The sequence below is a fragment of the Zalophus californianus genome, chromosome 10, assembly GCF_009762305.2.
Source record: "Zalophus californianus isolate mZalCal1 chromosome 10, mZalCal1.pri.v2, whole genome shotgun sequence".
Lineage (NCBI taxonomy): Eukaryota > Metazoa > Chordata > Mammalia > Carnivora > Otariidae > Zalophus > Zalophus californianus.
Window position 1 is genome coordinate 76,061,545 of NC_045604.1, and position 72,089 is coordinate 76,133,633.

Genomic DNA, 72,089 nt, shown 5'->3' on the forward strand with positions numbered 1-72,089 from the left:
AACAACAGAATTAGGGAAATCTTTGGTGCATAAAGATTTGTGTAAATCAATGATAATTTCCAAAAACTTGATTGAAATGGAATTGCCGAATCAAAGTATTTTTTAATACTTTTATGGCAGGTCGATAAGTTAATATTCATAGGGCACCGAGAATAGGGCCTGGTGAATAGTGTTATTTATTGCTAATTAAATGAATTAAATAAATCATGCCGCCCGTGTTAGCTGCCAAGCTCAATTCTTTCCCACTCCCAGGAGAGAAGCTCACAGACAGTGCAGGTGAGCTGGGCCCTCGGGGTGGTCTGATCCGAAAGAGAAAATGGTCAGTCCGCTTCCAAATCCAGACTGCATTCAGCCAGGGGGTACATTTCATTTGTTTTTGCATTTGCATATATACACCTGGTGTCCACCCACTCAACATCGACTCAAGAATTGAAGCTATCATCTGTTTAAAACTTAGTCATTTTCTTTATAATGCACTAATAGAGGCTCATTGTGGAAATCTGGGGAAACACAGATAAATGTAGTAGAGAAAATATGACTCACCCTTGCCTTCTGTTCCACTTCCTTTCTCTGTTTAATGCAACTAAAATCATAATATGTGTGCGGCTCTGAAGCTGCTCGTTTCCACTCAACGTTCTGTTAGCGTGTAACTTGTGTCACTTAAAGGCTTCAAGATCCTGATTTCTAAGTAAGGCCCGGAGTTTCCTTTTGTGTTTATACCACACCTTGAGTATTCTCCCATTGCTGAATATTGTGTCCAAATGTCTGTTATCGTAAACAACATCATCATGATACTCTTTGGGCATAAAGATGGATGTAAATCAGTGATGATTTCCAAAAACTTGATGGAAACAGAGTTGTTGAATCAAACGTATGTTTTAGTGCTTTTATATGGCACTGTTAACTCAGAATATTTTTCTTGTTTATTTTTCTAAACACTTTTATTTTAGTTTATCTTGTCTAGACCAGGGTTCTTTGTTATATTCCCATTTGATACATGCCTCTTTTTTAAACAACTCCTATTTTGGTTTGCCATTCTGCAGTCACAAGTGATATTATTCAGTTGATACTTCTCTCCCCGACTGGCATATAAACTCCCCAAGGGTGAGAGCTGGATTCACCACCCAGCGGTCTGGCACATAGTAAGTGCCCAGGAAACACTAGAGGCATGAATGGATACATCACCCTTGAGTTTTTATCAATTTTCACTCCTACTATCAGTGATGAAAATGTATGTTTACCAGTCCCAGCATCTTCATCCTAAATACAGCAGGAGTTATGACTCGAAAAATAATCTTAGTTTAATCCCTGAAAATTGAGATCCTATTATTTTACTTTGCCTTTCTTTGATTACTAGGAACATGAGAACTTTTCCTATTCTTGTTTATTATCTCCTTCTTCTTTGGTAAATGCTAATTCACATTCTTTACCCGTTTTGGTTCCTTGCTCAGTTACCTTAACACAAATTCAGTCCCCACTTACTGAGTATCTCTACATTGATGCTTTTATAAAATCCTTTCACTAGGCTCCTGTGCATAGGATGCAAACCTAATTTCTCATGCTATTAGCATAGGAATTGTCGATCAGTCCTCTTTGCTTTCTCATATATGCCTTCCATGGAGCTGGGGCATCTCAAGGAGCACAGTCAGCCAGTGTTCTGTCATCCTTGAGTGCCGAATCCTTGGGATGAACATGGAAAAAGAAAGTTGGAAGAGGCAGGCAACTGACTGCATTCCATTGTTGGGTCTCACAGTCTGATGTGACTGGGGCTCAAATCCCAGCTAGCCCACTGCCAACTGTAGGACTCCAACAAGGCAATTAGTCCTTTACTTCCCTCATTTGTAAAATGCAGAATAAGAAGAGGCACTCATAGGTTGTTATGAGATTAAATGAGATAAGATAAGGGACGGAGGAAGGAAAGAGAGAAAGAGGAACGAGGCAGGGAGGGAGGGAAGAAAGGGGGAGGGAGGGAGGGAGGAAGGGACAGAGAGCACATCTTCCTTCTCATCTGTGTGGCTCATGTTTGAACGCTTTCCATGTGCTCAGTGAGCATGTCCCCTCCCTTCCAGGACAGTCTATAATCCATCACTGTTGTCTTCCTTTGGAAGCCGTTATGAGGAGTTTTAACAGTCTCTGTTCTCTGTTTGCTGGAAGCTGATGGAACAACGCTCCTTATCTCCAATATTAGAACTTGTAGAAAATCGATACAAGGGTATAACATCCTTCACCATCATACTTGGTAATAAAGCCTAACTAGAAAATGTGCAGAAACTTCATGCGTCTGGTGCATTTTGCTGGTGAAAATCAACCTGGTATGTCCAGGAGTGATTCCCCTCATTGACTGATCAAAAGCATAAAGAGGAAAGCACTGTGTATCAGCCCTCATTAAAAATGGAAACCTTGTCTCCAACTTCTAACTTGAAAAACTCACTATAGAGGAGGAGAAAGTAGAGGATGTGCCTGAATTTTGTTGTTCTTGTTTTCTTTTCCTCTCGTGTCTTTAAGAAACATGTTCTAAAGACCGATCCTCTTAATGCCAACAGAAGGCCTTGCAGTTCTGAGCCTTTTATAAATGACATTTGTCCAATAGCCTGATCTACTAAGCATGATGGAAAACAACAATCAGGCCACAAGTGATACCCAGGAAAACACACACACACACATACATACACACACACACACACACACACACACACACACACACACACAACAGGAAAGGCATTAAGAAACGAGACAGCTTTCCAAGGCTATGAAAACTTATCCAAAAGGAAATATATCACTCAAATATTTACAAAATTGCCAGTGCAATTCAGCCTTCTCAGTAGCAACGATTTTTATGTCCTAAAGAGAGTTTGTATCTAGAAGTAATTGTGTTCTGCAGCAGTCCGTAAGGCTGGGCATTTTCGCTGGCAATTCCAGATTTATAGGAACAGAAAAAATTTCCGTGCATGATATACTGTACAAATTGTATGTAATAACCACAATAAAAAATTTCATTAGGCTTGCTATCACCAACCACCAATTCCCTGGGGAGAATTTATGTGCAAACTTCAGCTCCGTTTACCATCTGGGATATTCTTTGGAGGATGGGTAGCCCCGGGTTCCTCAGAAAAGATAAGGGGGCATATATAACCTCTCCTCCTCTTGCCTTTGGGACAAGCATTTTCAAAAAAGAGGGCCTCTGTGTCTGGGGGAGTAGAAGTCTGCAGATGCCCTGCCACGGATTTGCCCACACGCCCCCACCTATCCCAAGATCAGTTTAGCAGCTGTCCCTAAATTCTGCAGTTCTCAAATCTGAGCACTAAGTCCTGTTGCATATTTTATGCAGCCCATCACTGAGACGCGGATGCAGATTTCCATAGTTATAGGAGAGGAGGCAGAAACGGGAAAGACAAATTGGGTCATCTTATAGTTTGCAGCTGTGAAATCCATTTCAAAATTGCAGCCTTGCAGACCAGTGAGGCTTCCCTGGACTCGATGGAGATATAATCACGGTGTCGCCAAGGAATAGCATTCAGGCCTACCAGTGCTTCTGGGCGTAGAGCATATGTCCTCATAAAATGTCCTCTTTATGACCAGAGCTTCTGTGCATATGCTGTGGACAGTAACAACCTGGATCCCGCCTTTGGTAAGGGACGAGGAAATTGAACATCTCACCACCACTTTGCCTTTGATCACAAGGGCCTCCTCCCCACCGCGTCTACCCCAGCCCCTCTCGGGGTCGGCCTGTGCCCTGCAGACAGGCACACGCTGGGGGCTGCCATCGCCCTGCTGCTGTGTCTGCACAATGGGGCAGGCATGGCTCCGAGTGCATCCTAGGGGTCTCCTTGGTGGCTCCAAGACCGAGGGGGACACAGAAGGGAGGTGGTGAGGCCCAGGGTGTTTAGAAAAGCACTTGGGAAATCTCTAATGGGTTCTGTATGGACAGGCACCTCAAGCCAGTCTGCTCAGCGTTACATCCGAGGTGCCCGTCTCCACGCTTACGACTTTGCGCCTGGGACCCCAATTCATCCTGGTGGGAGATAGGATCGCCCCACTTTAAAAATCAGGAACACGAAGTTCGAGAGGCCTGGAGACTTGCCTAAGGATAGCAGAGCATCCGCTTTATGCCAGGCACGGCGCTAAGCAGTAAGCGTGTAAATGCAGGCAAGATGGAGTCTCTGAGCCTCGCCGTTGTGATGATCTAGGACAGAGGCATTACTAAAATTGGAAATCTACACATGATTATTTATAGCTTCTGTTTGCACAGCACTCCTTCATGCCAGGTACTTTATTGGGAACATTTTGTCCATTTTCACTCTTCATCCTCCCCACTCCATGTGATGGTTCTTATCTCCGTTTTGCAAATGACTGAGTCAAGACTGGGATGCCACGGTGGCTTGTCAGAGGTCACAGAGCTAGAAAGGGGCCAAGCCATGGCTTGAGGATCGACCTCCCCTAGCCTGGGCTTGTCTCCCTGTGCTACATGGCATCAAGTCCCAGCTTCAACTAGAATCCATCAAGAAGACTCTAAGAATAGTATCTCATTTTAGGAAGAGCTAAGCTGAGTGACCATTAATCTCTCAACGTTGAACTGAGGAATGCTCACCAAAACGAAGTTTCTGACATCAAAGGGTCTAGGTTCCGGTCTGAGCCCTGCTGTGTGAAGTGATGCAAGTTACTTAACCCCTCTGGATGATATTTCCTGTCTGTATAATGGAGTTCGTGAAAGTGTCCATCCAGGACTGCTGTGTGTGTTACATGTACATTTTTAACAAAGCAAAGCATAGAGTAAATTATTTTTCTCTTCAAAAAAGTTACTAACTTTAGGGGCACCTGGGTGGCTCAGTTGGTTAAGCGTTTGCCTTAGGCTCAGGTCGTGATCCCAGAGTCCTGGGATTGAGTCCCGTACCGGGCTCCTTGCTCAGCGGGGAGCCTGCTTCTCCCTCCCCCTGCTGCTTTCCCTGCTTGTGCACTCTCTCTCTCTCTCTCTCTCTCTCTCTCTCTCTCTCTTTCTCTTTCTCTCTCTCTCTGACAAATAAAAAATCTTTTAAAAAGCTACTAGTTTTAAAAAATCAAGACTTCTAGAAAGGAGACTAGTAGTTAATGATCTAGCCTAAACAGGAACTTGGGTTTCCACGGGAGTTCTGAAATATGATGTCTGAGGGAATAGAAACAGAGGCAAATGTAGCTTTCTCAAAAGATCAGCCAAATATGGGGTTGATTTCCCAGGGTCTGAGCACGCTCGGTGTGTAAGAGAAGACTTTTGAAATGCAGGATCTGGGTCACTTGGGCAACTTAGCACCTACCACTGTGCAAGAATCAGTATTTGACTATGAGGAAAATTAAAGTGAAACGGGGTGCTGTCCCCTTCAGCATTTACCTGAGCCTACATTCAAGGGGGGAGGACAGACTCAGCCTTGAGTCACCAGAGCACGGCATGAATTCAGCTGTGGGAAAGCCCACGTTATACGTGAGAATGGCCAGGGCTGCAATTCCGGCTGAGATGGGGGACAGAGGCAGGGAAGAAGGGGGAAGGGTGTGACCCACATGTCAAGTTCGAAATACATGTTGGGCCTCAAACCAGAAAGGCACTGAAGGCCATGCTGACAGATTTTAGTTAAGCTTCACTCTGTGGCTAAACATAGTTGAATACCTGAGGTTCTTCATCCAGCATGTTTAAGAAAAATATTAGCTAAGATTTTTCTATTGCAAATGACAAGGAACTTAGCAAAAAAAAAAAGAAATGTTTTAGGAAAGTTACTGGTAAGTATCACCAGAAAGCAAGAATGTTCTCACTCGGAATGCTTAAATAAGATCATCACAAACTTGTCTCTCCCCATATTTCAGCTCTTGCTTCTCTAGGTAGGCTTTATCCTCAGAGGGGCTGGTCCCAAGTGGCAGTAAAAATGGCCACCAGTACCTCTAGGCTTGTGTTCTCCCTGCTTAATTAATCCCCCTGTGTAAAGAGAGAGCTTCTCTCTTAACTGCGGACTGAATCTCATTTCCCTGGCTTGCATCATTTGCCTGTTTGTGAACCAATCATCGAGGACAGGATGATGGAATGTTTTGTTTGGCCCAGACAGGGTTAAGTAATCACCTCTGAAGTGGGAAAAGAAGGGTAGTCAGTTCATCGCTGTTCCCCCAACCACATAAAAAGGAAGGAGAGCCAGGTTTGGTTCCATAAAAGGGGAATAAATGAAAGGAAGTGTATTGGTCAGATGGGATGGGTTATGCCATCGTAACGAGCAACTCCAAACCTCAGTAGCTGAAAACAGCACCTGTTTATTGCTCATCACACAGATCCACTGTGGTTGGGGGTAAGGGACTCTGCTTGACATCATCCTCACCCAAGCTAAAGGACAGTGCATCTCCAAAGTTCCAAGACTGCTGAGCTAGGGGAAAAAAACGCGTGTGATGAATGTCACACTTATTGTTAAAACCTTCTACTTGGGAGCCACATGTATTACTCAAGACTTTTTTTTTTTTCCCAAAGCAAATTACTTAACCACACCTAACTTCAAGAGGTAGGAATGTGCACTCGACCATGATTGTAGAATGGAGGGATACTGGAAATATTTTGATGAAAGCACCCAAAGCTAACATAGGCAGGTAAAGACAACATAAGTCCACTGCAAGACAACTGGTTACAGTAATGTATCAATGCAAGCATCCTGCTTCTAGAAAGAATTATGGTGTGTCTGTGTATATGATTGTGTGTGAGAGATAGAGACATAGTGATGAGCCCATATATTCACACTCATGCTGATTTGAATCATTCCTCATCGAGCTAATACTGCCTTTGACAGTATGAGTTTATTGACAACATAGAAATCCATCAGGTTATTAGAAATTTTTGACAACCTCTACTTCAGAGACACGGGAATGTTGTGGCAATGATTCATTATGAAGCAATTAACCAGGAGAAGTTTCTCTCTCTAAAATAACAATAGCCTGTTTCTCTCTCTCTTTAAAAAGAAAAAGAGTCATTTGACATATTGGCTGTTTCGAAAAATGTCTACTCTCTCCATTCAAAACTAAAGTCACGGAGTCTCAGCCCCTCCTTATCCAGCTAACCATTATCAAAGGGGGGGAGGGGGAGGGAAGTGGAATGCTTACTTCGAAGATTATGAAATTCAACCACATAACAAATTTTATTAGTAAATAAGACTACTTTGCCCTTAATCTGCTCATGACTCAGAAGTGTGTAATATTTAAATATTGGTATTAAATTTGGAAATAATATTCATCTCTGCTCAGTACACCGCTGGCAGGTAGTTAAGAAGTGCTATAGGAATGTATCCAAGTCAAGTTTTCCTCATGTTGCTGCAAGTGTACGGTAAGGGTCCTCACTGCTTCCCATCAGGTCTAGTTTTAGTGGCGGTCAAGACCCTCACTGCTCCATCCCAGGGTCCACCTGGCTGTCCAGCAAGGCAGACAGACGCTGCTTCCTGTCACAGTGAAGCTGCTTCCTCCAGAATTCCACTCTGAGTTTTGGCAGGACTCGTGAGGAAAATTACCAAGTAGCACCCCATCCTTAGTACCCGCTACCACCATTGCTTGGAAATATTCGTAATGAGGATATAGATCTAGACAGTCCTGGGGGCAGTGGGACCCTGACGTTGAGCTGTGCCCAGTCTGCCCAACCAGAAGCATGTGGTCCTACTTTGGTTAGGACAGGGAAGGCTGCCCCATCAGAAGGAAGCCATATTCCCCATTTCTCCACAGCACAACCAGCATGTGCTCTAAGTGTCTGATACCCCAGTCCCTGACATCTGATTGACCTCTCAGCACAGGACTGTGACTTCAAACCCTGTGGCATGTCTCCTGAGAGCCTAGCCCCTTGACCCATTCAAACTCCCTAAAAGGCATTTGCTCTCTCCTTGTCAGCGAATGAATGAATGAATGAAGAAATGACGTGTGGAAAGAATGCCGGAGTGAGCGGGTACAAGTGATTGCACACTTGTCCCATGTGAAGGAGTAAGTAGGCGGTGGCTCAGGCACACCAGATTCAAAAACTCCACGAACATTTCAGCTTCATTTCTCCATGTGTTTGCTTCTGCCCTGGTTCTTCCGTTTCACCTGTGATTCCTCAGCTAGCTTTCTTAAGGCTCCAGCCTCCTGCCTGGACCTCTGAGCCCTACTAAGGAGAGCAGGGCTCCGCAGAGGCTGGGCCCTCCATGCTAATGGCTGTATGCTGCCCCTCTCTGGCACCAGGTGGTACTACAGGCTTTCTCCAAAATGCAAGTCCTGCTTCAACCCTTCAAAGTACAACACCTCACCCCTTGGGTTAAAAGGGCTCCCGGGTGAGTCTGGCATTTGTGGCCAATAAATTCAAGACGAGGACTTGAGGAATGGTAGAGGACCGTGGTTGGGGGAATAGGCCAGCATACCGATTTTCCCCCCTTATGTTAGAAACAGGATTAAGCTGTAAAAGGTCTATTGTTCTAACACAGAGGTAAAACATTGTATCCTTTCTGGAAAGATAAGCTGCACATTTGCACATAAAGGAGATATACTAAAAAATAAAGGTAAGGGGAAAACCTGTAATTCCTCTAATTAAGGACCTTGTGTTTAGAACTCCTGCTTCCTTCTTTTTTAAGGCTAAATAATATCTCACTGTATCTATATTCTACGTTTGCGTTATCTCTTTATCTGTTGATGGACATATGGGTTGTTTCCATCTCTTAGCTAATGTGAATAATTCTGCAATGAACTTGGGAGTGCAGGTTGGAGATCCTGATTTCAATCCCTTTGGATAAATACCAAGAATGGGATTACTGGATCTCGAACATGCTAAGCCCCATTTTTGTCTGTTTTGTATACTGACTTCCTGCCTTAGATTTTATCTGGGGGAAAAAAGTGGGGGTTCCATGGCTGGGTTGAGGGGAAGATGGAGAACACAGGTTTAGATCAACGACTTGGGGGTTGTGATCAGAATCACCCAGGGAGTCTTTTAAAAATATGAATTACCCAGGCTGCATCCCAAACCTTTGAAATTAGGATCTCTGGAGCACTGCTCAAGGAATGTTTATTTTTTAAAATCCCTCCTGGTGATACTGACGCCACCCGCCCAAGGGCTTGAGTTTGGGAAGTAAGTTATCTCTGAAGTCCCTTCTAAAGCCAGAAATTCTAGGATTCAAAACTCCCCAAGATAAAAGAACTTTGGACACTTTGAAGAGAACCTAACTCTTCGAGGCAGACTGCCTCTATTCTATTGGAAAATGACTTTATCTTGCAAAGTTGGTCCTCTCTCTGGGGCTTCTTTGTCCTTGGGGCTCTTCAATAATGAGGGTGCCGCTCTTAGCTGCAAATATTGGAAATCCAGATGAAACTGACTTGAACGACACAGAAATGTGGTATCTCCCATCAGGGGAAGTGCAGAGGGAGAACGGCTCAGTGATGTCATCAGATACCCAGGACCTTTGCACATCTCTGCTTTACCATCTCCTGTGTTTGCTTTAGCAGAGGCTGGTGGAAAGTTGGCTAAGCAAGTCCAGGCATCACATCCTAACAGAATGGCATTCAGAGGAAGTAACGCATGTTTTCTTCACGTGGTTGTCTCTTAGGAGAGAGGAAGATTTACCCAAAGGACCCCAGTGTACTTCCCAGCATCCAGTCACTTAGACTTAGACCACCTGGTTGTCCCTAAACCAGCCATTTGCAAAGGGATAGCGTTGCCCTCAGACTACTCGGGTCCATCCAAGACTGAGGGTGAGGTCAGCTGACCGAGAGGGGCATGCCGCATGGGGGAAGGGGAGGTGCCAGGACAAAACTGAGTTTCTGTTGAGCAAAAGGAAGGAGGAAAGGTTGCTGTCCACTACAGGCTCTGACCTGAGAGAGAACGTACAGTTATAACTATTATTGCAATCATCCAAGGGAAGAAGGGTGTGAGAAGACAGTTAGACTTAAAACAAAATAAAAGCTTGCAATAATTCCTCAGGCTCCAGATGCTCTTTTTATATAATGGTGGTCATAAAAGGCCTTAATGGGTACGATTCTCACAGAATTTCCACTCCCTCTCAGGAACAGGGCTGGGGAGGTCCTTGCATGCCAATGAGCAGGTAATTAGAACCACAAAGTCAAAAGATGCTGCAGTGACTTCCTGGCTCAGCTCTTGGAGGAGGGAAAAACCCAAAGAACGCTCTAGAAATGCCTGGGTTCCTGCAGGCTAAAAGTGTAGATCTGCATGAAGGAGAAGTCAAGCCTGCCAGAGTTTTAGGGCCCCCTGGCTCAGGTCTTTATCTTCATCCATGCAATCTTTCCATTTATTCATTCAGTCGCTAATTCAAATGACCTTCGTGAAGCCCCATTTAGCTAGTGATTGTTCAAGAGACTGGGAATACCAACATAAATAAGACAGTGTGGATCTCTCTGTCTCTCTCTCTCTCTTGCCTTGACCCCCTTTTCACACCAAAAAGTGGGAAAAATAATGCTCATCCCACTGGGTTGCTAGGAGGATTACAGGACATTATGCAAGCCCCGCATGCATCTGAGTATTCTCTAGGCAAACAGTAGGTGCTCAACGTATGCTCACTATTGTTATGATTTTCACTGTTATTGTTAGGACAATTAAGCTGTGTCCCTAGCCCCCCTAGGGCTCACAATCCAAGTCTAATGGGGCAAGAACACATCCATGACTAGGCTATTTGAAATTACAATCAACAGCACTCTTTTGGGGGGTAGGCTCTCCGTTATTTCAAATTTCATTGAAAGCTGCCATTTATTGAGCAACTACTATGTGCCAGTCTCTGTGAAAGGGGCTTTGCAGTAATATTTCATTTACTCCTTAGAGCAACCCATCAGGGGAGAAGGGTCTTCTTATCCTCCTTTTCAGATAAGAAACCCGAGACAAAGAGCAGCTAAGCCATTAGCCTCATCTGTCTGCCCTCCCTCCAACTTTGCATGGTTTTTATCTTTCAGATTTGAGAAGTAGAGCTATTTCTTCCCTTCCCTTGCAAATATATCTCTGCTCTCTATGGATATGCTTACATGTCTACTTTCTCTATTCTTTTTTTCCTGTGAACCAAAAAATTTGGTGAAAATACCATTATGTTGGATGGTGAATTCTAGAAATTCCTTGCTAATTGTATGCCCACATTGGGAAGACTGAAAGCTGTGAGCATTTCCTCAAAGGAGATACTTCTATCCTTAAAATAATTGCAATCCCTTACCATAAAGTGCAGAGGATTGATATTCCAGAAAATACTTTTAGACTGTTACCACCCGAAGAAGATAAATTGTATCTCTAAGGACTAAACTGTCCAACTTCCTGTTGAAATTATGTTATTGCAAATCTTCAAACCCTATAGGTTCCTGGCTACGTTCACTCTAATAGACTATCTACCAGGAGTCAAGTGGATGAACATAATAGCTCATCAAGACTCCTACGTTTTCTACTCTTCTTGGAGCCTGTAGAGTATATGACATTATATGAGAGGGGCAAGCCCCATCGTTTCACTATCCTAAGTGCAGTCGAATTTTAACACCTTAGCAGGGTTTGAAACAGAGATGGGTCATCTGAGATGACCACTAGAGAATTCAAGATGGACAGATGTCTCCCTTTACTCCAGACTCATATAGTCAACTGCTTATTGGCTATCAGCAGCTGGACAATCCACAGATAAGACAAATTCAGCAAACCCAAGTCTGAGCTCCCCACATCCCCATGCATGTCTGTTTGAGCTCCTGTGTTCCCTACCCCATGAAGCATCATCCATCACCCACCCTGTCCCCCAAAGCAGAGACCTAAGGGGCATCCTTGTCTCCTCCCCTTTACCACCCAAAACCCAAGTCTGATCCATTCTATCTCCCTGATAGCTAAAGACCTGGAAGGTACAGGTGAGGGGTCCAGGGGAGTTTTTGGGTTTTTGTTGTTGTTGGGTTTTGTTTTGTTGTTGTTGTTTTTGGGCTTGGGGTTTTGTTTTGTTTTTTTTGCCAGGGGCATGGAAGTTCTAGGGTGCAAAATAAAGAGGTGAATAGGAAATGAAGTACCCAAACACTCAGGAAGTGAGGACATAGCCAGAGATTCTTATGTGCTGGGCATTAGTTACTAATGACGGAGATGAACCCCGGTGTTACAAGTTTCGTTGGGGATAGAAGTCAGGGCCCAGGTGAGGTGACAGGTGTAGTGACTGTCATGCTGTCTGCCTCATCCCTGGGTCCTGATGATGTTGTAGCTTGAGCTAGGGCTCTCTCCCTGCGCTCCCAAAACCCTGGGGCTTATCCTGATCACAGCGGTGAACAGAGATTTTAGGTTATCTATTGACTGGCAGGCTGCCAACAAGACTCTGAGCTCCTTGAAGGCAGGATCTTTGTCTAATGTTATGCTGACTCCATAACTCCTGGCAAGGTTTCTAACGCTTTGTCACTTAGCAGCCTTAACCAACTACCACACACTGGGTTAAGAACAACAGAACTTTCTCTCCATTTGGTGTGGGGGCATGGGGGAGGGCAGTTGTCCAAAATCAAGGCATAAGGAAGGCCATGTCCAAAGGCTCTAAGGAAGAACACTTCCTTGCCTCTTCTAGATTTGGTGGCCCCAGGCATCCTTGGCTTGTGGTGGCATCTCTCCGATCTCTGCTCCGTTCTTCGTGTGGCCTCCCCCCTCTTCTCTATGTAAGGACACCAGTCCTCTTATAAGGACACCAGTCTCTGCAATCATTGCATTGAGGGCCCACCCTCATTTCAGTACAATGTCATCGTAAGATCTTTAATTACATCTGCAAAAACCCGACTCCAGGTAAGATCACAGGCTGAGGTTCTGGATGGACGTGCATCTGAGGGGACACTATTCAACCCATGACAGTAGGTGTGCAATAATGGTGACTATTATAATTCTTCCATGATCCCCTTGCTTGCTCAGATTCCTTCGTGATATGCTCTCACTGAACTGTGATCTTTTCTCTCAGAGCATTTTCTTCTGTTTGGGACTCACACTGATCACTTTGCTGACACCCGTGTCGCCCAGTAGACTACAAGCTTCACTGGAGTCGAGGCAACTGTTCATGTCATTCCTCATTCTACCCCCAGCACTGAACACAGTGCCCTCACATAGTGGACACTCTGTAAATATCTGTTGAGTGAACGAATGAATGAATGAATGAATGAATATCGAGTGAATAATCGATGACAAACACGCTGTATGTAGTCCCTTCCCTGAGCTAGGCGCTTCCTCCCCACCCAGGGCCACGAGGCTCTTGCCGCAGAGCCAGGCTCCACACACAGTTCAGCTGGCTCTCTCTGGAACTGGTTGAGTTTGTTTAATCATATTATACAGTGTGCGTGTTTTACATGATCAATATATGTCACCCTAAGTGAACATGTCACCTAGCCTAATGGCTTCTGCAGGAACCGTTTATTGGGGTTGGCATTCTCCTTTTTTGATGCCTGCTCCGGCGAGGGCAGTGACAATGGGCCCAGGACCCTTGGTGCCACTTGCCTTCCTGTGCCATGGTGTGCTAAATGAAATATGACAAGAGAGTGGCTTCCAGTAATTGCAGTAATTGACTGTGGAGAGTCCATGATTATGCCATTAGCTCCTCTCTGGGTAACACATCATGAGTGTGGCCACATCTCACTGCTTTGGAGACCATCAGAATTGCAGGAAGGTTCAAGCGGGATGGTCTGTCCCTACTCCCTGTTCTCCACCATATGCCAAGATTTCTCATCCTAATGTCTAAAAAGTAAAGGGTGGAGTAAGAAGACCCGAGTACTGGCTCCAGCCTGGCCATTTGTTACGATGAGGTCACTGGTAAGTCTCTATAACTCAGGCATCTCTGATCTTCAACTCTCAGGGTCGGGGGTGGGGGAGCTGGAAATAATCCCTTCCCGACTGTGATAGTTAAATTTGTGTGTCAGCTCCCCTGGACCATAGAGTGCCCAGCTCGAACATAATTTCTGGGCGTGCCTGTGAAGGTGCTTTCAGACAAGATTAGCCCTTGAATCAGTGCGCTCCATACAGCAGATGGCCCTCCCAGTGTGGGTGGGCACCAGCCAATCTGTTGGGGACCTGAATAGAACAAAAGGCAGAGGCAGGAGGAATTCAGTCTTTTTTTTTTTTTTTTCCTGCCTCACCACCTGAGCTGGGACATCTCATCTCATCTTCTCCTGCCCGCAGACTGGGAGTTATACCATCAGCTCCCCTGGTTCTCAGGCTTTTGGACTCTAATGGAGTCACACCACTGGACTTCCTGGGTGTCCAGCTCGCAGATGGTAGATCGTGGGACCTTTCAGCTCCCGTAAGTGTGAGAGCCAGTTGCTCATGTAAAAAAATATATATATAGGTTCTAGTCCTCTGGAGTGCCCTAAGACACCGACCTACCATGTATGGCGCTGACGGTTGAGAAGATCCAGGTGTGCAGTTGTGCACATTACAAACTTCATAGCACGCATATTATTTACCACACTTGCATTCCACCCATGCAGAAAAAGGGGAAAATATCCTAATATTTCTAATGAGTCTATCTGAGCATTCGCCTGCTACTAGTTTGTTGAACAGTTTTAAGAGCCTTGAGATGAGGGAACGTGGCCCATAGCTGATACACTGGCCTTCCGTATGCCTTTTATGTTCGAGACAGAGCCCCCGCTAGCAACCCTTCCTCTGCCCCAGTAAGTTCTTTCTCCTGAAAAGGCAGGCAGTCCACGAACGTCAGTGCAGGGAGGATGACAGGAATCAACTACCCAGAAATGGCAAATATGCATTAGTCACTCATTCTTCCACATCCACTTCCGGAGTCTTTGCTAGCTACTGCAGTAATTTATGGTCCTCTTTCCCACGAGTTTTGCAATGAGCAGTGCAATGACAAATGCTGAACAACTTGCTGTTGGGATGGAGGTGGGGGAGGGAGAGACCTAGTGTGTAACACTTGCCTATATCTGTGGTGTAAGCACTGCCATCATGGTTGACTTGAGTATGAGTTACTCAATAAGGAGTTGGTAAGACTTGTGGACAGCCAGCTCTCCTGAGCCTGTGGGAGCCGGCCCTTGCACACCAGTGAAAGATTTTCTGAACACAAAGTCCCAGGGATCCATGGCCAACCATTTAGAATTGGCAGAGAAAAAAAAAAATGAAAGCTTTTTACTATCTCTTTATCCCCTAATTTTACAGATAAAGTCCCTGAGAAGAGAAAAAAAAAATGACAAAAATGGCACAGCAAAGAAGAGGGTTAGAATACCAGTCTCCAGAATCCTGGCTCTTTCCTCTGCTCGACACCCCTCCAGAGGCTACATGGGATTGGTTGGATTCCAGATGATTCTGCAGCCACTTGGTCAACAGTGGTTTGGAGAAGACAACCAGAACTAGTGTCAGGTACTTAGCCTCTCTTTACTTATTTAATCCTAACAACGACTGTATGAAGTAGGTACTGTTATTATACATACATGATGGATGAGAAAATAGAAGGGGTGTAGCTTTCCTGTGGTTATGGAGCCCATAAGTGGTGGTGCTGGAAAAACCATACTTGAAGGCACAGGCTCTTAACCTCTTGCAGAGGCAGCTCCTGACATGGCCCCAGGGTTCCCCACCTCCCATATTCACCATCTTGTGTAATCCCTTGCCCTTGAATGCAGACTGGATCCAGTGATTTGCTTCTAATAAGTAGAATTCAGCGAAGATGATGTCACTTCCATGATGAGGTTGCAAAAGACTGTGACTTCTACCTTGCTAGTACTCTCTCTTCTGCGCTCTCTCTTGCTCACTCTGATGAAGCTGCCATGTTTTAAGATTCTCTGTGGAGTGAGCCACATAGCCAGGAACTGAGCAGACCTCTGACCAACAGCTCTTGAGGAAGTGAGAGTTTAGTCCAACCTCCTATAAGGAACTGAATTGCCAATAAGCCCATCAGTGAACTTGGAAGTAGAAGCATGAGCTGCAGCCAGGTGACAGTTTTTAAGAGACCCTAAGACAAGGACCCCAGCTAATCCTATGGATTCAGGACCCAGAAAAACTGTGAAATACTTAATGCTGCTCTTCGAAGTGGCTGCATTATCAGGTAGTTTGTTAGAGGTGGATGGCTAATACACCACCACTGTCTGTAGCATGAGCCATTCAAGTAGGATGACCTGGATGGTCACCTTACTTAACTACCCTAACACCCAGTCTTGGGCGGGGGGGCGGGGGGGGGTCCCAATAGAATCCTCAGTACAGGGTTGTTGGGAAATAAGGTGAAGTAATACCGGAAAAAAGTGCTTAGGGGGCGCATGGGTGGCTCAGTTGGTTAAGTGGCCGCCTTCAGCTCAGGTCATGATCTCATGGATCCTGGGATAGAGCCCCACGTTGGGCTCCCTGCTCAGCACGGAGTTTGCTTCTCCTCCCTCTCCTCCTCCCCCCTGCTCGGACTCTCTCTCTCTCAAATTTTTTTTTAAAAAGTGCTTAGCAGAGGAAACAAAAGCTCCAAAAAGATGAGTGGAAACCAATTCGGTCTGGTTCCAAATCCTTGCATTGTCTACTCTGCTATAGCGTATAAACAGGATGGGGAACAAGAACTAAGGCAGACATGAGGTGAGAGGAGCCAAGGGAGATTTGTTCTTTTTGTGAACAGGACAGTGACGAGTGAACGGTGTTTGGCAGGACTTATGGCAGAGGGCCAGAGCCAACCCTTCATTGTGCGAAGACGTCGGGAGGGTGGTGGGACATACAGTATCTGTAAGGCAGTCAAGGACAGATCTGTTCATTCTGCATAAAAAGCTCATCAGGCTGCAGACTTTCTTCTTAGAAAAGTAAAACTAACTGCTAAGTAGATACAATTTTACCTGCCACGTAACCCCAGGACATAATTATTGACCACGTTCATCCATACCTCACAGAGGAGATGGAAATGATTTGGCCACAAACTTCTCAGCCCACCAAGCTTGCAAGTGGACTCAGTGTCTCTCTTCTGACGCTACCGGCTGACAGTTTGACTTGCGTCTGCTCTAGAAACGTTGAGATCCCTTGGTCAGCATGTCTCCGTTGAAATAAAAGGTATGATCACAAATTTTTTAAAAAACAGAATATATAGGTTTTCTGGTCAGCTGGGGGGGTGGAAGACTACTTTTTAATTCCCAGATTATGATAGTCTGCTGGCTAAAAGTGCAGACTCAAGCGTAGACTATCTCGGTTTGAAACCGACACGTTCGTTTTACTACTGGACAAGCACCTCAACCTCTCTGAGCCTCAGTTTCCTTATCTGAAAAATTGACAATATCCCTTACTTCACTGTGGTTTTGAAACTATTATGAGTTCAGATATACAAAAAAGTGCTTGGTACAATGACACACAGGTGGGGCTCAATGAATAATCATTCTGCTTCCTTTTGTTTGTATTATTTTAACCGTGAGCACAAAATGGAACATCAGAAAAAAAAATTTCTCAAGGTCGGTATTTCACAAATTGTGATTTGCAGGAATGTTAACTGGCATTGAACAAAATTAGAAAGGAAGGGAAAGAAGTGGGAGAAAGTTTCTTCCTTAGTGAAATATGATAGGACAATTTAGATGAAAAAATGTTAAATGTTTTGTTTTCCATGACTTTTCAGAGCCTTTAATATGCAAATATGCATGTGACACGCCATAAAGTATGTGATGTTTTCATAATTTATTTCTACACAGAACTTTTTTTCCTCCCTAGAATTCTTGTTGATATGTTCTAGAAAACTGCTTTCGAGAACATAACTTTAGAAAATCATTGCTATCGGGTTATCTCAACTCAATCTGACACTCTCCAGTGGAAATTTCTGGTCATTTGAAGCAGTGTTCCACAGAACCAAAGCATTGAGTAGAATCTTTCTTTTCTGTGATTTGTTTTATTCTCTTTCTCCACTTCTGCCAGTTTTCTGGAAGCATCTAAATTCGGGGACCGCCAAATAGTCTATTTTTCTTAGGTGTTCCCCTGGCTCTGCTACAGAAAGGCAAATTTTCTCTTTGTTGCATTCTCTGTATTTGATCTCTCCCCAAAGTACTAGGACTCTCAGTGCTAAGCATCCACCTTCCTGGTCTCTGTCCCTTTGTCATGCAATAAAACTCAAAACAGCAGAGTCCCTAAGGCTTTGGATCTTTATACCAGTCCAGAGCAGAGACTCTGACCAGGCACCTGGGGCAGCAAGATCCCACATCTGTCAAGCTCTGGGTCCTAAAGGGTCGTGACCAGTGGCCCAGGTTGAAATGTGTGTCTGCGTAAGGATAGAAATCACTACCCCCCAGGTGTCTCTCCTCCAGAGTAAATCTGGAGACCTCAACATGTCAGCCAGTTGCTCCAACAATAGCTAGCTAGCAACGGGAACCAGAAATTGTCCCCCATGTAGAATGGGGAAATGGCCAATCCCAAGAAATGCTCCTGCCCCAGTCTCAGATTCCCCTGGTTTTCTCCTGAAGCTTTCATTTCCCTATATTCTGACTGACCCCGAGTTGTTTTCCATGTCTTCTCTCAGCTCACTGTCAGCTAATCCCTTAAAGTAGTAAGTTGCTCACTTGAGTGTAAACTGATAAAAAGATGCTCGCTAACCTGACTAAACACTATCAGGGAACTGTGCATTTTAGGCAGGGTTCTTCAAAAAAGATAAGCTCTGAACCTCCGATAACACCACGATTGTCGCAGGGAAAGAAGAGAGGGAAGAGTGAAGAGTTGAAATCCCCCTTCTGCCAATTCATTTGCTCAGGTATCCATTTATTTGCCAATCATGTACTGAGAATGTGCTCTGAACCAGGCACTGTGTAAAGTGCTCAGAATAGAGTGGAGAGTAAAACATCAGCCACCAGTCCAGTCATCCATCGCAGACCTCATTAAGCTAAAAAAATATATATATTGCCTGATTATAAACTGTAAAAAAGGCTACCATGGAAAAAGAACAGGGAACTGTAACAGAGAATATGTAGAAAGACATGATTCAGACCAAACAGTAAGGTTAGTTCTAAGGAGGGAAGATTTAAGCTGAGCTCTGCAGGAAGCGAACGAAGGGCTGTGCAGAAGCAGTGGGGGAGGGGAGCATCCCAGGCATTCCCAAGGGGACCTAGGAGAGGGGGGAGAGAGGGGGAGAGAGAGAGAGCGAGCGAGCCCAGCTTGTTTGAGAGACTGAAAGAAAGCCCGTGTGGATGTAGCGCGCTGAAGGACAGAGCATCACAAGATGGGGTTAGCGCTTAGTCATCTTTGGCAAGACGATGCCTTGTAATGAACCACCGCAGACTCTGGTGGGATGTAACAATATGTCTGTGGCTCGTGTATCGGGGTCAGGGTCCTGTATCAAGATCAGCTTCACGTGTCTCTCATTTTCCAGCAGCCCAGACAGGTTCTCACGGCAACGGCAAAGGCACAAGCATGCATGAAAGCATGCAATGCCCTTTGAAGGTTGGGCTCAGAACTCTCTCACCACCGTTTTCTTAGCCAAAGCAAGTCATGTGGCCAAGCTCAGAGCCGGAGCGAGAGGATACTATGCAAGTTTACGGTAAGGGGCCTGAATACCAGGTCGGGCGGAGCATTGGGGGCATTCTTTCAACCTTCCACAACTAGAGGGACAGATGGAGGGAAACCAGTTAGTTCATTCAGTTCCTTGAAGGCCAATATACATACTTTGGATTTTATTCTAAGTACTATAGAAAGCTACTAAGCTGACCGATTATTGCTCACATGACCTCGGGCAAATCATGTGCCTTCTTGAATATTTGTTTCCCCAGCTATAAAACGTGTCTGTAGTGGGAGCGAGAGAAGGGTTGCTTCTTGGGGAAGATACTCAAACCCTCTGAACCTTGTGTATTTGTGTATGAAAATGAACCAATGCTACACACCTCCTCGGATTGTTGGGGGAATGAAGCGGGATGATGAATGTGAAAGCGGTTTGTAAGCCGTGAAGGGCTCAACAGTCATCGGTTCCTGCCCTGTTTAGAGCAATGCCAAAAAGTCGGGCACAGGACTCTCATTTCTGAGGTGAGGAAGCTGCCCCCCCCGAAACGTCGAATAACTTGCATTTGTTCCACAGCCGGGAAGGGGAGCAGGAAGGAGGAGTTCAAACTCTCATCTGGCTGATTCCAAAGCTCCCAGCCTTCAATTAACTACAAATTAAGTAAGTTGCTTCCCCTGTATGAGGAATTGGCTGCGGTAGGACCTTCAGCGGTGATTACTGGTGTCACTGGCGATGACGGGCATGATTTAGACCTTTCCCCAGCTGCTGCTGAGCCCAGCATCGTCCCTTACCCCAGGCCGGCCAGTGGCCAACAGCTAATTCACCAGGGGCCATCCCAGCTGATTGGTTCATCAATAACCCATTATCTCTGCCACTGTAAATATCTTGGAAGGAATGTGACTTTCGGGGAGGAATACCCAAGCACACCCAGGCTGCCTGCAGCCAGCCAGTGCATAGCCTGGGGCTCTGGGAAAAGAGAAAAATATACCCACTTCCGGCTTCCCAAGGCAACGTGTTACAAAATCCCCCTGCCATCCCTGACAAGGGGGAACTGGCTGGAACAGTCTGAAGGTGGGGTCCTTGCATAAGGAGTCTGTCCCATTTGCCACTCACAGGACACTGCTGGGATGAGAACCATAGTGAAGAGAAAAATTACCCAGAGCAGGCCCAGGCCGGCAGGCCCCAGTAGATGAAAAGTTGCTAAAAAGAGCAAGAGATAACTAGAAGCCCCCTGGAAGCAAGAGATAACCAGCTGTTTCTGCTTCTGTAAACAGGCTTCCTGCCGCAAACCCCCTGCACTGCCCTAACCATCATTCCCACCTAAAGCAACCCCCTGCCTCCCCTCAGTTTAAGCCCACCTACCAGCAGTCAGCATAGCCCTTGGAACCTGACCCCCTGCACTCCCCTATAAAAACCCTGTAACCCCACTGCCCAGGGCCCAGAATTTTGAGTGTGAGCTCCTCTGGGTCCGCCGGCGTAAAACCCGAGTTCTCCGGCTTCTCCGAGTGTCGCTTGGTTTCTCACCAGTCTGATTATTTTCTGCAGCATTTCTGGAGGCCCCAGCGAGATTCCAACCATTCTGGGCCCTTGAGTCACAGGTCGGTGGCCGGGCTGCACCGGAGCAGGAAGGGACTCGGGACTGAACGAGGCAGGGGGCCACCCAACAGTATTCCGGTTCCTCCTTCACCCCAGGCAGTCTTGCCCCAGCCGCACTCCAAGGAGAAGTGGACCACCTTGCCTGGCAGCTCGTCCGGACTCGGTAAGCCTCCTGGGAAGATAATCCGTAGTTAGGTCCTGCTCCACCAAGCGGAAGGGGAGCTTGATCACCTCCCAGGAATTTTCAAAAGGAATTACACAGGACAGGGACCTCCCAGGATGGGGGGGGGGGGGGGGGCCGCGGGGGAGGTCCTGTAATAACTTCGGTGTGAATGCGTGAGTGAATGAACGGCCTGTTTGAGTTTGTGGCTCCACAGTCTTGAGACTACAGAGTCTGAGTGGGCCCCAACCTGTTTCCGTGGTGACCTCATAGAGTCTAGGGCGAACCCTTTCAGGGCACCAGTCTGGGGCTTATATGGACTCGCTATGGCTAAGAGGCACCCACGTCTCCTCCGGGAGAGCGGACAGGCAGGCATCTGGTCTCTCCTTTGGAGGGACACCCACCCTTTGTTTGTCTTTGCGCCACCAAGGCAGGGAGGGAACACACAGGGTGGCCAAGAGAGCCTCTGTTCATCACGGGCAGAAGCTCTTCAAAACCTACAGTCCCAGACTGTATGCTCAAAAATTTTAAGAAGGAATTCTCAGGAGACTATGGGATCAAAGTGTATCCTGGAAAATTATGCACATTATGTGAACTGGAATGGCCCACCTTTGGGGTCGGCTGGCCCTCTGAGGGTACCCTAGACCTACCCACCGTCCAGGCCACTTACAGAGTTGTGGTCGGGACTCCCAGACACCCTGACCAAGTCCCATATATTGATTCTTGGCTTCAGATAGCCCAAACTCTGCCGCCGTGTGTCTGATTCCACACTAATAGGAAGGGCCAGAGCAGGATATTTGTAACCCAAGTAAAAGAGCCCAAGGGCTTAAGAAAGCAAAGCCTGCTTATCAGGGAGACCCAGACGCTGAGGACAATCCATTCGTGCCCCCCCGCCATATGCCCCGAGTGCACCACCACTGGGACAGCTGATGCCCCCACCTTCTGGATAGCCCACCGCCTTCAGTGAGCCCACCTCAGCCTCCTAAACAACCGCCAAGCCCAGAGGGAATTCCGAGCCTGCCCCCGTCCTGGAGCCCCAGCCCCCAGCCCATGAGCCGATGACATCTACGCTTGTCTCAGGCTCCGGTTCCCCCAACCCACGGCTCTCCAGATGCCGCTCCGTGAGATGCAACGGCCACAACGGAGAAACGCTGATGGCACCATCCAGCCCGGACACTCTATTCTCATCTATCTTCAGAGAAGCCTCAGGCCATGACCGACCTCCTGGAGTCCCTGTTCCAGACCCACCAACTCACGTGGGATGATTGCCGCCGGATTCTCCTGATGCTCTTCAACACGGAAGAACGCCGACAAATCCTCACCGAGACATGTCGTTGGCTCCAAGGCCAGCTCCCATATGGAACCCTAAATGCAGAATCATGGACGCTAGAGGCAGCACCCGACACTCGGCCTGGCTGGGATTTCCGTATGGCCAAGGGACTAGCCACCCTAAGTCGATACTGTACAGCTTTTCTACGAGGACTCAGAGCAGGGGCAAAGAAGCCAACCAACATGACCAAAACTGTGGCAGTTATTCAGAAATCAGAAGAATCACCGACTGACTTCTACGAGAGGCTATGCGAGGCCTTCCGAGTATACACCCCATTTGATCCAGAGGCCCCAAAAAAACCAACGAATGGTCAACTTAGCATTCGTGACTCAATCATACACCGATATTTCCCAGAAACTCCAGAAACTTGAAGGCTTCGCTGGCATGAATACTACCCAGCTAATAGAAGTGGTGAATAAGGTCTTTGCAAATCGAGACTGTGAGGCCAAACAAGAAGCAGATAAAAGAATGAAAACCAAGGTATCGTTGCTGGCCGCAGCACTGGGAAAACCGGACCCAACTGGACAGTCAGCCCCACCGCAAAAGGGGGTACCCAATAGGAGGGGCCCACTCCGATGAGATCAATGTGCCTGTTGTAAGGAGTGTGGCCGCTGGGAAAATGAATGTCCCCACTTTCAGGAACCAACACAAGGGCGACAAAATTACTTCAGAAAAAAGGAAAACAAAATGGCAGCCTGACCCCGAAATGCAAGACCTTATGGGTCTGGCTGGGATTGAGTCAGACTAGGCAAGACCAGGCTCCCTTTGATTAGGTCCCCAAGAGCCTGTGGTCAAAATGAAAGTGGGGGGCCAGCCATTGACTGTCATGATAGACACAGGCGCTGAGCATTCAGTGGTCACCACACCCATGGCCCCACTCACAGGCCGTAAGGCCACACTTGTCAGGGTGACTGGTTCTCAAACTGCCCACCCGTTTTGCAGACCCCGAACATGCCAACTGGGGGGGGGGGGGGCACACAGTGACTCATGAATTCCTGTACCTACCAGAGTGCCCCATTCCCTTCCTAGTAGAGACTTACTGATGGAACATGGGGCCCAGATTACCTTCACCCCAGGGGGGCCTACAAGCCTCACCTTGGGAAGGCCAAATTCCCTCATCGTGGCAGTAACTGTTCCTGCAGAAAATGAATGGCGATTTTACTGCCAAGAAAGAGACCCCACGAAGCCGACCAGGCTGTTGAACAAGTTCCCTGATGTCTGAGCTAAAGAAGGACCTCCCAGCCTGGCCCTTAAGCATGCGCCAATAGTGGTGGGTCTCAAACCAGGGGCCCTGGCCCTCCCAGTTTGACAGAGACAATATCCAGGGCCCCAGGAGGCACAACTAGGGATTTAGGCCCACTTACAATGACTAAAGGATTCAGGAATACTGATCAAATGCCAGTCGCTGTGGAACACCCCACTGTTAGCAGTCAAGAAAACAGGAGGAAGTGGCTACTGTCCTATCTAGGACTTGCGGTCAGTCAACGATACCGTGGTCACACTATACCCAGTGGTTCCCAACCCCTAGACTCTCCTAAGCCTCCTGCCACCAGAAGCAAGCTGGTTTACCTGTTTGGACTTACAGGATGCTTTCTTCTGCCTCCCCGTGGCTCCAGCTAGCCATTTGCTGTTTGCCTTCAAACAGGAGGACCCCCACACCGGGAGGAAGACACAGATGACTTGGACCAGACTGCCACAGGTGTTCAAGAACTCACCCATGATATTTGGAGAAGCCCTGGCAGCGGACCTATCCACCTTCCCGACAGAAAATCCACACTGCACCCTGCTCCAATACGGGGATGACTGACTCTTGGCAAGCTCCAGCCAAGAGAAATCCTGGGAAGGGACGAGGGCATTACTGACCTGACTCTCTGAACCCGGCTACAAAGTTTCCTGGAAGGGAACTCAAATCTGCCAGCAAGAAGTCTGCTACCTCGGGTTTGTCATCTCCAAGGGGTGACAGACGTGCCCTAGGCCCAGAGAGAAAGCAGACTATCTGTTCTATCCCACAGCCTAAGACCAAAAAGGAAGTCTGAGAATCCCTGGAAGCAGCAGGGTTCTGCCACATCTGGATCCCTGGATTCTCAGCTCTGGCAAAGCCCCTCTGTGAGGACACAGCGGGACCAGGCAAGGACTCTCTAAACTGGGGGGCAGGACCAAGAAAAGGCCTTCCAGGAATTAAAGAAACTGCTGGCGAGCACCCCTGCATCGGGACTGCCAGATGTAACGCGGCCCGGTCAACCTCTTCGTTCATGAAAGAGGTTGTCCTATTGGAACCCCTGTTCCAGACCCACCAGCCCACGTGGGATGATTGCCACTGGAGTCTCCTGACGCTCTCCACCGTGGAAGAACGCCGACAAATCCTGGGAGTCCTCACCCAAACAGTGGGTCCATGGCAGCGGCCTGTGGCCCACCTCTCGAAACACCTGGACCCAGTGGCATCACATTGGCCACCATGTCTCTGGGCCCGAGCTGCCATAGTGGCCCTGATTAGGGAGGCTGATAAACTGGCCTTAGGACAGGGCATCAACGTCACAATTCCCCCATGCAGTTACGGCCCCAGTGAATGGACAGGGACACGAATGGCTGACGAGCTCCAGAATGGCCCGTTACCAAGGACTGTTATGTGAGGACCGCCCCCCCGCGCAGTCGGGCTCAAGACCGTGCGGACTCTAAACCTCACCCCCTTCCTGCCAGCAGAGGAAGGACCGCCTGATCACGACCATGAAGAGGTAATAGACGAAGTTTACTCCAGCACACCGGACTGGACGGATGTCCCCCTCTCAGATCCTGACTTAAGCCTTCACGGACAGAAGCAGCTTCATTCGAGGACAACGGAGAGCCGGATTCGTGGTGACCACTGTCAATAACATTATACAGGCCCGAGCCTTACCCCAAGGATGGTCCACACAGCGAGCCAAACTCTGGGCATGAATCCAGGCACTACAACATGCAAAAGGAAAATGAGGAAACATCTATACCAATTGAAGGTATGCCTTTGCCACCCTACACCTTGTTAATGGCACCCCGCGGGGCCATTAACAAGGAAGAAATCCTCCAACTGCTGGAAGCAGTCTGGCAACTGTCCCAGGTAGCAGTCATCCACTGTTGGGGCCATCAAAGGGGCACAGACTTTGTCATTGGGGGAAACCGCCTGGCTGACCAGACGGCAAGGCCGGCGGCAGAAAAACAGGGTTCCCCCAGGGAAATGGGATGGGCCACTAAACTCTCGTTAGCTCCAGAGTTGCCTCCTGTCCCAAATTACACCAAGGAAGAAGAATTATGGGCAAAAAATGAGGGGGGGGGGGCGGGAAATAAAAGGAGAAGGGGGCCGGTGGAAACTGCCCGGCCAGAGACTTCCCGTCCCCAGTCCTGTAGCAATCCCCCTAATAAAGCAACATCACGAACTCACTTGGGAAAAACAGCCCTGGAGAAAACTGCTGGGCAGATACTATTTCATCCTCAAGCTCCCCACCCTGTGTGCCCAAACAGGCACTAGGTGCCGTATATGCACATGAAATAAGGCAAATCAAGGACCTAGACCACGCCCCAGGATACAAACAATGGGCACTATGCCTTTCAAGGACCTGGAGACTGACTTCAGAGAGGTCAAGCCATGCCAAGAATACCCATACCTCCTGGTCCTAGTTTGCACTCAGGGTGAGTTGAGGCTTACCCCACGTGCACAGAGAAGGCACGAGAAGTAATAAAAGCCCTCTTGGGAGAGGTCATCCCCAGGTATGGGCTTCCCCTTTCCATCGGCTCAGACAACGGACCAAGTTTCGTGGCAGAAATAGTCCAAGGCTAGCCAAAACCTTAAAAATAAAATGGAAGCTCCATACAGCATACAGACCCCAGAGCTCAGGGAAAGTAGAGTGCATGAACCAGACTCTTAAAACAATTTTAGCCAAACTCTGCCAGGAAACTCCTGGGTGGAAATGTTACCGCTAGCCCTGCGCAGGGCACACTCTATAGAGATTGTCTATGGCAGGCCACCCCCCCCATAATAAGCAGGCTTAGAGGAGACCTCAAACAGATTAGAGACTTAGAAATGTCCCGACACCTCCAAGCCCTGGGAAAAACTCTACGCCACATCTCCCCAGAAGTTTTAGAAAGGATCCCTACCCCCATGGGTAATTGGGCCCATCCCCACCAACCATGGGACATGATAATGGGTAAAAGATTGGAAGAAGGAGCCGCTCCAACCCACTTGGGCGGGCCCCCATCTAGTAATATCGGCAACTCCCATGCTGTTAAAGTTGCAGGTATCACTCCCTGGATCCATCACTGCCGAGTAAAGAAGGCAGCAGCCCTCGCCAACCCACATGATTGGCAGACAGCTTGAGACCCGACCGACCCCCTCAAGTTAAAGACCCAGAAGACGACCCAGCAGCCCACAGCTGCCAGGGGGGCCTCTGGCCCCACCTGACGCCCCACAGAAATCCACGGATCCCCCACTTGAGGAGTCCACGACCTTGCTCCAGTCGCAAACCTGGAGGCCGAGCGGTCAACACACGGTGGAAGCTTGAGGAACTCAACAGGGGACATTTGGACACTGAAGTCTTGGTGCCATCCCATACCAGTAATAATAGTGGCACTTGTGACCCTGGTGTTCTCCGTGGGTCTAGCTGAATCAGCCCCAGGCGACTGGAATTGGACACAGAAAATCACCCTAGCCATAGTCTTTATAGGTATAGTGAGTCTATTCAGTGGAATCTACTGCTTCTTGTAACTGTCCCTGCCCCTGCTTTAAAATGAATCCTCTGACGCTAACGCTGCGGCTGTTGGTTATAGGGCTAAGCTCGGGCTACCTGGATGATGACATGACTGGGGACAGTCAATCCCACCAGCCGCAAGGTGTGAGGATGCTAGGGGGCACCAGCCAACCGCCATGTACATGCCAGCATTACCACCAGCCCTCTTAGTCAAATGTCCTCCAGACATGTGCTAGAGCCCACCTGACCCTCTGTCAACACGAGGGTCTATTCTACGTGTCCAGTCACCCGACAGATCGATGCCCCAACTGCTGCTATGCGGCCCTGCCCCCTGGGGATCCCCCGCCTCCTCGACGGCCTCTCCCCACTCCTGTCCAGAAGGCCCCTGCCCGAACCCTCACTCTCACTCTAGCTATGGCCATTCCCAACCCAGGACAGGCAACACCAACCCCACGGTCTCCCTGTTCTTGCACCTCAGTATACCCTAGCATGCCGAGACAATGTTATGACCTGAGGGAGGTCACTATTTGTCACAGTAAAGGAAAGGAACTCATGACTGGAAGTATTAAGCCTAGGCTGTATTGGGGCTATAGGGATCCAAGATGTCCCGAGGTAAAGGGTCCGACCTGCTGGGAACCTGCTAAGGCTTCCTCCCCATCGGGGACCTCTCGCCTTAGACCCTCAAGTAAGTGATGTGACAGAAGGGGTCCACCACTTACTCCACACAGCCAACCCTCGCTTGGCCGCTGATTGCTGGCTCTGCCTGCAGACTGGGCCCCTTCAGCTTATAGCAAGCTCCCTGAGTTTCCTTAACCTGATCAGGCCCACAGCCGACCCCTCCCAAGCCTGCAGAGATAGACCCCAAATCAGCCAATGTACTGTTGTCTTGCCAGGCCCCTGACTGTGTCCATTATCCTGGGGGAACACATTCAGTAGGAAGTCTGTCCGCCACCCAATGTCTCCAAACCCACAACTGCCCTTCGCTTGATGGGTGCACATCTGCCACACCATGGTGCACTCCAGAACCTAGCACCCTTTTCATGTGTGGGAGATACATTTATCGATGTTGCCAGCTAACAGGACAGGGACATGTACATGGGTGCTTCTTACTCCCTGGGTATAGTGCCCAGTAATCAATCCCTTCCCATCCCCTTGTTGGCACGCACGTGGTCTAAGAGGACCATCCAAGTCACCCCGCTATTGGTTGAACTAGGCATGACAACAGCCGTGGGCAGGCAGACAGGAGCAGTCACCTCATCCTATTACTACAACCAGCTGCCAGAAAATCTCGCAGAAGATACGGAGCAGGTGGCTAAGTCTATAATGACTATACAAGATCAGATAGACTCCCTAGCAGCCGTGGTACTACAAAAACAGAGGAGCTTAGACCTGCTCACTGCTGAAAAGAGGGGACTCTGCCTCTTCCTGAATGAGGAATGTTGTTTCTACATGAACCAGTCAGGGTTATCCAGAGACACAATCCAACAACTCCAAGATCGGATTGTACGCAGGAGCCAAGAATTAGCCAACTCTTGGGGTAACTGGTATAATGTCTGGGGCTGGGCCACATGGCTCCTTCCCTTAGCTGGCTCACTCCTCATGATTCTATTGGCGCTCCTGTTCGGTCCATGTGTTATTAATCTTATCACCCCTTTCATCAGCTCTCGGATGAAATCAATTAAATTGCCACTGCTGGTAACTCAGTACAGACCTCTACACCAACAGAAACCCAATGGTAATGGTCAATGCCCATTCTAAGTTAGAAAAGGCTTGGAAAGGGGGGCATGAAGAGGAAAATTACCCAGAGCAGCCCAGGCCGGGAGGCGCCAGTAGATGAAAAGTTGCTAGAAAGAGCAAGAGATAACTAGAAGCCCCCTGGAAGCAAGAGATAACCAGCTGTTTCTGCTTCTGTAAACAGGCTTCCTGCCACAAACCCTTGCACTGCCCTAACCACTGTTCCCACCTAAAGCAAACCCCTGCCTCCCCCCAGTTTAAACCCACCTACCAGCAGTCAGCATAGGCCCTTGGAACCTGACCCCCTGCACTCCCCTATAAAAACCCTGTAACCCCACTACCCAGGGCCCAGAATTTCGAGTGCGAGCTCATCTGGGTCCGCCGGCGTAAAATAAACCCGAGTTCTCCGGCTTCTCCGAGTGTTGCTTGTTTCTCACTGCTCTGATTATTCTCCGCAACAATAGCACAGGTCAAGTGATGGGCTTCCACACTGCAGGCCACAGAGTGCTAAGTAGAGGGCTGGATGCTTCAGAACAAGGATCTTCTCTAAACAGTTGAGTCTCAGGGTTTGTCCCCTAGAGATTCCGATTGAGGTCTGGAATAAAGCCCAGGGATGTGGGGTTTGGTTTTACTCCGGCGATTCTCCTGCAGAGCCAGGTTTGAGACTACTGCTTTCATTTCACACACGCAGCCTGAGCACCCACTGTGCGCCAGACCCTTCTGCTGAGTGCTGAGACAGACATCAATAACACGCAGCCCCTGACCTCGAGGACCTCCCAGATGAGTCGTAAGACAAACAAACTGACATACGACTATGGTGGTGTGTGAGAAGGAATCAGCTGAGCTTACCCAGCTTTTTCACACCAATGAGACACCCTGGCTTTCCAAAAAGAGCGTCCAGTTGGTGCTTGCTTCCTCCGCAAACTCCCCAAACCACTCAGCTTCCCTTTTCATTAATTACTGCCTCTTTGCAGCTTTATCTTACCCCCACACCTGGTCGCGTGGTTCTGACCCTGGGCTGTCACATTCATAGCAATTCGGACATTTCTGCTTTACTGTCTCACTCTGGTTCACTAAGATGGACCCTCTGCCCAGTCACAATTATACAGAAGGATGTTCTACCAACCTCTTCCCTACTCCCTCTACTGGGGGTGGAGAAAGTCCTAGATACCCTTGGTCTCTCAAACAGGTTAGGAATAAATGCTGTGTGAGCACCAAAGAGGACTTGGTTCATTCTGCTTTACCTGGATGTTGAAGAAGCCATCGTCCTTTCTCAACAAGGAGAGGATTATGGACCTGAGACCCATTTCGAGGAGGCAGAAAGGGGATGGTGATAATGACACATCTTATTAATTAAAAAGAGATTCTGTTTTCTCCCAACTGAAAGAGAATTTGGGAGATGGGGTTGAAAATTCTCCTTGGAAGTAAGTGGATTTGCATCCTGGGCAGTCGGAGTTCTCTGAAAGCTAGGCTCTTGTCAACCTTTTTACTCTTGCCTATGCCTAGTTGCCAGGCAGGAGCAAGACAGAAGGGAACACTGCCTGGATGCCAAACCCCAAACCAAACTGGAGAAGCCACTGGCTTCTCATGGGTTTCCACCTGATGCAAAGCAGAAATGCCAGGATGCCTATGACATGAGTTTGTAGTAGTAAAAATCTGGAAGGAAAAAAACAGATTAATTAAAATATGCCACATATAAAGAGTGAGAGAGTATGCAGTCATTACAAAAGAATGAGATCTCTCAATGGAACAGAATAGAGAGCCCAGAAGTGGACCCTCAACTCTATGGTCAACTCATCTTCGACAAAGCAGGAAAGAATGTCCATTGGAAAAAAAGTCTCTTCAACAAATGGTGTTGGGAACATTGGACAGCCACATGCAGAAGAATGAAACTGGACCATTTCCTTACACCACACACAAAAATAGACTCCAGATGGTTGAAAGACCTAAATGTGAGACAGGAGTCCATCAACATCCTAGAGGATAACACAGGCAGCAACCTGTTTGACCTCAGCCGCAGCAACTTCTTCCTAGAAACATCGCCAAAGGCAAGGGAAGCCAGGGCAAAATGAACTATTGGGACTTCATCAAGATAAAAAGCTTTTGCACAGCAAAAGAAACAGTCCACAAAACCAAAAGACAGCCGACAGAATGGGAGAAAATATTTGCAAATGACATATCAGATAAAGGGCTAGTATCCAAAATCTATAAAGAACTTATCAAACTCAACACCCAAAGAACAAATAATCCAGTCGAGAAATGGGCAGAAGACATAAACAGGCATTTTTCCAAAGACAACATCCAAATAGCCAACAGACACATGATAAAGTGCTCAACATCACTTGGCATCAGGGAAATCCAAATCAAAACCTCAATGATATACCACCTCACACCCGTCAGAATGGCTAAAATTAAGTCAGGAAATGACAGATGTTGGCGAGGATGCGGAGAAAGGGGAACTCTCCTACACTGTTGGTGGGAATGCAAGCTGGTGCAGCCACTCTGGAAAACAGTATGGAGGGTCCTCAAAAAGTTGAAAATAGAGCTACCGTACAACTGAGCAATTGTATTACTGGGTATTTACCCCAAAGGTACAAATGTAGTGATCCAAAGGGGTACGTGCACCCCGATGTTTATGGCAGCAATGTCCACAATAGCCAAACTATGGAAAGAGCCAAGATGTCCATCAACAGATGAATGGATAAAGATGTGGTATATATATACAATGGAATATTATGCAGCCATCAAAAGGAACGAAATCTTGCCATTTGCAACGATATGGATGGAACTAGAGGGTATTATGCTAAGCGAAATAAGTCAATCAGAGAAAGACATGTATCATATGATCTCACTGATAAGAGGAATTCTTAATCTCAGGAAACAAACTGAGGGTTGCTGAAGTGATGGGGAGTGGGAGGGATGGGGTGGCTGGGTGATAGACATGGGGGAGGGTATGTGCTATGGTGAGCGCTGTAAATTGTGCAAGACTGTTGAATCACAGACCTGTACCTCTGAAACAAATAATACATTATATGTTAAAAAAAAAAAAAGTAGGAAGGGGAAAATGAAGGGGGGGAAATCAGAGGGGGAGATGAACCGTGAGAGACTATGGACTCTGAGAAACAAACTGAGGGTTCTAGAGGGGAGGGGGGTGGGGGAATGGGTTAGCCTGGTGATGGGTATTAAAGAGGTCATGTACTGAATGGAGGACCGTGTGTTACATGCAAACAATGAATCATGGAACACTACATCAAAAACTAATGATGTAATGTATGGTGATTAACATAACAATAAAAAATGATTAAAACACACACACACACACACACACACACACAAAAACAAAAAAAACAAAAAAACTAATGATGTAGGGCGCCTGGGTGGCTCAGTTGGTTAAGCGACTGCCTTCGGCTCAGGTCATGATCCTGGAGTCCCAGGATCAAGTCCCGAATCGGGCTCCCTGCTCAGCAGGGAGTCTGCTTCTCCCTCTGACCCTCTTCCCTCTCGTGCTATCCCTCATTCTCTCTCAAATAAATAAAATCTTCAAAAACTAATGATGTAATGTACAGTGATTAACATAACATAATAAAATAAAATTTAAGAAAAGATCTCTAAGATTTCTTAAGTGGAAAAGAGACTCAAAACACTACAGGATGTTTCTATTTTTATGTAAGAAAATAAACGCACACACATGCACACACACACTATTTACAGTAATTACTGAGAAGGACTACAGAAAGGGGTTGAAGAGATCCTGTACTTTTTATTCTAAATCTCCCATTTTCATTTCTTACTTTTATTCAAAAATATGGTCTTACACCTTAAATGGTGGGGTTATGGATTTTTAACTTTATAATTATATGTGTGTATATGTTGATGTATATATTAATCATATATACATTATTACATAAATATATACAAAAGGAAAATATCTGCCTATATATATACTCAAACATTACACACCAAAGTGTGTTCAAATTATCAGCTTCTTTATCTTATTCATTGGTGACTGGAGTATCTACCACAGTCCTGGGACTTAGTAGATCACTTAATATAGGACAGTAAATGTCCACTATTACTGAATTGAGGAAACAGCAGTCCCACTATTTTCTACAGGCCAACCCTTAATATCATTTTTACCAAGAAAGGTTCTAATTTCTTTATGTGCTTTATTCAATGATTCATTTACCCACCCAAGAAACATTCAGCATGCTAGTCAAGAACAAAGAGCAAAGATGGATAAAGTCAGTCTCATTAAGTCTCCTGCCTTGTCCTACACTTGATCTTCTGGGAGCGTGACCTTTCTGGGGGAGAAAGGACTGTGTGGAGGGAGATTTTGTGTCATTATAAAAGTGACCCAATACCCAGAGAAAACCCCACACTGACCCAAGTCTGCTATTGGCAACATTGATTCATGTTTCACATGGGGACATCAAAGGGAGTTCCTGAAAGATGAAAGATACATACTTAAAAGTTATTTGTGGGGAAATAACTGAATGAGCATACACACCTGTTCTTTCCACTCAAAACAGATGATCAAATGACAGTAAAATATGACATGGTATTAGCCAATAGGACAGAGAATATAGGATGGAAGACAATAGGAGATGGGAAATAAAACTGGAGGAAGTTACAAGGGAAGTGTTTGGGGAGGGGAAAGGATGATATGTGAGCAGCGACTCCCTCCTCCAGGAGCCCCCAGAGCTCCCAATGAGCCAGCTACTCAAGGCATAAGGAAACTAATTTTACAGAGAATAGTTAGATCCTCTGTTTTCCTCTAGACCCTCATAGCCACTATAAGAACTTGAAGGTTTATGTTCTGAAGAAATTTTAACAGCGAGCCTACAGACTTGGGACTTCAAGCCAGGTTGAGGGCTAAGGTTCTCTACTCCCAGAATACCAGCAGCCAGGCACTTATCTTCCCAAGAGGAAGAATGGAAGCTTTATTTCTGGAGAACCCCAGGGAAGCACATTTCAGCCATTACTAACATTTTGGGTCCTTTGATGAAAAAGATGCAACATTAGATGATTTTTTTTCAAGTGAAACATACAGGATAATGCTACTCTCTACCCACTGTGCACCTGGAAACTTTTAGCGTGTTCCAAAATATATGAACTGTCCATCAGGGACCACCAGACATTAGAGGGAAGCTTTCAGAATGAAGAATGAGACCCAGAAATAAAAAAAAAGAACAAAATAACCCAGGGAAAAGAAGACAATTATAGGGGCGCCTGGGTGGCTCAGATGGTTAAGCATCTGCTTTCAGCTCAGGTCATGATCCCAGCTTCCTGGGATCGAGTCCCACATCGGGCTCCTGGCTCAGTGGGGAGCCTGCTTCTCCCTCTCCCTCTGCCTCTCCCCCCACTCATGCGCTGTCTCTCTATCTCTGTGTCTCAGATGAATAAATAAAATCTAAAAAAAAAAAGACAATTATAAGAAAACATAAAATATATCATCTCAAAAAAAAAAAAAAAAAACCAGAAGCCACTGCATTTATAAAGCAAGAAAAAATGAGGCGTGGGGTGTCAAATAACACAAATAAGCTGAAAAAAATTAAAATATTATAGCAAATTTCTTTTAAAATCAAGAGTTTTTAGAGAATGAAGTAAAATGAATCTCTAGAATATTTTAAAAAAAGACAATTTGAGGTAAGTATATTTTTTTAAAAAATCATATGGAAGTCTAATGTCTACATAATAAATGTTCTAGAAATAACAGAAAATAAAAACAGGAGAGAATTGTCCAAAAATAATAACAAAGACACTTCCTAGAACTGAGGGATATATGACTTCATATCAAGTGTGTCCTTCTTAAGCTAAGGAAGAACGAAAGAAAAGGAAGGAGGGAGGGAAGGAGAGAGAAAGAAGAATTCCACACCAAGATGCATCATTGTAGAACATCTGAGCAATGCAACGCAACATTCAGAACATCTGGTACACAGGATGGTCACTAGAAGATTTCAGGGAAGGGATAGAAGTGGGAAAAGGAACTGTCCTTGATGGACAGTTCATATATTTCGGAACATGCTAAAAGTTTCTATGTGCACAGTGGGTAGAGAGTAGCTGTTATCAATTGCAAAGGGAGTAAGAATCAGAATGACAATGAACATCTCAAAAAAAACATCAAATACTAGAAGGCTATGGAACCACATCATCAGAATTTTGAATAAAAAATTATTTTTAACTTAACTTTCTATACCTAGCCAAACTATCAACCAAGTAGAAAGGTAGAATAACATTTTCAGATATGTAAGCATGAAGAAAAAAACCAACCAACCCTATTCGTGTACCTTTAGATGAGACTTGGTAAAATGTGAAAGTAGGTCAAGAAAGAGAAATATATATGGAACCCAGTAAACAAGTTCCTTTTTAGAGGAACTAAAAAGGCAAACGATGATATAGTTGTGCCCCAGGCCTAGAGGCCAAAAAGAAGGGTGTTGATGGATTTTTGTGTGTGTGTATGAGCATTTGATAGAATTGTTTATAGTTGACATGCTGGTTGGAAGCATGTATCAGGAACTATGTTAATCACTGAAAATATACTATTACTAAATAATGTAAAATTATATTATTAGATAATTATGCTATTATGGAATTTTTATTTACATTATTATTCATTTATTGTTGAATGAAAACATCTGAATGGATTTCCACCAAATTTTAAAGACATTGCAATAAGGAGGGCACTTGATGTAATGAGCACTGGGTGTTATATGCAACTGATGAATCACTAAACTCCTCCTCTGAAACTAATAATACACTATATATTAATTAACTGAAACAAATAAAATTTAAAAATTAAAAAAAATTAAACCAAAAAAATAATAAAGACATTGACTAAAAATACAAGCTATTGGTCAACACAAGCGTTACTTTGAAGGTCAAGGTGCAGGCATCAGATGAAGCTGATGTACAATGAGAGCTGCATGTGGCTGTCAGTCAAGAGAGATACACCACAAAGGAAAAGGGAGAGAAAACAAACTCGGGCTTCAAATATGTGTCCCAAGTCAAAAGTGCCAGGAAGGATGCCCTAGGCTATGGGGACTGATTTATGACGGGGCAGCTTCACACAAGGGCGATTCTAGCTGTCCCTGTGTGAGTGACAGCACGCATTAATGGATGGGCTGAGGGCAACAGTTCTCCCCAGCAACACCAGCATTCCCAGTCCATATGGAGCTTGCATGGGGCAGGGGGTGGGTGCGAGGGGGAACAGACCCATCAACAGAAATATGAGACGAGGACAGAAGAAGAAGCATATTGAATTGTTGTCCAGAACGGAGGCCATTCATTCTCCCTGAACAACCCACGTCTTTCCCCAGAGGGAGCCTCATGGGAAAAAGAGAAATTGGCCAGATGGGAGGACATGGAATGGCATTTTTGGCAGATGGAAGTATATATTCACCTCCGTGTGCGCAGAGAACAGAGACGGGAGACAGAGATGGTAATCAAGCCCTAGACAGATTGAGAAGGATCTCAATTTTCCACACTTCCTAACGGTAACTGCTAACGTATATCCCAGTCTTGCCATATGTCAGGGACCGTGCTGAGCACTCAATGTTACTTTAATACCGCTGAGTCGAGCACTTATGGCCACTTTACAGATGGAGAAAGTGGAATGCAGGGGCAACAAATATCCATTCTATCCAGGGGGGAAGGGAAGCAGAGCAATTCCTGAATGCAGGAGGAGTTACTCTGGGAGTCAGGCCTGCGGAGTCCTGCGTGGCATTTCACCATCCTAATATTTGTTAATTAGTGTGCAAGTTAATGTCATCTTCTCCCCTGACATCAGGGGAAATGGACACGGCTCTCGTGTTCAGAAATGCAGCTTGGTCTTGAGCTTCCCGACGGGTTGTGCGCTGCGACGAGTGGAGCGGCTAGATTGACTCCCTGAGCTGTTGAAGCTGGCGAGAGTTCAATAAGTCAGCTGTCAGAGTTAGGTCCCTTGCAGGCTCAGGAATTTCAATTTCAAAGTACAGGAGATTGAAGTCTTGAAACACAAGATCACCCAACACTAATGATTTCCTGAATTCTGCTAGGGGCGTGGAAGCAGGTCAGAAACAGCGGCTTTCGAAAGGGTGCACACGGGTAGTGTGCACCCCTCCTGCTGGATTAATTCTCTAGGCATCGAGGAGAGGAGGGACCCTGGCTGTCTGGAGGGGTGGACACCTGAGATGAGAGGGGAGACATTTCAAAGGCCTGAGAAGGGCCTCTCATAGTCAAGCCTGCTCTCAGCTTCGTTGCTCCCTGGCCAAATGGGTGAATCTCCAAAGAGAAGGCAGAATCTTGGAAAAGGCAGGTGACCCATATTGGGAAAAGAGCCTAAGGATGTCTACTGAAAGAACAAAGCCCTCTTTCATGAGATGGGTTTCCCAGACACTATACCTGGCTGTTTGTTCAGCCCAGAGGGTGGAGTTTTTCCCCATTCGTTATTTTATGGGCTGTGCTTCCAGGGTCCATATACAGGGTCTTCTGTTCCAACTGGACGCTGGTGGCCCATTGCCTGATGTCACATTCAAGTTATTTAAACGAGCAGGTGTAAACTACTGTGTGTGAAGCCAATTGCTTGACCAAAAACTTGCAGAAAGGATTTTTAGTTTTCTCCTTGACGGCAAAGCCTCTGGTCACATAACCTGTCCCACTGCTATGTCTTCCGCATCCTCTTTCCCTAAATGCTAAGAAGCCATATGGAACCAAGGACGCCTGAGGCCCAACCTCTGAGCGTGGAGCGCAGTCAGGACCCTATATTTGGACTGAACGAGTGTCACATGTCATCTAATGCACATTCCCATGATGAGCTGGCATCTCCCCAGATCAGAATCAGAGGTGGCTGTTGAAATGGGCATATAATAGATGTCAGTTTAGGTCGCTTGAGAGTTTAAAAAAAAAAAAAAAAGCCAAGCCTTGCATTTCTAGATCCTCACCCCTACTGCCTTCCCTGTGCAGAAAGCAGGTAGCATCCTCCCTGCAAAGTGAGGGAAATCCAGGCATTGGGATGAAGCAGAGCCTCACCTTGTCAGTAAGAGGAAAGGAGCTGCCAATTTCCTGTGCACCTAAGCGGGCACAAGAGGAAGAAGAATGGAGACGTTTCCATTCAAGAAGGAGAGGGAGGAACAGAAGAAAGGACAGGCAAAGCCGTGCAGGCAGCCAAGGAGGAGAGGGGAGAAGGTGGCAGGACCCTTCAAAGAGGCTGAAACAGGGAGAGAATAGCAGATCCAAAGCAAACTAGAACATCTGCCTCCATTTCAGGTCGGGAGTCTGCTAAGTTAGTTAAAGAAAGTCATCCTTAGGCATTGGGAAAATTCAATTTTCATCACAGATCCTGATGACATTTCCTTTAAACGCCAGATTCAATAGCGAGATACACCTTCAGGGGGAAAATATTCTCTACAGTAAGAAGGTGAGATAAGGAAGCGAGTTAAAAGCTCTTTTTCCTGCTATGCAAATATTCTCCAGTAACACTAACAAGATAAATATATTTCTGTGAGATACCCAGCTTCCTCAATCACGGGTTTATTTCTGCAGGTTTCTCTTCACTCTTTGCCTCTAAATTGAACACTTTGTAGCTGAAATTTTAAAGCCGTTTTCCTCCCACATAAAAGCCTATGTTCGATGTTCAAAAACTAAGGGGGGAGGCGGATTGAGGTGGCGATGGAGTCCCCCATTGGTGGCCATGACTCTGGGTGAACAGGAAATGTCCTGCAGGAGTCTCACAAGGACTCAGGGAAGAATAAATGTCACTTCACCCACGCCTTCTTTCCAGGTGGGTAAGAAGACTTCAGCCAAGGCCAAGAGGGACAGAAGCTCACCCAAATGAGGACAATACCCAATTATCCATCCTCCAGTCCCTCAACCTTCTCACCTCGCCATGAGTCAAAGGCAGTGGAGATACCTGGTCATGTCCCATTGGAAAATGTCCAGCCCTGGGCAAACCACTCAGGACTGAGATTGCCTATTCCCTTTCAGAGTCTCAAAATCCTCATCCATAAAAGGCAAATAGTAACTCCTTGTTGGCCAGGTGCTTGTGAAGGTGAATCACATGTCCCTGGTAATACAGTGCTGGGAATGTAGCAAGTGCTGGTTATTCGTTACCCACTATATTCGTTTCGTATAGCTGCTGGGGTGGATCACCACACGTCGAGCGGCTCCAAGCAGCACGGATTTATCATCTGGAAGTTCCAGAGGTCAGAGTTCTGCAATGAGGTCCACTCAGCTAAAGTCAAGTGGTTGGTAGCTCAGTGGGGGGAATCCATTGCTTTGTCTTCTCCAGCTTCCAGAGGCTGCTTGAATTCCTTGGCTCACAACCCCTCTCATCTTCAACATCAGTAGTGTAGTATCTTCAGATCTTTTTCCATCTCTCTGTCCTCTCTGGTTCCATTATACATTTCCTTTCCTCAAACTCTGGCCCTCCTCCCTCCCTCATACTCAGACCTCTGTAATTAACACTGAGACCTACCCAGATAACCCAGGATAATCTCCCCATCTCGAGATCCTTAACTTAATCTCAACTGCACAGTCCTTTTTGCCACATAACAGCATGTCCATGGGTTCCAGGCATGAGGATGTGGACATATTTGAAGGGGGGGTCATTATTCAGTCCCCCACAGCTGTTAATATTTCTATCAGGTTGTTGACTTTATCCAATCAGTATCACTCAAGAAATCTCAGTTCACTATGCCAGAGTTATTTTTCAGATTTCTATTTTAAAATGTTATCTCTATAACATCTCAATGAGATTATTACTTTTTCAGTCTCTTAGTGAGCCATCTAAAACAGACAGTTCTGTTAGTGGTCCACGTGCAACACTTTGGGGGAAATATCCATAGTAACTCTTGGTGCTCACAGTGCAGGGAACCGTTCATAGTCCAGAGCCTTGGCCCCCAGACTCTTCAAATTAGGAGAGAGGTTGGATGATGAAGAGATGGAAACAAGAAGACTGGGGTAGGGAAAGCAGCAGATCCGAGAGAGTTCTTGTCAAAACCCAATGACTTGGTCACAAACAATCGGAAGTTCCACATTGCCCCCCAGTCGCTTAGCTGACCTACAGGAGTTTCTACTAAAGGACTGTAATAACGCACCACTGCTGTCCTCTCCACACTGAGCTTGAGGACAAGAAAATTAGCTCTGCTAGAGAGTTTCCCTGAAATTCTCTCTCCCTGCTCTGTCTTCAGCCTTCACACCGGATGCCCCTTCCAAAGATAATTTCCCAAGGACAGCCTCAAACCTGAACAGAATGAAGCCATGCTGCTGGGGTCCGTTTCCCCTTGTGGGGTTAGCCCATCCGCCATACTTCCCAATTTCTGTTCAGAGCCGTAAGTAAGTGGGCCATCTAACCTCTTCCCGTCAAAAAGGAAAATCTATACCATAAACAGGAGAACGAAGCATAAAGGCAACCCAAAGTTTTGGAATCCAGGGAACAAGTGGGCTTTGTGTTAATGGTCTCTTCTCTTAAACAAAGGTTTGGCCATATTTTTTTTTTCCCATAAAGATAGAATAAGTGCTTTAGACTTTGCAGTTTGTGTGGTCTCTCTCACAACCACTCAGCTCTGGAGTTGTAGCCCGAAAGCAGTCATAGACAATATGTCAACCATTGGGGTGGCTGTATTCCAATAAAATTTTATTTACAGAAACACACAGCCTATGGATTTGGCCTGCAGGCTATTATCCGCCCACTCCTGCTTTAAACTTTCCCAGTACTTGGGGAGAGAAGAGGAGATCCATGCTGAAGAGGAATGAGGACATCCATTGGCCTCCCCAGGAGCCGCAAGAAGTTGAGCGAAGACGTGGGCAGATTTCAGTCTTCTCGTCCTAGCTCAGGACTGGCCCCAGGCAAAGTTATAGAGCAGGAGCATCTCGCTCCTACCCCTGCTCCAGCTTTCCAAACCACACTGTGCTCCCTGATGCCCGTGGAGTTTTACGCTCAGAAGAGCCTAAGAGTTCCTTTCTACCCCGAAGGAAGAAGCCTGTCTATCAGGTGGCCACTTAGCCACGGTGTGGACACCGCCAGCCACGGGGTCTCATTGTTCCAGGAGGCAGCTTATTTCACGCAATGGGGATATGCCATCAAAGAAAGAGTTGAGACTTTGGAGGATAAAGAAAACTGAACAGAATCCTGGGTCTGGAACTGCTCCCCTTGTCACTTGATCCAACTGCTTAACCTGGGGACCTCAACCCTTTTACCAGCTTAGGCCTGACAAAATATCTTTAAAAAAAAAAGATTTTATTTATTTATTTGTCAGAGAGAGAGTGCACAAGCAGGGGGAGCGGCAGACAGAGGAAGGGGAGAAGCAGGCTCCCCGCTGAGCAGGGAGCCCGATGTGGGACTCAATCCCAGGACCACGGGATCATGACCCGAGCTGAAGGCAGATGCTTAACTGATGGAGCCACCCAAGCATCCCAGCCTGACAAAATATCTTAACCATAACGATTTCTCCCCAACAGAATTACTCTCTAGGGCCAATGCAATTCGAATTAAAAAAGAGTAACAAAACTATGAGTCATTCTCAGGATTGGACAAAGTGATTCTAACACTCACATGAAACATTAAGAGATTGGTAATTGCCAGGATAAGGGGAAGAGAAGTTCCATCCTACCAGGTATCAAGAATTGGGATAAACCTTGATTACGTATACCTCTCAATGAATCTAAGATGCCAATGAATGTAAGACACATACTATTTTCCATATCATTAAGAGAGGAAAAAGTGGTATGATGTTCCATGGATAGTAACATGCATCACAGTTTCAGAGGTGGCAAAATATAAGGGTAGAAAGCGCATCTTAGAATCAACAACATATAGGTAAAAACAGCATGGAAGACAAATAAAATTAGATCCCCAATTCCCATCATGTTCTATTCTGAATGGATTAAAGGCCAATAGGCAAAAAGAAAATCTTTAAAATGGTTTGTATAACAACAAAATAAAATACCAAAAGAAAAGTTGAAAGACAAGCCACAGCTGGGAGAAGAGATTTGCAACACATAAAACCAAGAGTGGATTTTCCCCCAGAATATAAAGAAGTCCTACAGATCAATAAGAAAAGATGAACAACCCAACATGAGTAGAAGCAATTTACAGAGGAGGAATCCTGAGTGGCCAGTAAATTGGTGGAAAGGAGCTCATCCTGCTACATAAGCAGAAAAATGCAGATAGAAACAAGATACCCACCCCTCCGAGAGGCAAAGTAACAGCAAGGGTCAGCAGGGGTATGCAGAAACACAGGCTTGGCAGCTGGTGGGAATAGAAATGGCACGTCACTTTGGAGACAAATTTAGCAATGCCTAGAATATTTGAAGATGTTCATTTCCCACATCCCAGCATCTAGTGCTTCTAGAACTAGAAGCTCCTGATCATGCATGTGTAGAATCAGGTAAAAGATGTTTGATGTTAGCATTGCCTCGTTGTCTCCACCATGAGGAGAATGAATGCGAGTGCTACATTCCAACAATGGCGTAGCCTACGGCTGTCCAAAGGAATGCGCCAAACTTCCCATGGTGATGGTTGCGCAACATTGCAATGTAACTTAAAAGGGTTACGATGAAAAATGGTAGGTTACGTGTACTTTACCACGATAAAGAAAATCTGGGGTAAAAAATGATCCATGGAGAAATGGCCAAGAAGGAACATAAAAGATGAGATGGAGCATCTTGTAGTTCCAGAAAGTAAGGAAGTGCTCAAAAAAATGCAAGGAGGGGGCAGTGGCAATAAGACAAAGGACTCAGCTTCAAAGAGCTCCCAGTGGGTGAAGCTGGAACAGTTTAGGCAACAAAATAGATCCTGTGGTAGTGGATTGTAACGCAAAGCATAAAAGAAATATCCATGACTCTGTACAGATCTAAATAAATGGTTGAATGAATGAATGGGAGAGAAGAAACAAATTTGCCTGATAGACGAATTCTATTGAATATCAACCCCCACCTCTTGAGGAGATGGAATTTAAAACCCTCACCCCCTGAGTGTGGGCTGGACCTACTGACTTGCCTCCAAGCAGCAGAGCATGGAAAGGGGAACGTGGTAATTGTGCCATGGAGAAATCCGGCAGATGCCCCCCAAGTCAATCAGGTCAACATCACCAGAGAGGTCATGGGGATCAAACGCCCTGACATGAGGGGATGAGAAGGGAACTTCACCTCTGTGGTCTCCCCCAAAGCCCACAGCCCCAGAGTAATGAGAGCACATCAGACAAACCCAGACTGGGGGGCATTCTACAGGATACCTGCATAGTACCCCTCAAGACTGTCAGGATCATGAATGGGGGTCCCTGGGTGGCTCAGTTGGTCGAGCGTCTGACTCTTGATTCCAGCTCAGGTCATGATCTTGGGGTCGTGAGATCAAACCCCATGTCAGGCTCTGCATTCAGCAGGGAATCTGCTTGAGATTCTCTATCCCTCTCCCTCTCCCTCTGCCCTTCCCCCCCCCACACTCTCTCTCCCTCTATCTCTCAAATAAATAAAAATCTTAAAAAAAAAAAAAAAAAAAAAGACTGTCAGGGTCATGAAAAACAAGGAAGGAGAAACTGTCCTAACCAGGAGGACGTTGAGATGTGACAATTAAATGCAATGTGATGTCCTGGACTGGATCCTGGGACAGAAGGAGAACATTGATAGAAAAAGTAGGGATATCCAAATAAAGTCTGGAGTTTAATTAACAATAATGTGCCGGTGTGATGTCTTTACTTTTGGCCAGGCGCCAGAGCGTTATAAGATGTTGATAATGGGAAACACGAGTAAGGGGTATATGGGAACTCTGTGTCCTATCTTCTCAACTTTTCTGTAAATCTAAAATTAGTCCAAACTTTTAAAAAAATGTACTTAATTAAGAGAAATAATGTGGATAAGCTGTAAAGGCATGAATACAATAGGATCCCATTTACATAAATATCTAAAAACTCAAAAATGTCATTTATCGTTAATGGGTACGTAGTCAAGTCATGACAATATAAAAACAAAAAAACGTGAGAGAAACAGTAGATAAGTTCAGGATCCCGACTATGACAGAAGAGGGAATTGAAAGGGGATGTAAAAGCTAACTTTAGAAAAAACACGTTAACAGCTATCAAAATTTGTGTGGCGGGTATAGTGTTTACTGTTTTATTCTCTGTACTCTTGTACATACATAGAATATTCCAGATTTTTTTTGGTTCCCCCCCCCCCGAAAGCACAGCTTCTTTGAGAAGTCATTACTTTTATTTTTAAAATAGTTTAAACTTTTGGGGTGCCTGGCCGGCTTGATCAGTGGAGCCTGGGGCTCTTGATCTTGGGGCTGTGAATTTGAGCCCCGTGTTGGGTGTAGAGATTATTTAAACATAAAAAAAAACTTAAAAAAATAAATAAATAGTTTAAACTTTAAAAAAAAAAAAAATAAAATAAAAAAGTATTTAAAAAGCCAAAAGAAGAAAAAAAACAGTACAAACTCCAGAACCTAGAGGTTTCGAGCATGGGCCTGCTACCTACTCACTGTGTAATGTTTCGAAGCCCGCTTCATCAACAGTTATGTAAGGAAATAATAGTTGCCATAGCGTGGTGTCACTATGTGGACTCAGATGATACACATAAGGTTCTTAGCAGAGTGACAGGTAATATATACCATGTATATAATATATATACAATTTATCCTAGCTAGCATATTTATTTTTGATCCTCTTCAACCTTGAAGTATTTTGATTCCTGGAGTGAGACTTTCTCTCTTTTCTTCCCCAATGCCCTCCCCTCTCTGGCCTCCCCCTGCACATCGGGCTCAATCACAATTTTTAGAGAACATTTATTTATACTTTCATTGAACAAATACATATTGAACTATGTGCCAGGCAACATCTGGGTTTGGAGGATACACAGAGACTAATGCAAAGCTGCAATTAATATGAACATGCCTATCACCAAAGAAGTGATAATGAAGGGTAATGGAACCACAGGGGAGGGGGATTACACCCACCCTTCAGGAAAAAGCAATGCTTTCCTAGTGCAAGGTGTTGGTGAGCCAGGTTTTGAGCAATGAGTTGAAATTATTTATGTGAAAACATTAGACATTTTGTGTGCAAATAAAAGACCAAGATCTTTGTGATTCCACAAGGCTCCTGAGGGAGCAAGACACATGAGGAACAGAGAAGGAGACCCAGTTTTAGCAACATTTCAACAACAGATGCATAGGTACTCCGATCTTAATGGCGAATGGATTGAAGCATTAGGCGTGGCTCCTATGAGCAGGTCCTCAACTCTCCCTGTCCCTTTGGCCTGGGGAAGAAGGAAACGTGAAAAATGGACAATCCGTGCCAACGGTCCAGATCCTGGCAGGATGCAGCCTGGGCACAAGGACATTAACATCATCCTCTGGTGCAAAGAGGTCCATCATCTGTCCTGCACTACACCCAAGCATTCTTCCATTTTAAAAAATGCTTTGGGGATAGAGGCAGAGGCAGGCTTGGTGTGTGGAGAAGGGGGTCTTTTCCTCCCCCTATGGAAGGAAGCCAACTATAAGAGTGTCCGCTTTTAGAAAGGTTGAGGTTGCTTCTTACAGAAGCCACAGACTCATCCTGCTAGGCCCTGGCCCCTTTAAGCTTCCTCTAGACTTCTCCTGTACAGTCCCAAGATACCAGGAATGAGAAACATCACAGCTTCCAGAAGCCATGCAAAAAAAGTAATGTTTCTTTTTTATCAAAGGGAGATGAAGCTCCAAACAGAAAGCCCTGGGTGGGGGAGGAATTTCCAAAGCAAAGATTCTGGCTCCCTCCTTCTCTCCCTCCCTCAAAGAACCCTCTGCCATTTGCACCAACTCGACAGTGTTCACCTGCCTTGGGATCCTCACCACCTGCTCTTCTCGCTCATCGACGCTGGAGGCTTTCTCCAAAGCCCACTCCCACCTTTGTTTTTATATCTCTTTTTAAAAAAACTACTCTTTGATTATGGTTATTTTATCTGGGGTCACTGCTCAGTCAACTGTTAAATAAATTGCAAATTCTACAAAACACAGCCAGCAGAGCGATTTCTAACTGTAATGCCCCAACTTCGAGCAAAATTACATCTGGCTACAATACCATTCATATGCATAAATTATACCGCCTCTGATTATCTTAAAGAAAATTCAGCTATTAAACTTATTTTATAGGCACAGAACCAGGGGGAGTGCCAGAAAGAATCTGTATATCCTAAAAGTCATGGGGAAGGCAGAAAGAAACAAAACATAATTGGCAAACCTTATCCGCCTGCAGTTCTGTCTAATGGGCTCTGTCTCTCCTGATTTTCCATCACCACCCACCACGGACATACACACCACAGCAGGGGAAAGAAGGGGGGCCAGCAGGGAGGGGTGGCATCAGGCTGCATGTGGTTAGGACAGATTGAGGATGTTTCCCAGCCCTGCACGTGCCCCCCAGAGGGGAAATGCACTCTGGGTGTACATCAACGGGAAACTCAGATTGAGTGCGCCCATAAATCCAAACCCTGCCCAGGAGGATGGACAAGATGGCTTCTGAAGCTGATAGAGCGTCGCTCTTTTTACAAAGTTGTCTTTCCCAGCTACATTGTTTTCACAGTTATGAGAACAATAAAAATAACGATAAGGCGTTTACTATTGAGTGTTGGCTGCATGCCACCTATATCCCACTTAACCAGAAAAATAACCCACTGGGGTAGGAATGGCTAGCCTGTACCTTTTATACATGAGGATACTGAGGCACAGGGAGATGTACATTCCCAAGGACATGCACTTAGGGAGTGATAGAGCCAGGACTTGGACCCAGAGAGTCTGAGTCCGCAGCCTGTGGTCTTAAGCACTGTGTGGTTCCGCGTCCATCAGGATTGTTAAGGCCACTGCAAGAGCTCTGAGTATAACATTATCAATTAATCCTAACCCTTGATCCTCAGTACTTTTGTCTGGGATTTGAGATTAGGGCAGGGGTGGACAGCTGGTTGCAGCTGAGCCAATCAGATGATTTCTTCTGGAAATTCAGGATAAGACAACTGCCCCAGTTGGTTGGCAGCGGGGTGCCATTTTGAGACCCTCATGAAGGGTCATTTAATGGCACAGAAAAGTAAACAGCTCATCTCCTAGGAAAGGAGAATATAGCAGATGAAATAGATATGAAAACAAGAGAGATGCTCAACAGAGAGCCTGTTTCTCCCTCTGCCTGCAGCTCCCAGTTTGTGCACACGCTCGCTCTCGCTCTCTGGCAAATAGATAAAATACTTAAAAAAAAAAAAAAAAAGAGGGGCGCCTGGGTGGCTCAGTCATTAAGCATCTGCCTTCAGCTCAGGTCATGATCCCAGGGTCCTGGGATGGAGCCCCTCATTGGGCTCCCTGCTCAGTGGGGAGCCTGCTTCTCCCTCTGCCGCTCCCCCTGCTTGTGTTCCCTCTCTGTCTCTCTCTGTCAAATAAATAAATAAAATCTTCAAAAAAAAAAAAAAAAGAAAAGAAAAAGAAAGAAAACAAGAGAGAGAGAGAAAGAGAGCCCAAGCAAGGGAGCTTTTCATTTCCCAGAGTCAATAAAACATGGTGACATTTTCTGCCCCTTGACTTCCGTCCATGGAAGCCCCCTAATCCTAATTTTTATGGCAAAGCTCCCTTGACTGAAGCTCACTCCATGGGTTTTCTATGACCGAGCCCATCCTGAATAAACACTAGTAGGTGCTGGGCATTGTGCCCAATACTGATGGCATTAATTCACACAATTCTCAGAAAACGCTTCAGAGATCTGTCCATCCTATCATTGTCCCCATTTCCAAGATGAGGCTATTCAGAGAGTTGAAGTAACGCACCTAAATTCACAACGTGGCAAAGCCCACGTTTGAACCCCCACAGGCAGATGGCAAAGCCTGCCCTCCATAACTCCATGCTCCCCTGTTCCTGGTCCCCACAGAAGGAATGGCAGTCCTATTTTACACCTGCCAGTTGTCCTTACCCACTGTACCCCTTCCTCCCCTGCCACCCCCACCGTTCTCTGCCTCTGTCTCTCCCCCACTCTTCAAGAATATTAAAGATGATAAATCTAAGTTGAAAACATGCATTTTTTGTGTGTGAGATGGTAGACTTTACCCCTTTTTGTAGAGACAGACACGACAATTTATAAACCCTGACACTGCTCTGATGGAACGGAATCAGGCCTTTTCAACCACTCCGTGGTGGACAGCTCATCACCCCTTTCTCTGACCTCTAGTATGTGATTTAGGAGGAAATTGGGTCGGGAGGGGGAAGCCTCCAGTGGGTGATTAGAAAACCTCTCTCTCAAATCCTGTAAGCAGTGGATTAGATTTTATCAGCCCTCATCCACCTCCTCCCCATGCTTCACTCCAGGGAGTGCGTCCTGGGTGAGGGAAGGCTAAGACTGTCAATTTGTTAGTTGAAAACAGTTTTAAAATCCATTTCTCCCTGTGAAATGTGTCAGCCACAGAGAAGTTTCTCTCTGCTTTGACGGAGCTGTATGTATGTCATTTAAGATAACAATGAAAGATGCTCCAGGCGGGGGACTTTGGTGTTCTTCCAAGGGGCCATTGTGAAGTGGGAAGGTCTATTTCTCATTTTTCACTCTGTGATTGCTCTCCTGCACCCCCTCACCCCTGTCGCAACTGTATGATGGATTCCACTTTGTGGACTGCGCGTGTGGCGGTTAACTCTGTGCATCAGTTTGACTGCGTTCGGGGATGCCCACCTGGCTGGTACAACGTTGTTTCTGGGTGTGTCTTTGAGGGTGTCTCCCCTCACAGAGATTGGGGTTTGAATCGGCGAGGAAAGAAGATGCCACTCTCCAATGCAGGTGGGCATAAGTCCAATCCACCAAAGACTTGAACCGAAGAAATAGAGGAAGGGCCAATTTGCTCTCTCTGCTTGAGCTGAGATATCAGCTGTCTTCTCCTGCCCTTGGACAGCCGTGCCCCTGGTTTTGGAACCTTCGGACTCAGTGAATTATACCACCAGCTTTCGTGATTCTCCAGCTTACAGACAGCAGATCATGAGACTTCCTGGCCTCCACAATCATGTGAACCATTTGGTTTTTTAGATATATCCTATTGGTTCTATTTCCCTGGAGAACCCTGACTAATAGAGTGTATTTCTAGAAATACGTAAGTTACACTTATCTATTTTCCTACAAACCATCCTAATCGTATTCCCTAAGAAGGGCCTAGGTATCTAAAGTTATATCCCAAGAGAGAGGGTGTCTTTGAGGGTATTTGTATTAGGGGCCCCTTGAAATACTCACTGTAGCTTAGTACTCAAAAGATGACAATAAGTCTCTGTGGTCAGCCACCATCTTAGATATTTTACATGCACCGCCCCTCAATTAGCAATTTCTTAAACAGGACGTGAGTATGGTCTTCCCAGCAAGAAACAGGCAAACCAACAGCCAGTCATAAATATGCACAAAATCCAGCAGCTACATACACCACGTCTCCACTTGTCTCTTAAACTCCTCTGAGTCCCCAGAGAATCAGCCTCCGAGGGGTCCACTTGCCTCTTTCTCTCTCCCTCTTCTTCTATTATCCATGTACCACATACCGAAGCCACGGGGGTCTTTGCCCCTGGGGAAAAGGTCCTTAATGAGGACAAGCAGTCTTCGAGAAGAGTGTGCTCCCCTCTCTCAGACGGTCCACCGTGCACATAAAGCTAGCAAACAAAGTTTCACTTCTTCATAACTGACCACCTCTCCTCGCACGACCTCATGCGCTGTGATGCTAAAATATCCTTTGTCCTCTCCACCCACCTTGTCAGAAATCAAGCTATTCTGCACGTACATATGAGTGGGTACCATCTGCACCCCATTCTTCCAGAGATAAGGCTCAAAGAGGCTCGAGGACTTGTTCCAGGTCCCAGAGCTAAATAGTCTCAGTCTTGTTTGAGGCCAGGCTGTTGGCCTCCAAAGTAGAGCACACAGTCACTTATTCACCATACATTAGATCCCTACTATGTGCTATAGCCTTTGTGTTGGGAATACAATGATTCATTTAATATAAAAAGCGGTCCTGCCCCCCCCCGCCCAGTGCTTGTAGACTAATAGAAGAGTCAGATGACTGCAGAACAACTGATCTTACACGTCTAGAGAATGAAGAATGGATGAACGAACAAATGAACGAACATTCTCTGTAACAAGAATGTGTTTAAGATACAGTGAGAGCACAGAGGAAGGAACACTGTACTGGCCAAGTACCAGGGCTCAGTAAACACGATTTCCTTTTCTCCCCCATAGAACGGAGGAGGCTTGACTGACTTGCTCAAGGTCACAGGTGCACCAAGTCCTGCGGGCCCCAGGGCTCTTTCCTGTGTGTACTGCTCTGTCTTCTCAGTATGGAAAATGCTTTGGGGCCTTTGGCTTCCAAATTGATAATGAAGAAGAGTCAAAGCTAATCCCTGAGAACAATCTCTATTGACAGAGAGTTTGCCTTGGAACTGGAGGGGGTCAAGGAAATAAATTAAAAGGCAAAGACACCACTTAAGGAAATGGTGAGATCAGCCATGCTGATCAGAGTGGCGGGGATAGGATGGGCCATGTCAACCCCGCACCGTGAGGACAGGAGGGGCCGTGGAATCTGCAGCTAGCAGGCAGGAGGAGCCCTTGCCGGCAGCAGGTGGCCACCAGCCAGAGCCCAGGACCGGAGGTGGGGAGAGAACAGGGCCTTGGGCTGAGCAGTCCGCCTGCCTCTCCCAGGTGGGCGCTCTCCGCCCCTGCCATGGGGAGGAACAGAGGGAGCAGGAACACATAGCCTTAGCCCTGCACCTGCCCTCAAATCAGCGCTCTCAGCTCCTCCCCACAGGGTCTTACAATCTCTGAATAGAGCACAGGAGCTCAAAAGGCCCATGCCATGTCTTCCTTTCGTTCGGTCCCCTTCTCCTTACACCAGCCCTCCTGCCGAAACCCTTCTCCACACCGCACCCACAGCACCCAACCCGGCCTTCCCATTTCCACAAACAGATTTACCTGACTCTCCAGACTCACCGCTCCCCCTCTGACCCACCAGAACGTTCAGCCCCAGGCCTGACTGAAGTACATTCCATTCCCTTAACTTGTATTCTGTCTGAACAAGCAAGCAAGCCTTCCAGTTTCCTCCCCATCCCTCAGCATTGCCCTCAACTTACACATCTCCTTTCCCCGCTTACCTCCAGACATCCTAAAGGTGTTGGAAGAGGTCACTACCTACAAGAAGGCCTCCCTGAATGCCTGTCCATCCCCCAAATTGGATTAATCGCACCTCCTCAGAGCAACCAAAGCACTCGGCATTGACTTCAATGAAAGGATTCGGCAGAGTGCAGGATCATTAGCAGATGATTTCTCTCTGCCAGTTCAAGGGCACCTCAAGAGGCTGACGAGGTGCTGCCTACTGTTTTCTCCCACCACAATCATTCACAACTCTCCACTGTCTCTGTAATCACTTCACATTTACTATGTATCAGAAACTGCACTAAGGACAAGGAACACAGATGTGAGTAAAGCAGACAAGGTCTTAGTAGGCACTCAATCAGTATCTGTTGATTGAATACATCCCACTGAAGTCTTTAGAAAATACCTAGTCGTACCTTGTTGTTCAGATGGATAAACGGGACTCAGCCGATAGTTGCCGCAAACTCAGATCCACGTAATGAGGCTGCCTCCGGAATCCAGGCCCGACTCGGACTTTTCCATAGCAGCAGGCTCATCCTCAGCTATCTCTAAGGCAGACCCACATCATGCTCCCCTCCAAAACAGGAGGTGGGAGGGGAGGCCTGGCTGACTTCAGTGACCTGGTGTGATTACTCCACTGATTTTTCCAGGCGTCTCCAGCTCTATGTTTCCACTTCAGTGACTAGATGAGTGACCTTGGGCAAACCGCTTACTCCTGCTGTGTCCCATTTTTTTCATCAACAGAGCAAAGTCTTATGTGAAGATCAAAGGACATCAAGACAGGAAAAGCTGCTGAAAAGAAAGAAAAGGATTCATATTTTCTGAATCCTGTTTGGGCAACTCCCAGTGATTTTAAAGCAGGATGACCCAATCCTCAAATTACCCAAGCCCTGAACCCATTATTGACTTCTGCTGCCCGCCATCTTGGAACTGAGGGTGCCATGATAATGGTTAGGAGTTGGGCTTGGAGTCAGGCAACAAAAATTCAAATCCTGACTCTGCTTCTGCCTAGATGTGCTATTTCCTTGTGCTACTTTACCTCCTTATGCCCCCATTTCTTCATCAGGAACTAGGAATGTAATAATAGTGCCAGGGTATTCAGGTGCTGTGAGGTTACATGCGTAAAGAACCTAGCAGAGTGCCTGGTACTAAGAAGTACTCAATTCATCTCAATTATCCAGTCAATCATTTATTCATCTAATATTTATTTAGCAATTATGTGTCAGAAACTGTTCTAGGTATGAGGAATATCGAGGTGCAATACACATGAGCAAGACAGACATGTTCTCTGCTGTTAAGCAAACTGCAATCTACCAAAGGGAACAAATACTATGCAGCTAATTCCACAAAGTTGCATAAATGAAAACTGGGATCAGTGCAAAGGAAAAATACAATGAGCTAGGAGGCTATAGAATTGGAAACATTGCAGACTTTGAGGGATTTACAGGAGAAATGAAGTGTACCTTCCTTTAATGCAGAAATAAACATATATAAGGGAAGTCAATGTGGGCAGGTAAAAAAAGTAAAGGAAAAATAATAACTTCATGAATCACCGTCTATATAGAGACACTAAGTACAATGAATAATTATCTTATTTAACACTCACATCTTTTCTACGAGGTGATATTATCATCATTTTCTGGACAAGGAAACTGAATCTCACTAAATAGGCAACTCGTCCATGGTCATGAGGTGGTAGAGTCACAGTGAAGACCCAAGTCTGTTGCTTTTTCATACCTGCTATATTCCAGATTCTCTAATCAAGAAATGTATAAAACTTATAGAACTAAGAGATCAGCCTGAATGGAGTAGGTGATACTTGCTGGGAAATAATAATTGGAGAGATAGCAGTCAAAGGAGTGTTTGGGGGCCCCACTGTGAGCGTCAGGCTAAGGGGTCTGAGTCTGTCTGACTTGTAACTGGGAGCCACTGAAGGCTACTGCTTATGAACATCCACTAGTCCCATTCCTCATCACAGAACGGGCTGGTGGCAGATCCCTGCAGCTCAGCAGTGTCTCCAAAGCAAATGGGAGAACACATCAGAAAACCTGGCTGATCACGAGGAATCCACAATAGAAATCATTTTTCACCTTAGTATAGAACCTGCTCTCAAGTCACATGTCCCCAAATAAGGGACCTCCTATGGATGAGGTTTTCTAGACAAGGGAGGAGAGTGAGCCTTGCCCAGAACCTGGAAGCCTGTTGACGCGTCATTGAATTCTGTGCTTTGCAACCTCCCCAGCCAGTAATACATCACTGCAGGAGACACAAAACTTACCTATAGCTCTGAATGCTGAGGCTGCATGTCAGAAATGCTTTGGCAAGATATATATGACTTTTAATTTGCAAGAGGTGGAGTATGTGTATGTGTGCATGTGTAATGTGTTGGGGAAGGATTTACGGTCCAGAATCCCAGGCCAGGAAACAGTGTGAATTTCTGCGTATAAATCTGCTCAGCTATTTCACAGGAACCTTTTCCGGGAGGACCAACAAGTGATTTTATTATGTTTTTGTTCTTTCAAAAGCCCTAGTTATCGGCCAAAAGTTAGTGCCCAAGAAAGGATGGCGGGGGCGTTTGATGAACATTAAGCATCAGCTGTAGATAAGGCTCTGTCCTTGGCACTTCATGTGCAATTCTTCAGCTAAGCGAGTCACTGTATGATGCAGGTGTTTATTCACACACAACGGGTCTTTCTGGGATTCTGGGAGAGAAAAGTCAGCTTCTTTGCCTTTGAATATGAACAAGGGCGGACACTTCAATTGCCGCTGACAGCCATGAATCAGCCTTAGGATGATCTGGGGCTGAACAGACGAGAGAAAAGGACAGAATCGGGGTCCTGGGTGCAAGGGGTCAGCACTTTTATTGCCCAGCCCTGTAGCTTGAACCGGCTCTTGATTTCCAGTTAGGTGAAATGATAAATGGTCAAAATGTTTAAGCCAATTTGAGGTTGTTTCCTGTTACTTGCAAATGAAAGCATCCTCCCAATGCAGGAGATAAGGAGTATGAAATTATCAAATAGTCAAACCTTTATCAAGACTAGGGCCTCTGAACCTTGGCATTACTGGTATTAAGGACTGGCTATCACTTTGTTGTGGGGGCTGTGATGTGCACTGTAGAACGTTGAGCAGCATCCCTGGCCTCTATCCACTAGATGCCAGTAGAATCCCTTCCCCCAACTGTGACAACCAAATATGTCTCCATGTATCGCCAAATATCGCTGGCGGGTAAGATCATCCCCCCGTAGAGAACCACTGATCAAGACCAAACTTTCAGGACTTCATCGGTTATATCACTTTCAAGCAATAATATTCTTAATCAATCAGACAATAACAAGCATCTATGGGACACTTGGTCTGTGTTCAGTAAAGGCAAGTTCACAATTATGACTCTGACGCCCAGCATGATCCTTATAATCATCAAAGAAAAATGCAATTATGTCACTAGCGTCTGCTAAAACTCAATGTGGTTATGGGCTTGGAATCATTTTACAAATTGCAAGGCATTTGGTAAGCTGCAAAGTGCTTTATAATGGCAACAGGGTTTTAGAAAATGCCAAATACTTTTGAGATGATAAAGTGGCTTATACAAAGGAATGTGTAAACCATAAATGGCTTTGTAAACTGTAAAGTACCTTGGAAAAGGTGCAGCACCTTATGAACTATAAAGTCTATTGTAAATGATGCTTATAAACTAAAAAGGGCTTTGTGAAATGTGTAGTACTCTGTAAACTACAAAAAAGAATTGGGATGGAAACACTTTAAATTGGTGTTACTCAGATGGAAATTGATCGGGGCATGTTGGAAAAATTTTCAGCTCAAAAATAGTGGTGCTTTTTTTCTAAGCACCAAGAGAGACAGAAAAAAAAAATCAAAAAACTTCCTTGCCCAAAACATTTATTTAGTTTGTTCATTTATTTATTTTTGTAGCAAATGAGTCAGAATCCAGCTATTAGAAGATCGAAGCATTATGGTTTTTGCACTGTTTCGTCTGGGAAAGAACCTGCTCTAGAACTTACTGGGAATATGGGATGGATACACACTAGTCGCTTAGACTTTAGCGAGTGTGGCACGCTCCAAATTCTGAAGACAAATATTTGGATGATAATTCTTACTTGGATTTTTGAAACAGCTCCCAGGGTTCTATTGTATGTTTTTGTCTCGGCCTGAGGAAGGGGGTGTACCTTACCGCGAGCCACAGCTCTTATGTCTTGGAAACCTGCATTCGTCAAGAAGCACACACACACACACACACACACACACACACACACACACACACACACACACACACCAACCACCACCACCACCACCACCACCACGGAAGACAAGAACACCAGGCAAAGCTGTCTGAGCATTTTCACAGCCTCAGTTAATTGTTTCAGAAGCAGATCAACCCCAGAACCATGACATGGTCAAAGTAGATGAATCCTTAGAAAGTGCCCCATTTAGTGATTTTTCAAAGTGCATTCCTTGAAGCCCTAGAGCTTAGGGAGTTACTTAGGGGTCCCCAGGTGGTGCCTGGGGATAAGACTCCTCTACCTGGAGTCTTATCCGCACACAAAAAAAACCAATGTTATGTAAAAGTGTGTCTGAAAGGCAGTATTGTGCAAAAAATACTTGAGAGGAAAATGTTGCTTGTCCGAACCAGCCACGTTACAGATGGAGAAAGGGAAGGCCCAGTGCTGCCTTTTGCCAAAGGTTTCACAAGCGATAAAAGAAGGGAAGCTTGGAGTCCACATCCCTACCTCAATGGCCAACATTCTCTCTCTGATGCTGTTACTACCATTTCTCTGTTCAGCAAGCCTTTGATGGAGACAGCCAAGAGTCATGCTGCCAGTCCTTTCTGGACCCCTCATACCTGACAGGTGGGAGGCTGGCGATTGCCAAAGTCCCTCTTTCCCTTTTCCCCCATTGTCCTTCTATGTTGGAAGGCACGTTTTTCTCGGGCATGCACAATAACCCACAGAAATGTGCAGAAGCCAGAAAAGACACATGTCCATGTTGGGGGGGAGGGGGTCCTTCTCAAGACGTAGACTCCAGAGAGGCTAGGAAGTTTGTGTTCCAGGGAGAAAAAGAAAAAAAGCATCCCACCGCCAGACCTGTGCAGATTCCTGGGGGGGGGGGGGGGGCGGCGGGGGGCACTGCACCTGCCCACCCATTTGTCGGAAGTGTTCATCTTGTCTCCGTGGCACTCTGTCAGCAAGCCAGGAGATGTTTTAAATGGGACTGCTGTCCCCCCACCAATCCAGTGATAGATATGAACGAATAATATAAATTCTCTAGCCATACCTTGGCATTTATTTCAATGTAAGTGTATTTTTTCCCAAGTATAAAGCTCAATAGTAATTTATCAAGAGACAAATCATTTTTTCTTGGCAGTAAAGTCTGCAAAATTCCCATTTTTTAGGCCTTAAATCTCCCTATTTTGACAGAAGTAAGAAAGCATTAGAAGCTTTGATTTAGCTGGATCATACAAAATAGTTTCTCATAATTATCCTTTTGGATGATATATGCGTGTCTTTTCCCCCTTCTTATTAAACCCGAGGTCTCCATTTTTCACCCAGCTGTATTACTAAATTAAATTGCCTTTTGTTGCATTCAAGTTAAACACTTTGCCGAGAGCCTTTCTCGTTCAGGAAAATAACATTTACCCAATATGTGCCCATGTTTTACTGTTTGAATTTACTGTTCACAATTGTTTAGTTTGCTAGGTAATTTGGCGATATTGTTTGTTTTAATAGGAATAATGAATCACTGTAATTTAGTGTAGTATCTTGGAGTACAGTACCGAGGAGGTGGGAAAGGGGATATTGAAGACCCATCACATGGAGAAAGTGATTTTTCCCACTGCAAAAGCAGATGGGGAAAGGTTAGAGGAAGTTACTGGAAGCCATAAACAGCTGTGAAGATATTCTACAGTCTCGCCAGCTTTTTCTCAAGTGGAAAACAAGCCTCGAACAGGGTGGATTGGGCTGAGCTGGCCTCCTCTGCTCCCGATCAAGTTTTCAGAGACGTCCTTAATGAGACCCCTTCCTTCCCTGCTCCACTCAACCAGCCACATTCTGTTTGACAGTGGCGGGCAATGTGGGTTTAGAAGGAAGTGCAGGGTCTGAGTGCAGACCCTGCTGCCCACTCAGGACAGGGGCAAGTCATTTCTGGGGCTCCCAGACTCCCCGCCATGAACTCCAGTAAAAATATCCACCTTGCTCACCCCACCTGGCTCTTGTGGGAACCGAAATAAAACAGCCTCTATGCGCCCAAGAGAGTCCATTCAACTTGAAGGGCCCACCATGATTATTAGCAGCCTCCACATCAAGTGACCCCCAGGGGAAGGAAGGAGGACCTCCATTTGAGGCCTCAGTTTCTTTGTGAAAAGAAGCCGCTAAACTAGATGGCTTGCATCCCTCTTCCTCCTGATCTGCTGTGATCTGAAAGATGGCTGTGCAGTTTCCTTTAGGGATCCATTGGGATGATCCACCATCCTTGTCATTTCTCCCATCTCTGTTCAGTGCTGAGGACGTGTGGTCAGTGCTTTTAGAAGTGTGTGAACTAATCACCACGTCTCAAAGACACACCACCAGTCTCCTGCGTGAGGGTAAACAGAGTTCTTTGGTTTTCTTCACACATCTGCTTTGCTTCCCTTCTTTTTTGTGCTGAAGTAAAATCAAACTAGGTTCAAATCCTGGGTCTTCTGCCACCTACCAGCTGGTGAAATTGGGTAAGTTATTTAAGTCCTCTGAGGTTGACTTTGGAGTCAAAAGGGATGAATCTGAATCTCAGCCATGTCGTGAGTCTTAGGTGAATAAATTAGTATTGCTGTTACTTTTCCTGAAACCTAAGAAGTGAAGACAGTATGCTTGTCTCATGTATTTGTAAAGATTAAGTGCAGTAATACAAAGCCAATGCTTCCAGGGGGGCATCTAGAGCCTCTCTGAAAACCCCTACTTGTGCAAGAAGCAGAGCAGGGTCAGGCTGCCAAGCCCGGGGCCAGAAGTCCAGACGGGCTCTCACCTTCGGTGGCAGAGAATGAGGCCCTAAGGGCACAAATTAGGGTCACACCCTGAGGGAATATCAGATGAGCCTTAGTAGATTTCTTTCAACGTGGTCAGGAGAAAGCAGAAAAATCAATGATCTATACTTCCACATGAAGAAGCTAGAAAAAGCAGCAGAAATGAAATGCAAAATAACCAAAAGAAATGGAGAGGGGAAAGGGAAACATTAGACATAATCAATAAAACAGAGAAGTTTTCAAAAATGAAGAAAACCAACAGAGCCCCAAATTGACCTTTTGTAAAGATTAATAAAAACTGATCAGCCCCTTGCAAGACTGATCAAGAATAAAGAGAGAAAACCCAAATGATCGACATCGGGAATGAAAGAGAAGACACGATATGAAAAGATAAGGGAATATTATAAATATCTTTGCATCCATAAGTTCGACATTTGAGATGATACAAGTACATTTCTTGAAAGATACAAATAACCAAATCTGACTGAAGAAGGAATTTTAAAACTTGCATGGGACGTTGTCTATTACAGAAGTTGAATTTAGTAATTTAAGTAACCTTCCCACAAATAAAAGTTTGGGCCCAGATGGCTTCACTGGTGAATTTTATACCACATTTAAGGAAGAAATAATACCTGTTCCACAAAAAACTCTTTTCAGGACATAGAGGAGGAGAGAACAATTCTCATATGAGGTCAACATAATTTTAATACCAAAATTTCATAAAGATAGTACCAAAAAAGAAAAAAAAAAACACTGCACACCAATATGCCTCATGAACATGAAGGAAACAGAAATTCCTGACTAGATATTAGCAAATTAAATCCAGCAATATTTAAGAAGTATGACGTATCTTGATCAGGTAAGGTTTATTCCAGGAATTCAAGGTTGATTTAACATTTGAGAAAACATTAATGTAACTTATCATATTAGCACAATTATGGAAACAAGTTACATGAACCCACCAACAGATGTAATAAAGTATTCAACAGAATTCATCATCCATTTATGATAAAAATTCCCAGCAGATAAGGACTAGAAAGGAATTTCTTTGTCTAATAAAAAGTATCTACAAAAACAAACAACAGTAATCTTTAGCATTAACATCATTCTTGCTGGTGAACTATTGAACCCTTTCTTCCCATTTCATTGTACTGGCTGTCCTGTATACTATGTACAGGACATAGTGTGTGAACACCTGTAACACTATGGGAGAAATAAAAAGCATAAATATTGGAAAGGACAGAACAAAAGTGTCTTTGTTTACAGATGACATGATTATTTACAAAGAAAGCCTAAGGTATCTACCAAAAACAAACAAAAATAACAAGCAAATTCTACAAGCCCACAGATTTCAAAAATCAATACGCAAAAGTTATATTTTGAAGACTGCCAATAAAAATTTGGAAAAAAATTTTAGATTCTATAAATTAATAACATCAAAAATGAAACCCGACTCCTATCTTACTCTGTACATAAAAATTTGAAATGAATCATAAATTCAAACATATAAGCTAAAACTATCAACTTCTAGAAGAAAACAAAAGAGAATATGTCTAGAACCTAAGTATAGAGAAGGATTTCTTAGAGACAACATGAAAAGCACAAATCATAAGAGAGAAAATGATCCATCAGGCTTCATCAAAATTAAAAACTTCTCACCAAAAAATATAACTTCTCACTATTAAAAATATAAAGCCACAAGCCAACAACTCAGAGAAAATATTTGCAACACAAACATCTGAGAAAGGGCTTATATCTATTATATATAAAGAACTCCTATAACGATACTAAAAAAACAACACAATTTTTTTAATGGATAAAAGACTTGAAAGGACACTTCACAAAGCCAGATATATGAAATATATGCAACTAATGAGATATCATTTCATAGCCACTATCATGGAAAATCTGACAATACTAAGTGTTGGCAAGGATGAGGATTCTCCGTAGAATTCTCATTCCTTACTAGTTAGACTACAACATCTAAACATGTCATGAAACCGTTTGGCAATTTTTTACAAACTGACACATAAATATTACTCAACAATTATCATCCTTAGTATTTACCCAAGGAAAATAAAACCATGTCTTTAGAAATGACTTGTACTGGGGGTTTTCATAGCAGCTTTATTCCTAACAGTCAAAAATTGAAAGAACCCAAATGCCCATCAGGCAGTAAGTAGATAAACATAATGTGGAATATATATTTTTGAGATCATGCACATGTATGTACATGTGAATAAGCTACTGATATATACAACAACACAGATGAATCTCAAAAACATGCCATTGATTGAAGGAATACAGATACAGTATAATTTTATTATATGAATACCAGAACAGGCACATACAGCCCCAGCGTGGTCATAATGAAGCATAGATGTTATTGGGGAATTTCAGCCAGCCAAGGATTGCTAAGTCCCTGCCAAGTTCCCTAGACAGGCTTCCTGGTCTCCACACCACAAAATAAGTGGGCTGGGCCCGTGAATCCACCCAGGCAGGACATGGCTAACAGGGTGGAATTGTGCCCCAATTTGTCCTGAATGGTGGGTCCACGAAATGCATGTCAAAGCAAACACTGTACTGGCAAAGCAACTTTTTTCATTTTATTATTTTTTTCATCATGGCAAGTATACTCTTTAATCCCCATCCCCTCTTTACCCCATACCCTCACCCACCTCCCCTCTGGTAACCATTAGTTTGTTCTCTAGAGTTAAGAGCTTCTTGATTTGTCTTTTTTTCCTCCCTTTTGTTTGTTTCTTAAATTCTACTTTTGAATGAGATCATATGGTATTTGTCCTTCTCTGACTGACTTATTTCACTCAGCATAACACTCTCTAGTTCCATCCATGTCATGGCAAATGGCAAGATTTCATTCCTTTTTATGGCTGAATAATAGTCCATTATATATAGATACACCACATCTTCTTTATCCTTTGACCCACCGATGGATACTTGGGCTGCTTCCATAGCTTGGCTTTTGTAAGTAATGCTGCTGTAAACATAAGGGTGTATATATCCCTTTGAATTTGTGGGTTTTCTATTTCGGGGGGTAAATACCCAGCAGTGTGATTCCTGGATCATAGGGTAGTTTCTATTTTTAATGCAAGGTAATTTTTTAAATGGAATAACTCCCAGAATTCCAGGGGAAGGTCCACCCATCAGCTCCCACCAGCATTAGACCCTGATTAGGCCCCCTAGTCTTCCAGGTGTCCCCAGTAAGCTGGGCCAGGGGCTAGGAAAGGTGTTTGATCCACCCTCTGCATGGTATTCTCCATGAATGCAGTTGTGGACACATGGGTGATTTTGTTGGGCATTTATAATGGAGGAATGTGTGTGCGGGACAGGTGGTGTGCATCCATGTGCATGTGATGTGTGTGCGCACCTAATATGTGTGTGTGTGCGCGCATGTGTGTGCTTGGGATGCACATGCGCATCCACGTGTATGTGTGTTTGTAACAGATGCTCAGGATTCACAGAAGCAGATGCTGGCTTATTCTGGAATGACACTGAGTGATTCCACCAGTGACAGGGTGCTTGCCTCCTCTCCTATCACCATCTCCCAAAGACCTCTCGGGTGCTGTGGCCCTCCCTTTGCCCCGATGCTGACAGATAAGCCCCCAAGAGCATCGTTTACAGCCTCCATAAGAGCAGCAGGCGCATCTGCCCCAAAAAGGCAGGAAAAATGGACTACTCTCAACAGGTCTGTGGTTTCCACAAGCTGATAAGCTGACACTCGGGAGGTGTTGACTTAAAAAATCAGGAGATTTTTATATTTCGCAATGTGTTTGGGTTTTATCAACGTCTCCTCACCCCTCTATTCTTGATGTTTCATTACTCTCACGATCAGTTCTGACAGCCTAAACAGAACTTGATTCGGACAGTTTATTCTTTAAATGAATGATCCTCACATCTTCTGACATCCCTTTCCATCCTCCCTGAAATGTGCTCTTCAACATCTGTTGAGCTGGTTGTAGCTGCCAGAACTTCCGTAATTCAATAATCAAAACAGGTGCCAAAGAAGTAAATCCATGACTGTTAATTCTTCAAGTTCCACTCTCCCTCTCCACCTACCTAAATTGTCTGGAAAGGAATGTCAGCTCTCTGCTCGGCCGATTACAGGCTCTGGGCAGCCTGCATCAGAGACAGAGATTTCAAAAAGAAGAAAATTCACAACTGATCCCCAGAAGGAATATTTTAAAACCTCTTCCTGAAATGAAGCTTGGTTTCATTTTAGTCTTTTTTAGAATGAACGAGGGTGAGGCAGGAGTCAGAGTTTATTTTCCAAGATCCCGATTCTCAGAGCATGCCGAATTGCCCCTGCATCAGAATTACTGGGAAATCTTTTAAATTCTATCATTCCAGGCCCCAACACAGATGTTCTGACTCAAACCTTGGAGTGAGAGAGCAAAAATGTGCATAGTTAACCAGACTAACCAGGGTGAGTCTAGGCCTGGGACAATTGGAGATCAAGAGATCTAAAGATTTTTATACCCCGCCCCCGCCAAAAAAGAAACAAACAAATCAAACCGGGGTCACTTATAAAAAGCAATTCCATTCACTCACCCCTTGTCTCTGCCTTTGAAGAACGTAAAGCAGTCAAGTGAGTTCTTTAAAATTAGAATTGGGGGCCGTAAAACTTTGTTTAGGAAAGACAATAAATCCTGAAAAATAAATCCCAATTTTATTTTATGTCCAGTGAGGGGGTGAGTGGGAGAGAATGGAATGAAGGGAAACATTACAAAAGGGAAGAAAAAGAGGGAAAGAAGGAACAGAGAGGAATTTGCTTTTCTGAGTAATTTCTATATGACAGTCACTGTTCTAAACATCCCACATGGGCTATTCTGCTTCGTCCAAGGAAGAGAGAGAGGGTGGGGAGAGACTCAGAGGATGTGACAATCAGATTGTCAGGGTGGCAGGGACACAGAAAAAGACAGACACAGAGAAACAAAAATACAGACAAAGAAAAAAATGCACAGTGATATCAAGAAATAAGGAGAGCAACCAAGAGCCGTGGAGATCCAGAGAGGATGACGATACAGAGAGATACAGTATTAGTCGGCTCCAGCTGCCGTAACAAATACCCCAGGCCAGCACCTGGCAACTTCAACCACATAAATGAGTGTCTCACACTTCTCAAGGCTGGAAGTCCGGGACCGAGGTGTGGGCAGCGTTGGTTCTTCCTCTTTCCCAGGCAGGCATCTTTTCCCTGTGACGTCACATCACCTTCCTCCTGTATCGATCAGTGTCCAGATTTCCTCTCCTTCTCAGGACACCAGTCATGTTGGATGGAGACCCATGAGAATCACCACATATTGACTCAATTATGTCTGTAAAGACGCTATCTGCAAATACAGTCACATTCCAAGGTACCGAGGGTTGTAACTTTGGTGTACGCATTTGGAGAGTGACACAGTTTATCCCTAACAAATAGTAAGAGACAGAGGACAGGGTAGAATACACTAAGGGATCCACAAGACCACCCAAAGAGGGAAAGATGAAAAGAAAGGCAGAGCTAAAAGGAAATTGTTTAATTTTTAATTTTTTTTATTTAAATTCAATTAGTTAACATATAGTGCATTATTAGTTTCAGAGGTAGAGTTCGGTGATTCATCAGTTGCATATAACACACAAAGCTCATTACATCACGAGCCCTCCTTAATTTCTGTCACCCAGTTACCCCATCCCCTGACCCTCCTCCCCTCGAGCAACCCTCAGGTTTGTTTCCTGAGATTAAGAATCCCTTATGGTTTGTCTCCCTCTCTGATTTCATCTTGTTTTATTTTTCCCCTCCCTTCCCCTATGCTCCTCTATTTTATTTCTTAAATTCCACATATGAATGAGACTGTATGGTAATTGTCTTTCTCTGATTGACTTATTTTCCTTAGTGTGATACCCTCTAGTTCTATCCATTTCGTTGCAAATGTCAAGATTTCATTTTGATGGCTGAGTAATATTCCATTGGATATATGAACCATATCATCTTCTTTCTCCATTCATCTGTCGATGGACATCTGGGCTCTTTCCATAGTTTGGCTGTTGTGGACAGTGCTGCTATGAACATTGAGGTACATGTGCCCCTTCTTCTCACTATGTTTGTATCTTCGGGATAAATACATAGTAGTGCAATTGCTGGGTCATAGGATAGCTCTATTTTTAACTTTCTGAGGAACCTCTATACTGTTTTCCAGAGTGGTAAAGAGCTTGCATTTAAAAGGAAAAAATTGTAAATACATTTTGAAGTCATTTTTCGTTGAGGTCCCACTCTTTTGTCTGCTTAGGCAACAGATTTCACAGTCTTATTTAAGACACATAAAATGGTGTTGAGCTGACTAATGATGTGTTGTTCATAGATTTCCAGCAACTCTCATCTTTGGTTCCTTGGCCCCATCAAGCTCCAACCATTTGCGATTCTATTATTCCAATCCATGCTTCACAATTTAACTTATTAAGGGGAAAACTTCATTTATCTGGCCATCAAATTAAATATAAAAAGGACATCCCTGTCCTCGAGCGGCAACTCACTTGAATTGTAAGCATAGTATTTTAAGGGAATCATCTGACTGTAAACCCCCAAATCTAATATCCAATTGATTTAGCACTTTCGCTTCAAGCTAGTCCTAAGGAACCCTTCTACTATTTTGAAGTTACCTTCAACTTGTAATATTCTTACGATTTATAAGAGATATCCCAGAGCACCATATACTGTGAATATTTGGAATATTCTTGGTCACGCTATGTAATGGAGCCAATGATATAGTATTATTAATAATCCTCCAGGGTAGAGAAAAAGAAAACCTGTCCTGTGGTTGGAGGAAGATTAACAGTAACTGAAATCCTAAAGAACTCTGCCAGTTCCCAGATGCATAAGTACTGGGCTGGATTGATGGGTGGAAGATATCTTAATAGATAAGAAAGTGTGCAAGGCAGTGACTCTCAAAGGCTAGTGCATAAAAGAATCTCCTGGGGAATTTACTAAAAATGCAGATTCCTGGTAGAGATTCTGAATCAGTAAATACAATGTGGGATGCGATCATCAGCATTTTTACTGGAAATCCAGGGATTTGGCATTAAGTGTTTATCAAATCATTTGTTAAGAAACACAGGGATGCTGGGAAGGTTGGCAGCCTTGGGCTCAGACAAACCGCAACTCTGACAGTTACATCCTGTGGCTTAATGCCTCGCGATCAGTTGCTGGTCTGCATGGTGGGGTGTGGATACCCCTCAAAGGTTTATTGCAAGGAATATATAAAACTATGTAAAACGAAGGGCTTAGCACAGAGACATGCAATACATACCGGGCGCTCCAGAGGTATCATATATAAATACACCTGCTCGCCCCAATCCCCGTTCAATTAAACATTTTATTTATTTAAAATATATAATAAAATCACATGACCTTCATGCTCAACAGATACAAAAAACTCAAAGTGGGGGTGGATTTTTCAAGGCTAGAGCCCACTCGGACAGTTTTTAAGGGAGCGGCTCTGAGGCACCTGCCCCCCCCCCCACAGCCAAACACCTCCCTACAGAGCTGCCCAGGGGCTCCGACAGGCTGGATGTCCTCTGTTGCTCATTTATCACTATCTGTATACCATTTTCTTAGCATCCCCAAGAAATCAACAGTCAGTCTTTGAGATGCCCTCCTGAACTCCACGTTGGACTATAAAGTCGTATATTCATTTTGGCTTGAAACTCAGTGCCCGGATGACTTTCTTCTCGGAAAGCTGTGCTACCCAAGTGGAATCCTATTCAACAGTTCTCCAAATCACGGATTTCAGAATGATGAGTAAGGACTGTCAGAGAAATCTGATGACCCTAGGGGTCCGAGTGCAGGTGTCTGTGAGAAAATGGTCCTTAAAAAAGCTACAGTAGACTGGTGGTGTCTCATTCGAGTCACCAACTCTTGGGGACATTCACCTGTGACACACGGCTATACCCACCATCCTGAGTAGCTCTTGATACTGCCAATTCTATTACCACTCCCACTACTATCGCTACTATTACTCCCGCTACTGTGGTGAAATGATTAATATTAATAATCATCATCATCACAAAAATAATAGCTAACATTAATACGTGCTTCCTATATGTCAGGCACTATGTTAATTGCTTTGCCTCTATTCTCCCATTTAATTCCAAAAATAAAACTGGGAACTACTCATCATTATCCCCATTTCACTGATAGAAGATAGAGGTTTAAAGGGGGTGCACACCTTGACCACAGGCCACAGAGCCCACGCAAGGCAGGGCTGGAGATCCAGCCCAGCTTTGCCTTGGCTCCAGGTACAGTGTCGGGGTTCCCAACTTTGAGTGTGAGGCTCCTTCTTTCACACTAAAAACTGAGGAGACCCCATGAGGCAGTACCTCCGTTGTTAGCGTGTTGAGAAAATGCGCAGCAGCAGAAAGCAATGGCGAATTCTGCGAATGTTTCAGTGACTTTGCATCTGCTAATCACGGCAGCATCTGCAAATGGATAAACGTGGCATAGTTGGCTGGAGCCAAGCCAACACTGACATGACAATGCGTGCTGGCGGAAGAATTCGGGGAAATGTTTCAGTAACTGCCCTCAGTCCAAAATGGGCTAACAGGTCCTGTAGCTAGAAATGGACTTTAGAATTCAGCTAATCCATTTCTCCACGTTGGAGTAAGTTAATGGCACGTGGTCTCCCAAGGAAGTCTCCGACTTCAATCCCCTCTCCAGCGTATGAGTTTACCAAATCCCTGGCTCATGTCTCAGGGTCCCAGTGACGCAGTCTCCTCACCCACGTCTGTCCCATGAAGTTGCTGTGTCACTTAGAACCAGCATCAGTTGAACCATAGAACCATAAACCTCAGGCCAACCCCAGCCCACCTCCTGTTTTGTAAATAAGACTTTATCAGCGCACAGCCACGCCCATTCATTTGCAAATCGTCCGCAGCCGCTTTCCCATTACAGGGGGGAACATATCTGATCTGTGGCCCTATATGGAAAAAGTTTGCTGACAGTGAAACCAAGGTGCTGTGGGAAATTTGCCTTTGCATCATCTGATATCCTAGCAAACACCCTGGAACGTTCTGGAGTTTTGTTCCTTTAGATACTCGCAACAGGTGTCCAGACCTTCCAGAAAAGTTAGGGGGGAAGGGACAGAAAAAAAGGATAAAAGTAAACTTTCTGAGAACAGAAAGGGAACTCGGAGCACCTTGGGAAGCCATTCTCCCTTCTGGAAGAAAGCCGTTCTCCCTCTCTGTGAGTTAATGTAACTGTGCCAGCAAAGAAAGGTTATATATGCTCCATCAGTTGTATGACCTAAGGTGACAACCATCTGTGACACATAATCCTGTGGCCAGAGATCACAGGGAAGTAAGCATTGGGAGGATAGCATATGAAAGGAGCCCCTGACTTGGAGTCAGAGGCTTCACGTAGAATCTCCAGCAGACCCATCACTTAGCTGTGTGACCTTGGGCGAGCCACTCAGCCTCGCTGAGATTTCCCATCCATGTTGTCCCTTGTCTGGAACCACTCTCGCTGGAACAACAGCACCGCCTAGTGTGGCATGGCCAGCCCTCCCTCCTCTTTCAAATATCACCTCAAATGTCGCCTCCCCAGAGAGGTCTTCACTGCCTCCCACCCTCCATCATCTACTGTGCCATCCACACCATCCATTCCACCATCTGTCCAGTTACCTAATTCACTCGCTTGTTCACATTTTAGTCATCTGCCTTCCCCACCTAGATGGTTAACTCTGCAAGGACAAAGACCTAGAGTTATGTGCACTCCAATCCCAGGACTTAAAAATATGCCGGGCATGTAGGAGGCATTCCAAGAATACTAGCCGAATGAGTAGATGAATGAATGCATATGTTAATGAATGACCTACCACTCTGAGCTGGCAAGAGCCTCTTACAAAATAATGCTTTGTGAGGTATTATATGGATGTAACCAACAAATTGGGATTTTCCCAGTGCCCATCTGAGAATTGAATATGCCTGCCCAAGGGAAAAAGTTCTGAACCAAAATGTTCACCAGTTCTGGAATCTGACAATATCGATATGGGTCATCTGCTAGATTTGTTCCCTTCCAGTGCTGCCCAGAGTTCTGGAAGTCCAAGTCATGAATACAGGTGCACCTCATTTTATTGCACTCTGCTCTTATTGTGCTTCACAGATACTGTGTTTTCACAAACTGAAGGTTTGTGGCGGCCCTGCATTGAGCACCATCTATCAGCACCATATTTCCAACAGCACTTCCTCACTCGAGTCTCTCTGTAACCAAACCTGCCATAACTCCGAGGTATGCCTGTGTATATCCATAGACTTGTCATTACACACACACACACACACACACACACACACACACACACACACACACACACGTACTCTGACTGTAGCCCACACCATTACACTAAATTACCTGCCTGTTATCCCTAAGCATGGAGGAGCTAATTGGTGGCAGAGGTCCGCCCCTAGCTTGGACACAAATGCATCTGTCTTCACATATAACCTGATTTGTAGAATGGGATGAGTGTGGGCTGAAGGCAAGTTTTATATTTCTGTGTTTATGTTCAGAGTCCCTAAAGTGGACTGTGCTGTCCCTCCTCCCAGCCCACGGGGCTTTACCTATGTCTCCTCTGCTGGTCCCACTCTCCCAGCCCTGCCCCACCTCAGCCAACTCTTACTCATTCCCTGCATTTCCTCGAAAGGTCCAGTCATCAGAAAGCTTGACCTCCACTCCTAGCCCAGGTCAGAGCCCTCATTGTACGTAATTTACCTTCCTACCATGGTTCAAAATAATAATGGACTTAATAATTCATATAACTTGAACGTAGGCTGGAATTTCCCTGCCCGCTCAGGGACTAGTTTAAATTTGGATGGATCCCCAATACTATGAGATATCAAATATCTCCCCTTCAAGTTCTGAGAGTTCCAGAAACCATGCTCCATGCTTCTGTCTGCTTCTCCCACACCCAGTCTTGAAGACCCAGAGCTGTTCTAGCCTGCATCCTTCCCACACAAGCAATGCTTCCCCTCTGGTGGCACACTGCCAGCTTCTCACGCTGCCTCCTGGTGTGAGTTACAGAGGACACAGGGGTGCGCAGGGAAGGCGTGTTATCACTTCTGTTAATGGTGCTAAGCACACCCTTCTCACCATCCCCACCCGCCCTTCTCCCTCCTTCTGCCTCCTGTCTTGTTTCTGCACAAACAGAAATCCTTCCCTTACACGACCGGCAGGTCTTCCTACTCACAAGCCCTTTCTGCCCCAAACCAGAAATTTTCACCTGGGAAATTTTCCAAGTAAACATAGTGCTCATTAATTTTTTTAAGTAAAAAAAAAAACAAAAAAACAAAAAACCTCCTTTCAGAGTTTGCTTTGCCCTGGCATCTTGATGGTGTTGCCAGAAAGTGATGGGCAAGGATGTTCCTGTTCGTGAAAGAGGTGGTTAGCTCGGCAGGGTGACTGGTAAGAGCCATACAGAACACCATTGGCCTTCCAAAGCCCTATGCCAATGCCAAAGCGCCTGAGCTTAGCACCCCCTAGCCTTATCAACATCTCACGTCCCTACGGGGCAAATTAACTAACTTCTCTTGGCCTCTAAAATCCTAACTCTGATGTCACCTCTGATCACCAACTGAGATTCTGGGACCAACTGCAATGTGTGTCAGGAGATATCCCCCCTTGCCACCAAGCAGTTCGCAGACACCAGCTGGGTGTCCTGCAATTCTACTTAATTCTGACACCATCTACCTGGAGGCACCATCAGATCCCACAGGTGAAGGGCTCAGACATGACTGCCCCCCACCTCACGCTTCAGATGCTGGTCACAAGGCCGGGTGGCCACCTGTGCTTTGGACTGACCAGCTGTAAATTGGAGGTTCCAACACTCCCCCTCCTTGGGTTTCATGAATTTGCTAGAGCAGCTCATAGGACTCCGAGAAACTTTTTACTTACTAGATTAGCGGTTTATTACAAAGCCTATAACTCAGAAACAGCCCAATGGCGAGATGCACAGGGCAAGGTATGGAGAAGGGCGCAGAGCTTCCCATGCTTTCTCGGACCAAGCCACTCTAGCCCTGTTCCCCATGTGTTCACTGACCCCGAAGCTCTCTGAACTCCGTCTTTTTTGGCACTTTAGGGATGCTTCATTACATAGGCATGACTGATTAAACCACTGGCCGTTGGCAACTGAACTCAACCTCCAGCCCTTCTCCCCTCCCCAGAGGTTGAGGGGTAGGACTGACAGTTACAAACCTCTAATGATGTAGTTGTTTCCCTGGAAACCAGCCGCCATCCTTAGGTGCAACCCAAAAGTCACCTCGGTCACGTAACAAGAGATACCTTTATCTCTCTCATCCCTTGGGGAATTTCCAAGAGTTTTAGGAGCTCTGTGCCAGAAAGAGTTGGCATTCAGGATGAAGACCAAATACATATTTCTTCTTATAGATCGCAATATCACAGCCTGTTTGCTCATTTGTCAAATGGGGATGAGAATGCCAACCTTATGAGGATTACATTCCACTTCCTTTTCCCAGACACCTCATTCTGTTCCTCACAAAAAAGACAGATGCTAAAGTCACGACGTTGGAAATGATCCCTACGTGCCACGGAAGGTCAGGTGCCACGTTGGACCTGATTTTTCTTCTCTTTGCAAATGCTTTGTCTCAGTACCACAGGGTGCACCATGTCAGAGCCCAGAAAACGAGGTCATTGCAGATGGCAAAGTGCCTTGCCCCCGTTTCTCCCCCAAGTTTAATTTGAGAGCCAGGCTGGCTGCCGCCTTCTCTATCAGCATCCAGCCAGCCAGTGCAGAGCCTGAGAAAGGTGTCCTAAACCTTCAGTTCAAGCTTGGTGCTTCTCCCTTGCTCATGGAACATGACTTCGTTCTGCATTTTCAAAGAACGGATGGGGACCATGCTAAGGAGGGTTCTCTCTCCTCCAGCTCAGCTGCAGAGCGGGGAAAGAGCATGAGTTTCCTGCCCGCACCCCAGCCATCTTCCAAACCACCAGCATCAATGGGATGGGAGCACTGCTGCCGTCCCTCAGGAAACAGTCTTCCAGCCTCGAGCATGATTTATTAATTTCACTGCTTTGGCACGGTCATTTATCAAAATTCCCTCAACAGTTCAATTAGGAACGGCCTGCCTCCCAAATTGGGGTTGGTTTTCTCATCTCCCCTAGCCAGCTTGTGGTCTGCAGAGCTGCCCTGACCACCCTTGGTTTGGGGAGCACCAGATGAAATAAATCACACTTCCCACTTATTGACTTCACACTTCCCGCTGCACGAAAGTACCACGAAGGAGACAGGGCAGATAAATATTTTCCCTGTTCTTCAGCACCTAATTGTTGCTCCTATGGAACCGAGGACGGAGACTTCATCCTCCCGTCCACCATCACCCTAATGTCACCCTGTTCCCCACTCTCTTTGGGGAGCCAGGGATGGAGAGAATTGGCTGGCACAAGCTCTCATTATCTCTCTGGCTGGTTTCTCATGACTTCGCCTTTAACCTCCGTCTCTCCCTCTTGGACCTGATTTCCATACGGCAGCAAGAGGCATAATTCCAAAATCCAAATAGGATCTCACAGCAATCCTGCCTAAGACTATCAGTGGCTCCCCATTGCCCTAATGAGAAAAGCCAAACTCCTGAGCGTGGTGGTCAACCCCTTGGAATCCAAACCCACCATATCCCCAGTTGTTCTTCCCAGCCTCACCTCTTTTCTTGTATTCTCAGCAACACCAACTGTTTATCATCTCTCCCACAAACCACACTGGTTCTTGCCCACTCCCCCTTTTCTCATAAAAGTAATGGCCCTGCACAAAGCATCCCTACCCCCTCGTAAACCAGCATCTGTTCAACCCTGCCTTTCCATCCATCACCTCCTTTTGGGAGCTTTCCTTAAATACCCCTCCCCCACCAGCCACCACCACACTGAGCTAGAGACCCTTCCTTCCACAACACAGTGAGCATGACCCAATGACACAGGACCACAGCCAAGTAGAGGACAGGGACCCCCCCGGGGCCTTCTTCCCTTCTGTTTCCCCAGCACCTGATGTGCAACCCGAGTCCCCACCACTGGCCTCCAAATCTGCCCCTGCAATACTTCTCCATATTTCTTAGTTACCATTTCAACGTTCCACTTCTGA

The 72,089-nt window shown here is 45.5% G+C and overlaps 1 long non-coding RNA gene across 1 annotated transcript; it reads right to left on the reverse strand.

Annotated features, from left to right (window-relative positions):
* Window positions 1-21,032: 21,032 nt before the first annotated feature.
* On the reverse strand, window positions 21,033-51,432 carry LOC113932038. Its single transcript, XR_003522947.1, has 3 exons — window positions 51,380-51,432; window positions 22,365-22,473; window positions 21,033-21,120 (listed from the first exon to the last, which is right to left on the reverse strand). It is a non-coding gene; the product is annotated as an uncharacterized LOC113932038 (long non-coding RNA).
* Between the last annotated feature and the right edge of the window lie 20,657 nt (window positions 51,433-72,089).